Source organism: Nicotiana tomentosiformis, chromosome 5 (assembly GCF_000390325.3).
Source record: "Nicotiana tomentosiformis chromosome 5, ASM39032v3, whole genome shotgun sequence".
Lineage (NCBI taxonomy): Eukaryota > Viridiplantae > Streptophyta > Magnoliopsida > Solanales > Solanaceae > Nicotiana > Nicotiana tomentosiformis.
Genome location: NC_090816.1, coordinates 43,730,608 through 43,802,696, shown reverse-complemented (window position 1 = coordinate 43,802,696; position 72,089 = coordinate 43,730,608). Strand labels below are relative to the sequence as shown.

The following is a 72,089-nucleotide window of genomic DNA, read 5'->3' as shown; positions in this document are numbered from 1 at the left end:
TCGGCTCATACTTTCTTGACTCTTTGAGTCATTTTTCTTTTTCCTTAGGGGAACTAGAGAGACAAACCATCACTCTTTCTTACTCATGACAATTATTTTTCTCCTTTTCTCATCATTCCTTGCCTTTCATCATTATGTTCTTTGAATCCCTTCAACCTTCTCTTTCTTTTTGACGTATTTCTTTTTGGCTTTTCTTCCTTTTCTTTGCCCTTCCTTTTCAACAATTCTTTTTTTTTTCTTTGAACCTTTTATCACTTTCAAATTACTCGTATCTCCCCCAAACTTATGCTTTTGCCAATTGTTCATTATGAAAGCTAAGAAAAGATTGGGTGCCAATAGAGGGTCATTATAGAACGGATAAAGGCTTGTAATGTGGCTATTGAATGAAAAAGGCTTAGGCTCAAAGGAGTTGACTAGGGATATAATATTGGTAGGCTATGGAAGCTTTAAATGTTCAACTTGGACCAAGGAGAGCCTACAATCATTTCACAAGTCGAGCTACCCTCAGAATTTTACCTAGACAAACATTCAGGGCAAGTTCTAGACTTATTGGCATGGGACTTGGACTTGCAATTCAATACCTTACCTCTCAAGCCGCTGGATTGTTAAGGAAACCACTCGATGATTGTTTTAGCCAACGCAAGAGTCTAAAGGTCACAACTAGAGCTAATCTTTGCCAATCAACTTGTCTCTAACAATGAGGTCGAAGGTAAATGTGTTAGTACCAAGTGAAGCCTGCTTGAGACACTTTTATTCATTACTACTACTATATACACCAAAACAAAAAGAAAACGGACTCGATCCCTTAAGATCACGCCATCCATCGTTGGGAAGAGCCACCTGGTTCACACAAACCTCCACGTTTGGAAAGAACCGTGGCATTAAGAAAACCAAAGGCTTATTGATCACGCAAAATGTAAAAAGAAGCTAAAAACTCAAAAATAAGCTACTAAAAGAAATAAGAAGCTAAGCTATTAAGGAAAAATACGAAAGAAGTTATAAAGTAAACTATGGAAATTAAACTGAATATGTACAATAATGGAGTGAAACGAATATATACAAAATGGAAATGAATATATACATCGAATGGTAGAGTTATATACATACCAAAAGTGAAAAATAACGAAAGTGAAACTAACGATAAATAAAGGTAAAGAAAAATAGTATCATAATTATTACATACCAATGTTATCAAATCATCACCAAATCAAAATGGACTCCCCCTCCCCCAAATAAAAGGTAGCATTGTCCTCAATACTAATTTCAAAATAAGATCAGGGAAGGGTTAGAGAGTAAATAAAACTCCCTATGTGGTCTTTGTCTACATGGGGTCAGGCACATGAGTGGGGTCCTCTAACTGGATCTTCAAATCCTCTGACTGGGGGACCACAAATCTTCTAACTGGAGCTCTGTCTGCATCATGCTCTGCTGCCTGTGCTGCTGGGGGAGTCTCCTCCATAAGTAAGTCAAGTGGGATGTCTCCAGTAGAAGTGAACTTCTCTATCTCCCTCTTCAGCTTCTCCACTAACTCCTTTGAGGCCTGAGTCTTACTCATCTTCTTTACCTGCTTTCCTAGATCCTTGATCACCTTGCCATGAGTATCCAAAGTCTCCAAGATCTTCGTTTGGTTGTCCAGGAGCTTCTTCTGGCTGGCTAGAAGCTCCATCAATGAATCCTCCACTGATGGAGGTGCCTGAAGCTGTGCTGAGGCTGACTGTGTTGCTAATGCACTAGATAAGACAGACAACTTTGATGTAGCTGCCTGCATCTAGTTGTTGATGCTGGATAAGGTCTGAGAAACCCGCAGTGCAGTCTAGGGGTAAGTAGAAGATGAGGGCGCAATGATGGATGGCCTAGATGAAGGAGGAGGCATGGAAGCTGAAGGTCCCTCTGCTGCGGAAGGCTCTGACCCGGTGGCCACTACCCTTGGCTCTTCAGACTGGCCAGTGGAGGTAGTGACTTTACCCTTTGCTTTACGGTTGTCCGGTCCTTGAAGGCTATACCAGGAGAAAGGTTTCTTCGGCTTCACCTTCGTGTCATAGTGCCTCCCCTCTACCCCTTGGTCCTCGAGATACATAGTGATGAAGTTGGGGTAGGGGTAAGACCTTTCTTCTTTTCCGGTTCCTTTAGAGATGTGGTGGGACATCAGGTTTGCCACATTGATTGGATACCCCACCATGATGGAAGCTATTAGGATCGCCCGGGATAGTGGGATGTCACTATCATGATGGCTAGGATCAAGCCGGCTGCATACAAATATGCACCACCCTTTGGCTTCAAATCTGAGGGTGTTTCTGGCGATTGGGACTCCAGCTGCGAGCCAAGCCGGTCTTGTCCCTAAGATGGCTATTAATTCCGCTATCCAAGGCCGGGTTGCTTCATCTAGGGTCATTTTCTTCAAATACTGTACAACTTCCACATCCTCAAAATTGGCATATTTGTTCAAGGTGTCGCCATCAAACCGTATCTTCAAGTTCCGTACCTTTGTCACAGTGGTGCCCTTTTTGATGTGGGCAAAATTTGCGTAGAACTCCTTGACAAGGTATTCATTAGCATCCGGGATCTTGTTGGAGAAGTACATCCACCCTTTTCTCTCCTCAAACTATCTCTTGACATTTGGATTGTGAGGAAGGAGAACTTTGTCTATAAACTGTCGCTCAAGGATGAGCGACCTTTGGGGCCACCATTCCCGGAACTTGTGGTATGCTTTCTCACTCACGAATCTATCCGCCCACACCTCGGGTTTCCTTGATCTAGCAAGACCACCCACATTGGTATCACCCCCCTCCCGTCATCCGGGACCTCGTCATCCTCATCTACATTGATAGGAACAGCTGTTGAGGCCGGAGTTGCAGCAGGTGGGGAAGATGGCTCTGATGCCTCACTACCTCCCTTTGAGTCATCAGACGACCCAGAAGAGGAGGTAGCTTCATCGATTAGGCTAAAGGGTTGTGATTGGGCCTCTTGTCGAGGTTGTGTAGATTTTCCCTCAGAAATCTCCCGGGATGGGAGATATTCACTTGTGTCTGATGAATCAACAAGAGGTCTAGTGAGGGTTTTCTTTTTTGCTTATGATTCTTTGAGCTGATAAGGGCAAAGCCTGCTTTCCATTGCCCCGGTCTCGGGAGGATTCTGCCCTCCCCTTTGATTTGTCTGCTTCTCCACGAGATTGCACCATTTTCTGCAACACACAATTAGTGAAAGATAATTAGAATTGGGGTTCAATCATGCCTTAAAGCAGTACAGATGAAATGAACAACAGGGCTCTCAAAACAGGGCATCGCGGACTGCGAAAAAGTGGACGCGGCCGCGGAATGCCCATCGTAGACCGCGAAAAAGTGAACACGGCCGCGAAGAGGTTAGTTTCAGAGTACTAACTCTCTGATCTTGGACACACGCGGACCGCAAAAATTTAGACGCGACCGCGAATGACCAATCGCGGACCGTGAAAAAATCCGCGAAAGCAATTAACAGACTCCTTGAAGTTCACAAGCGCGGACCGCGAAAACTTAAGCGCAACCTTGAAGGACTAGCCGCTGACCGCATAAAAGTGACTGTGGCCGCGAACTCTTAGCAATCACTCAGTAACTAAAAGCTGGGGTAGCGCAGACCGCGAAACAATGAACGCAGCTGCCTACCCTTTCGCGGACCGCATTAAATGGACCGCGGCCGTGAAATTCCAATAATATGGTACTAAGAACACTGATAACTAGGGTTTTCACTAAGTGTACAAATATTAGTTCAATTAACCATGCAAAGTTACTAACTCCAGCCCCCATTAGGCATATAAACACTACCCATATGTATTTAAGTATCAATTAAGCATTAATTTGAGATCATGGCATGCATCTAACCCTAACTAGCAAAGAAAAATTAAAACAAAGAGAAAAGAAAAGAGAAAGATAAAATCACATCATTGAATTGAACATACCAGTTGTAAAATTGTAGTAGGAAATGAACTCTTAATATGAATGAGATGAAAATTGAGAGAATGATGAGATGAACAATGTTTTTTTGTGCGGTGAAACGTTAGGGTTTGAAAACTGTAAAATGTTTAAAGAACCCTTATTTATACTAATCAACTGTGGAACCCACCGCCTTACCTGAGCGCGGCCGTAAAATTCTATCGCGGTGTGCACTATGTTACCTTATGTAGACCAGCTTCAAGCATATGGGCGCAGTCCGCGGACTATTGACTGCGACCGCAAAATTCAACGTGGTCCACAAAAATTGGAACGCGGCCGCGATCTCTGAAGTATTTTTGACAATCCAACTTCAGAGAGTTGGCATTTTGCTCTTTTCAAGTACGCGTCCGTGGACAGAAATGTAATGCCGCAAAATGCTCACGCGGACTGCAAAATTTTGGGCGTGGTCCGCGAACTTTCAACACTTAGCCAAATATTTCCTATCAAAATCCTGCACTGCATAACCAATTCCTACATACACTTCACAATCAGTTAATCCAAAACAATGCCTAATCTAAGAAGAAAATCAAAAAGAAAGAAAAACACATGGGTTGCCTCCCAAGAAGCGCGTGATTTAACGTCGTGCCACGACGCATGTTACCATCATCATTTGAAATGGATCAAGGCCACTACGTGGCTATCATCAATCTTTCCAAGGTAATGTTTCACTCGGTGCCCATTGACTCTAAAGATTTCACCATTTTTGTTTTTCAAATTGAGAGTACCAAACGGAGTAACATGCACCACTTCAAAAGGGCCACTCCACTTTGACTTGAGCTTTCCCGGAAACATCCGTAATCGAGAGTTGAATAGAAGAACCAAGTCACCCTCCTTGAATTCTTTGTTCTGGATATATTTGTCATGTAAGTACTTCATCTTGTCCTTATACAAGGATGAGCTGGAATAAGCATGGAACCAGAACTCATCAAGTTCATTTAGTTACTCTACCCGGAGATTGGCAGCTACAGCCCATTCAAGGTTCTACTTCTTCAGCGCCCACATGGCCTTGTGCTCTAATTCAACCGGAAGATAGCATGCTTTCCCAAATACCAACCGGTACGGAAACATACCAATTGGAGTCTTGTAAACTGTACGATAGGCCCATAAAGTATCGTCAGGTTTCCTTGACCAATCAGTCCGGTTTGCATTGACAGTCTTGGATAATATCCTCTTGATCTCCCTATTGGAGACCTCAACTTGTCCACTAGCCTATGTGAGCTAAGGGGTTGACACCTTATAATTAACACCATACTTAGAAAGTAAAGTGTCGAAGGCTTTGTTGCAAAAATGAGAACCTCCATCACTAATGATAGACCTTGGGGTGCCGAACCTTGTGAAGATAGTTTTCTTTAAGAAAGCCACCACACTCCGTGCCTCATTGTTGGGCAAAGCCACACCTTTAACCCATTTGGAAACATAATCAACAACAACCAGAATATAAGTGTTCCCACATGAATTCACAAATAGCCCCATAAAGTCGATGCCCCACACATCAAAAATATCAATCTCGAGAATAGTGGTGAGGGGCATTTCATTCTTCTTGGAAATTCTACCATCTCTTTGGCACTCATCACAACGTCTAACAAGTTCGCTAGCGTGTTTGTACAAGGTGGGCCAATATAATCCACAGCTTAGGACCTTTGTAGCAGTTCTCGCCCCACCATGGTGATCACCATAGGGCGAGGAATGGCAAGCTTGAAGAATACTCAATTGCTCTTCTTCCGGAACACATCTCAGGATAACACCATCATTGCAAATTTTGAAAAGATATGGCTCGTCCCAATAATAATCCAAGCAGTCCCGTTTGAGCTTCTTCCTTTGGTTTGAAGAGAGCTCATTCGGGACAATGCCGGTCACAAGAAAGTTAGCCATATCGGTGAACCAAGGTATCCCAGTCACAGACACGGAGAGGAGTTGTTCATCCGAAAATGAATAATTAATCTTGAGGCCATCATGGGACTGCCCCTCCTCTTCCAAGCAGGACAAATGGTCCGCCACTTGATTTTCCCTCCCTTTTCGGTCTATGTTTTCAAGGTCAAACTCTTGTAGAAGAAGAACCCATCTAATCAACCTAGACTTAGGGTCCTTTTTACTTATCAAATAACGAAGTGCCGCGTGATCGATGTGCACAATCACTTTGGTACCCATGAGGTACGGGTGAAACTTTTCCATGGCGAAGACAATGGCTAATAGCTCTTTCTCGGTCACGTATAGTTGACTTGGGCATCGTTCATTGTTTTGCTTGCATAATAGACCATATGAAATATCTTGTTGATTCTTTGCCCTAATATCGCTCCTACCGCAACGTCGCTAGCATCGCACATGAGCTCAAATGGTAAGCTCTAATTGGGTGCGGTAATGATGGGAGTGGTAGTCAACCTATACTTGAGAGTAGCTAAAAAGCTTTCATGCAATCATCATTGGACACAAACTTGGCATCTTTTTCCAACAACATGCACAAGGGGTTCACCACTTTTGAGAAATCCTTGGTGAACCTACGATAAAACCCTACGTGACCAAGAAAACTCCTCACTCCCTTGACGGAAGTAGGAGGAGGGAGTTTTGAAATCACTTCAATTTTTGCTTTGTCCACTTTAATACAATTCTTTGAGATCTTATGGCCGAGGACAATGCCCTTCTCAACCATAAAGTGGCACTTTTCCCAATTAAGCACTAAGTTGCTCTCTTCACATCAGGCCAACACTTTGTCAAGATTCTCCAAACATTCTTCAAAGGAATCCCCCATAACACTGAAATCATCCATGAATACCTCGAGGGATTCCTCCACCATATCCGTAAATATTGCCATCATATACTGCTGAAAGGTAGTCGGTGCATTATACAAACCAAACGGCATCCGTCAGAATGCAAATGTGCCATACGGACAGCTGAAGGAGATTTTCTCTTGGTATTCAGGTGCAATGAGAATTTGATTGTACCCGGAGTATCCATCCAAAAAGCAATAATAAGCACGCCCGGCAAGTCTACCCAACATTTGGTCAAGAAATGGCAATGAAAAATGGTCTTTGCGGGTCACTTTGTCCAGCTTTCTATAATCCATACATACCCTCCAACCGGTACCAGTTCTTGTGGGGATCAATTCATTTCTATCATTTGTGATCACATTTATGCCCCCCTTCTTTTGAACACATTGTACCAGCGAAGTCCATGAACTATCAAAAATGGGGTACACAACCCCTGCATCTAGCCACTTGATGATCTCTTTCTTGACTACTTCTTGCATGGCCTCGTTCAACCTCCTTTGATGTTCCACGGAGGGTTTGGCATCTTCCTCCAATATGATTTTGTGCATGCATAAGGCGGGGCTTATACCCCGAATATCCGCAAATATCCAACCTATTGCCTTCTTCCTTCTTTGAAGCACCGCAAGGGTGGAATCTACCTGCACGTTAGTTAAGCACAAAGAAAGAATAACAGGTAATGTGGAACAAGGGCCTAAGAACTCAAACCTGAGGTGTGAAGGCAAGGGCTTCAACTCCAATGTTGGTGGCTCCTCGATTGAGGGCTTTGTTGGCGGAGTCTTCCGGTTCTCAAGGTCCAAGGAAAGTTTACGGGGTCCATATGTGTAGGATCCCATTCCTTGCAAATCATTTGCACATTCTATCAATCCTGCCTTCTCATCATCCTCATGATTCAACAATACAACTCCCAGAGGGTCTTCCACATTGATCATAGCACTCGTGTCATCAACAATCACCTCTGTCATAAGATCGACAAAAGAACATACTTAGTTGCTATTAGCCTGCCTCATTGACTTGCATACGTGGAACACAACTTTTTCATTACCTACCCGGAAGGTGAGCTCCCCAGCTTCCACATCAACCAATGCCTTCCCTGTTGCTAGGAAAGGTCTCCCCAATATGATTGATACCTCATAGTCAACCTCACAGTCGAGTATCACAAAATCTGCGGAAAGTATGAACTTGTCGACCCGGGGAGAATGTAACACCCCGAAAAATTTCGAAGTACTTAAGTGCAAAGCCTGGTATATTTTGTAAAGAAAATAATGTTTCATGATGCCGGGCTAGGCTTACGTATTTGAGGATATACACCTCACAAGCTCGTCGCGGCTCGGATTTTTAGGGTTGAACAATGCACGGGAAAGTAAAGGAAAATATTTGGTGGAAAAACACATTTATGCGGTCCATTATGCGACCGTATAATCACTCTGCGGGCTGCATAATGGCGGCAGAAGTGAGCAGGAGAGGGCCAAATCTGGCAGCAGCTATGCGGTCGATTATGCGACCGCATAACTGTTATGCGGTGCATTATGCGACCGCATAACAGTTATGCAAACTGTATAGTGACCGCATACACATGCAGATTTTGATTAGTATTGTCAGCAAGTATGGGACCATTATATAGTCCGTATATCCATTATTCGGTCGCATATGCGACCGCAGAATCGTTCCGGAGCTCCATTTTTGGGTTTTTAAAACCCGACCCTATTTCGTTAAATACACTATTTGGGCCATTTTGAGCTATAATATGATATTTTGTGAGAGAGAGTGACCTAGAATGAGAAGGTGTTCTTCAATAATTGTTCTTCAATTCTTGCCCAAGTTTTGGAAGGTTAAGAAGGGAAACTCACTAGTTCTTCATCCTAGAGGTAAGATTCTACACCCTAACCCTCACTTTCGAATTTTATGTAGAAATGGACAATTAGCAAGAAAATTTCTGGGCAGGAGGGTTGCTTATTTACACGCATGTGTTATAAAAGGGTGTAGGAAGATTGTTGAGCTAAAAATGGTAAAGTTTGGGTTGTGAGATTATGGAATTCTCCATAAAAGGACCTTGGAACCTTAATGCACACTAAGTATTTGATAAAATACTCAAATGAGCTAGAACCATGATCATCTTCCCAATTTTGATTCAATTTGTTATATTTCTATAATAGATTGAAGTTTCTAAGAATTCCGAAATATTTAGAGTGTAAGAAAGCTCAAGTGAGGTATGTTGGCTAAACTCTTCTCTTAGAATTGAATCCCACGATATTCATATAAATTATGTAAGTCCCGAGTGATTCATTATGAAATTGGCTATTCCGAGTAAGATTAGGTTGAAAGATATATGTTCAACAAGAATCCCAAATGCTCTATTCGTGTTATGTTACCAATTGAGGATGTGTTAAAATATGGGCTGTGCATTAATAATATTTCAACTTTAAGTCAAGTTCAAATGAAGGCTATTATGCCATTTTATGAAATATCTCTATGTGCATTAGACTCTAAATTGCTCACATGTGTACTACATAACTTGATTTGAATTGTATTTATTGTTGATGATGAGGATGATATTTGAAATTGATAAGGTGAGCATGAAATACTGAATATGGCCGACATGCCAAGAATGATCTTATAATTATGGCCACTAGTGCCAATGAAATGAAAAGATGTGAAAGTTTTATGAAATGCGATGATTGATATAAAAAGGTTGATGTCTCAAATAAGACAGCCTAGCCGATCGGGTCGTGATCGGACACCATGCCGCACACATGGTGGTGATTGTGCTGGAAATTATAACTGAAATTGTGATTATGGTCGATGTCCCTAATGGATAGCCCAATCGATCGGGTCGTGATCGGACTCCGTGTTAAAGATGGTGGTATTGATATTGAGAGTAATTATGGTTGATGTCTCTAATGAGATAGCCCAGGCGATCGGGTCGTGATCGGACTCCGTACTGAGAATACGGTGGTACTGATATTATGGACAATGGTATATCGATACTAAAAATCTCCTAATGTGAGATATGGAAATTAATTTGAACACTGTCTTGATCCTAAATTGAGGTTTGATGTTGATTAAGTCTTTCATTGATATTATGATTATCTTGTTTGTATTTTTTGTCATTCTATTGGGAGGATGTTTAGTTATACATACTAGTGCTATTCGACAGTACAAACATCCCTTTTGCCGGGGGCGCTGCATCTTTAAATGAATGCAAGTGGTTCCACAGCAGGAGATATTGATCAGTGATAGCAGTACACCTTCTTCCCAGCTGACTTGGTGAGCCCCACTTCATCCCGGGGTCATGTATCTTTTGTTTTTTATGTATTATGGTTGAGGTATAGCTGGGGCCTTGTTGCCGGCATTATCATTGTACTCTTCTTTATCTATAGAGGCTCCGTAGACATAGTGTGGGTTGTGTATTGGTGCTGGGAAAGACAAAATATGTTATGTTATGATTGTATTACTTGTCCATTTGAGACTTTAAAAATGATGAAGCTATTGGAAATGAATTTCTATTGTAGACGTGAACACCATTTTGTCTAATTAATGAAAATATATATTATCTCCATTCGTGGATGAGTTTGGGTAGAATGAAATCTAACAGGATTGCTCGGTCGGGTTCACTCGGTTGAGTGCCGGTCGCGCTCCTCGGTTTTGGGGTATGACACTAGCACATCATCAATTATCCCCAATGGCCTCTTCATTGTTCGGTCCGCCATTTGCAACATCATGTAAGTACCTCCAAATTTCCCACCCTTCGGGTTTACTACCGTATCACTTGGTAGTTCCCCCTAAGGGCGAGTATTCAACGCTTGAGAAATTTGACCCAATGGTACTTCCAAGTTACGGATAAAATTATTGTGGGAGGCTATTTGGGCATCGGAGTCGGCATTTCTTTCCATCATTTGCTTGAACATACTTTCTATCCGCCCCATTTTATTGTTTGAAGAACTTTGCCCTTGAGACGGATATGGAGGTGGGTTGTTGGGTTGTTGATACATCGGGGGCCTTTGAGGGCTCGACCCCCGGTTCCCTTTATTAATGTTGTTCCAACCCCCTTGGTTTCCATTGCCTCCCCAATTACTATTATTGTTGCCACCCCAATTACCTTGGTTATTACCTCGATTCCCCCAATTTTGATTGTTATTCCCCTAATTATTCGGATTGTTGTTGTTGCCAATATTCCAATTCCCTTGGCCTTGGTTGCCCCAATTTGGATTGTTTCCCTGTGATCTCCACTGTTGTTGATTTGGAGCATTGCTCCGTTGGCCTTGGTAATTGTTCACATATTGAACCTCTTCACTTTGATCGTCATAAGAGTCATCTTGGTTGTACCCACTACCACTTTGCTCAAATTGATCCTGATTGTGTTGAACTTGTTGACCTCTTTGTCTCATCTTGTTAACCATTACATTCACCCCTTCTATGTCATTTACTTGCTTAGGCCCCTAAACCTGCTGAAGTTGTGCCTTGGCTAACTAATTCATGGTAGTTGTCAACTCTGCTATGGCTTGTCCATGATCATGGAGTTCCTTGTGAAGGTGGATAACATTTGGGTTACCCTGAGGAACGTTGGCCCGACTTTGCCAAGCTGAAGAGGTGTCCGCCATCTCATATAATATTTCACATGCTTCTGAATATGGTGTGTTTATGAAGTTAACCCCTGCGAGTTGATTCACCACACACTGGTTAGTTGTGTTGATACCCCTATAAAAGGTTTGCTGGATCATTGCTTCAGTTATATCATTATTGGGGCACTCTTTGACCATTGTCCGGTACCATTCCTAAATCTCATGTAAATGTTCATCTGGCTTTTGTTTAAAAGCAAGGATTTCATCTCTCAATGTTGCCATATATCCCGGAGAAAAGAACTTCGCTATGAACTTCTCGGCCAACTCATCCCAAGTGGAGATGGAATGGTTGGGTAGCTTCTCAAGCCAATCTAAAGCCTTCCCTCTAAGTGAGAAAGGGAAAAGCCTTAACCTGAAAACGTCCTCAGATGCATTCGTCTGCTTGCTCTTCCAGCATGTGTCTACTAAACCTTTGAGATGATTATATGCATTCTGATGTGGAGCTCCGGTGAAGAAACCCCTTTGTTCCAATAGAGTAAGCATGACATTGGTTATTTGACAATTGCTCGCCCGAATCCGGGTCGGGACAATTGCACTTGCGTAGCCTTCATTGGGCAACACCCGGTGTGCTGCCCTTGGACGAGGTGGGGGAGGGTTTGGAACATTGTCATGAGGCGGGCGGCCTCTTCTTTGAGCTTGAGGTTCAAGGTGAACCTCATCCACTTCATTTTCATCTACCTCCTCCCCTTAAGGAATATGTCGGAGGACCTCGTTAAGAGCTATTTGGTACCTAAAAGAAATTGACATACAAAAATTAGAAAAACGGAAGGAAAGAAAAACAAAACACAAAAATAGTTAGATATATAGCTAAGACCGTCTAACTCCCAGGAAACAGCGCCAAAAATTGATCGGGTCCAAACCTACACCACTATTGAGTAGCGAGGATGGTTAATGCAGTTTTACCTAACAAGGTCGGGATCGATTTTCACATGGAGTTAATTGAATTGGAATTAGGTTTATATCTAATTCTAGATACGTGTGTTGTTCCTAATTGCACTTCCAAACATGAAGGTGTTGATTCTACTTCTACTATTCTATTGTATGCTAAGATTAAAACTAAGTACAATATTTTTTTGATGTTGGTTTTCAAGTGTTTAAAAGGACTAGGGTAGCGAACTCCGCCTAGGTGGACATCTAACGGGTAGTAAGAATCTAGGGCAAGCTTGATTAATTTGGGATCGTAATATAGTTATCACACCCACGTACTCACTCTATATCACTCGATAGTTTGAGTGATTTTGCCCAATTTGGCTTTCTCAAGTCCAACTGGGTATTCATGCAAGTCATGTGATATAGCTCAAGTCGGGTATTACTATCTCTAGGTTTAACCCTTTAATTGGGGCTGTCAATTTCTTGAGTTCACCCCAATTCCCTGTTAGCCTAGTTTTTCCAGACTTAATCCCTCTTTCTCAAGAAGAGACCAAATCATAAAGGCATGAATCAGTATTTGCAACCACTAATTCTATAATTATAGTAAGAACTAGGCTAAATATCACTAACCCATAAACATTCAAGCTCTAAAATTCAAGACCCATTAAATACCCACACTAGGGTTGAGTCACAACCCTAGCTATGTGTCTATCTACTCATAATAATAATAGAATTCAAAGATAAAGAGAAGATATAATCCATAATATTAAATTAAAATATAAAAATCTAATGTTATAAGGTAAATCTTATACAAAATTGCCCAAAAAGGAAAACCCAGCCGTCTCACGTACTCAGAAAAAACATAACATAACCTAAAATTGACAAAAAGATCTATTTATACTAAGCTAAAATTTTTGGATAAAAATACCCCTGCAAAAGTTTTGCGGCCGCGTAATTCTGACTGTGGCCGCACACTTGCTTTCGCGGCCGCGTAATTCTGAACGCGGTCTGCGTTTCCTCACATCTGGACCTGAGTTGAACCTTATTTCGCGGACCGCGTAATTTTCACCGCATCCGTGTGAGAGACTTCCGCGTCCGCATAACTTTGACGCGGACTGGCCTTCTAATTTTTGCTTGAATTAAGCACTCTCTGAACCTTAGCAATCGCGGTCCACGAAATTCCCATCGCAGTCGCGCTGGTACTTTCATGGCCGCATCTTCTTGTCGCGGTCCGCGTTCATGTTTGTGCCTAAAAAGCCATCTATCTGATTCTTCATATCGCGGACCATGAAATAATGGCCGCATCCGCGTTGATACTTTCGCGGCCGCACTTTTTTGTCGCGGTCCGCATTCCACACCTCTTGGCCCAGTTTTGGTTTTTGTTTAAGTTTTGACTCCTTTATGAGTTGATTATGGCTCCTTTGGATCATTTTGAACAATCCCTGCAAGCAAACATATTAAGTTAGTTTTCGGGAATATCTTCACGTATTTTTGGCCCAAAATACAAGTAAAAGAGAGTAATTAATAGGCTAAAATCCCTACTTATCAGACACTATCAAGGATAAAAATCAGGCATCAAACCAAGACCGTACCAAAGCAATAATATTCCTATGCCATCACCTTGATGAGGGCCTAAAAATGGAATATCTTACTATTAAAGATCCAGTCATGTGGAATAATTTGAAAGATAGATATGACCACCTGAAGATGGTCGTTCTTCCACAGGCACAATATGATTGAACTCATTTAAGGCTACAAGATTTTAAATCTATCAGTGAGTATAACTCTGCTATGTTCAGAATTATTTTCCAATTAAAATTATATGGTGATAATATTACTGATCATGATATGTTGGAGAAAACTTTTACCACTTTTCATGCCTCGAATATGCTCCTCCAGCAGTAATATCGAGAGATGGAATTCAAAAAGTATTCTAAAATTATCTCACATCTTCTTGTAGCCTAGCAACATAATGGGATATTAATGAAAAACTATGAAAGCCGACCAACTGGTTCTTGTCCATTCCCTGAAGTGAATGAGAGAACTTCCACCAAGCTAAGCGTGGAAGAAGTCGTGGCCCCAGTCATAGTCATGGTTGTGGTCGGGAAAGAAACTCTAATCATGGTAATAATAATGCATCAAAGAACCCTCCTCACTACCAGCAGTGGAAAAGGAAGGAACAAAAGCATGAAGCGGTGCAAGCAGCAAAGCCAGAAAATGCATGCTATAGATGTGGAGGAAAAGGGCATTGGTCACGTACCTGTCGTACACCAAAGCACCTGGTTGAGCTTTATTAAGCCTCCCTGAAGAAGGCAGAGAAAAATGTTAAAGCAAATTTTATTTCTGAGGATAATTTAGACTTCATGTATTTGGATGTAGCTGATTACTTTGCACTCCCAGAAGGAGAAACAAGTCATATGATCGGTGGTGAATATGTAGAAATGTAAATATTTTAATTTTGGTTATTTGTAATAGATAATATGGTTATGTAATTGTTGTACATAAATAAAAGTTATGCTTTGATAATGATGTTTACTATAACATATTTATTTATGTCATTTTGAAGAATATGGATAATCCTCAAATTATGTTTGGATCAAAGACCAATCATGAAGATATTTGGGTAATTGATAGTGGAACAACTCATGCCATATTTAAGGATCAGAAATACTTTTCTTATTTGCATAAGGAAAAAAGTAAATATTTCAACAATTTATGGTAATATAAGTTTGATTGAAGGCTCTAGAAGAGCCATTATATTTCTGTCTAAGGGAACAAAACTTATAATAGACAATGTATTATTCTCCTCCAAGTCCCGAAGAAACTTGTTGAGTTTTATAGATATCTGCCGAAATGGGTATCATGTTGAGACGACATATGAAATGAATATGGAATATCTTTGTATTACAAAGAATGTTTCCGGCCAGAAGTGCATTGTAGAAAAATTACCAACTTTATCTTCTGGCTTATACTATTCAAAGTTTAGTACAGTTGAATCACACTCTATCGTAAACCAGAAATTTACTGATTCATATATTTTTGTTCTTTGGCATGGCCGTTTGGGCCATCCTGGATCAATAATGAAGAGACGAATTACTGAAAATTCGAGTGGCATCCATTAAAGAACCTGAACTCTTACAAATAATGAATTTTCTTGTGATTCTTGTTATCAAGGCAAAATGATCACTAGACCATCACCAATGAAGGTTGGCATTGAATCCCCTACCTTTTTAGAACGTATACATGGGGATATATGTGGACTTATTCACCCACCAGTGGGCTGTTTAGATATTTTATGGTCCTAATAGATGCATCTACAAGATGGTCTCATGTGTGCCTACTATCATCTCGCAACCTGGCGTTTGCAAAGCTATTAGCCCAAATAATTCTATTAAGGGAGCAATTCCCAAATTATCCTATAAAGGCTATTCGCCTTGATAATGCTTGAGAATTCTCATCTCAAGCTTTTGATGATTACTGTCTATCAGTTGGGATAAAAGTTGAACATCATGTAGCTTATGTTCATACTCAAAATGGCCTTGTAGAGTCATTTATTAAACGCCTGCAATTGATAGCAAGACTACTACTTATGAAAACAAAATTGCCCACAACTATTTGGGGCCATGCTATCTTTCATGTAGCATCACTTATCTGTCTCAAACCAACATATTATAATAAATATTCTCTATCACAATTAGTTTTTGGTCATGAACCAGATATTACCCATCTACGAATTTTTGGATGTGCTGTATATGTGCCAGTAGCACCACCACAATGCAGTAAGATGGGCCCACAGAGAAGGTTAGGAATATATGTTGGGTTTGAATCACCCTCTATTATTCGCTATCTTGAACCATTGACGGGAGATTTATTTACTGCTCGATTTGTAGATTGTCGGTTTGATGAAATAAATTTCCCACAATTAGGGGGAGAGATAAAGGAAATCAAAAGAGAAATTGTGTGAAAAGTTTTATCATTATCTCATTTTGATCCACACACCCCTATATGTAATCAGGAGGTCTAGAAGATCATCCATTACAAAATATAGCAAATCAAATGCCAGACGCGTTTACTGATTTGAAAAGGATAACTAAGTCACATATCTCTGCAAAGAATGCGCCTATACGAATTGATGTCCCAACAGAACCATCAACTAGCATGAGAACTAGTGAACCTAAAGCACGCCTGAAGCGTGGTAGGCTTTTGGGTTCTAAGGATCGAAATCCTCGAAAAAGAAAATCGACAAATGATAAAAATGATACGTTAAAAGGATCCCTTGAAGAGACCCAAGATCTGATTAGTTCTGAGATTCCTGAAAAAATCACTGAACCCAAGACTCAAGTGAGCAAGGAACTTTTAATAAGTTATAATGGTGATGAGATTAATTTAAATCAATCTGAAATAGTGGTGGATAATATTTTTGCTTATAATGTTGAACCTAACATTATGCAAGATAGTGAGGATTTTGAACCCCGATCTGTCGAATAATATCGACAAAGATCTGATTGGCCAAAATGGCAAGGGGCAATTCAATCAGAATTGAGCGCACTTTCTAAAAGAGAGGTTTTTGGACCAGTAGTCCAAACACCTGCTAGTATAAAACCAGTTGGTCATAAATGAATTTTTGTGCGAAAAAGGAATGACAAAAATAAAGTTGAAAGATACAAAGCTCGCCTTGTCGCGCAAAGATTCTCACAACGACATGGAGTCGATTATGAAGAAACATATTCACCCGTTATGGATGCCATAACATTTCGATATCTCATCAGTTTAGCCTTACGTGAAAGGCTTGAAATACATATGATGGATGTTGTTACAGCTTATCTGTATGGGTCACTTGATAATGAGATTTACATGAAAATCCTTGAAGCAAATTCAAAATTTCGGGAAATATATTCAATCAGATTACAAAGATCTTTATATGGTTTAAAGCAATCTGGGCACATGTGGTATAATCGCCTTAGTGAATATTTGTTGAAAGAGGGTTACATAAATGATGTTATTTGTCCATGCATTTTTATAAAGAAAATGACATCAGAATTTGTTATACTTGTTGTTTATGTTGATGACATAAATCTTGTTGGAATTCCAGAAGAGCTCCAAAAGGCAATTGAATATCTTAAGAAAGAATTTGAGATGAAAGATCTTGGAAAGACAAAGCTTTGTCTTGGACTGCAAATTGAACATTTAGCAGACGAGATCTTTATGCATCAATCTGCCTATACAGAAAGGGTCTTAAAACGCTTTTACATGGACAAAGCGCACCCATTGAGTACACCAATGGTTGTTCGATCACTTGAAGTGAATAAGGACCCGTTCCGACCTCCAGAAGAGGATGAGGAACTCCTTGGTCCTGAAACACCCTATCTCAGTACAATTGGTGCACTTATGTATCTTGCTAATGCTACAAGGCTTGACATATCATTTTCTGTTAATTTACTAGTAAGATATAGCTCTTCTGCTACACGGAGACATTGGAATGGGATTAAACATATTTTGCGATATTTAAAGGGAACTCTTGATATGCGTTTGTTTTATGCTAATAAAGGTAGTGCAGATCTTGTTGGTTATGCAGATGCATGCTATTTATCTGATCCCCATAAAGCTCGATCTCAAACCGGGTACATGTTTACATGTGGAGGTACTGTCATATCATAGCGCTCCACAAAGTAATCAATTGTTGCTACTTCTTCAAATCATGCTGAGATAATAACTATTCATGAAACAAGTAGGGAATGCGTATGGTTAAGATCAGTGATTCATTTTATTCAAGAAAAATGTGGTTTGGAATGTGATAAAAGATCCACAATTTTATACGAAGACAATGCTGCATGCATAGCCCAATTAAAGAGAGAATTTATAAAAGGAGATAGAACGAAGCACATTTCACCAAAATTATTCTACACACATGATCTTCAGAAAAATGGTGACATCGATGTGCAACAAATCCGTTCAAGTGACAATCCACCAGATTTGTTTACTAAATCTTTGACAACTTCAACTTTTGAGAAGATGGTATACAAGATTGGTATGCGGAGACTCAAATATTTGAACAATATTTTTATTAGGGGGAGTGAAATACGCGATGTACTCTTTTTTCCTTACTAAGCTTTTTCCCATAGGGTTTTTCTTGTAAGGTTTTTAATGAGGCATCTAAAAATGCGTATTACTAAATATGTGTACTCTTTTTCCTTCACTAGGATTTTTTCCACTGGATTATTCCTAGTAAGGTTTTAACGAGGCACATTATCTTTTAATGAACATCCAAGGGGGAGTGCTATGAAAATATTATATTGTGGATATCCATTCATTACTCCGCTATAGATAATCTTCCTGAAGAAAATCCATTTAGTACTATGTTGAAATTTATCTACAAGCAGCTGATGCAGGCAGATTGCAAGCAACTCAATGAAATAATTTGCAACAACTTCTTATTAAACAGGCAGGTTGCAAGCAGCTCATGCAAACAACTTACAAGTAGCTGATGCAGGTAGGTTGCAAGCAAGTCAATGAAATGATTTGCAGCGGGTTCTTATTAAACATGCAGGTTGCAAGCAGCTCATGCAGACAACTTACAAGCAGCTAAAGAAAAGCTTTGCAGCTGCTTCCTGAAAAGTCTTGCAGCTGCTTTCTTTCTTGTATAAATAGATGAGATTTCAGTTCATTATAAATATAAATTTAAAGTTTGAATAATATATCAGTTTCTCTTTATACTTATTTTTATTTTACAGTCTTTATTTATAACATAAAATAATTACTTTTATTAGTAGGTGAAAATTTGACAAACAGAAATATTTGAAAAGAAAATGGCCACACAATCTAATCTAATGAGGAAATTTATAGGAAAAGGAAGAAGGTGCCACGTTTATCATCCTTGACGTGATGTCCAAGGTTTGGACACGTAGAATGATTTCGCTAATTTTCGACGCGTTTCACTACACAGTACAAACTCAAGGATATGTCATATGGTGGGTGGAGTTATGGGCCCCGCTTAATTTCAGGTCTCTTATCTCTCTGTGGATAAGATCAAATGGTTGGTATCTCACGAGTCACCCCACTTGTGTCAGTTTCGACAGTTGCATTTTGCACCCCCGTGTATGCATATTTTTAGATATACACTCTATTCTATAATTTTTTTTTATTTTTTGTAATTTAACACCTACCCTAATTTAGTTTTCTGCAAAATTATATTATTTTTGGCAAATACCATTAAGTTGTGTGCTTAGTGCTTACTTTTTATTAATAAAATAAAACTAAACCCAGGTCTTACAAAGTGAAAGTAGTGAAATCGGGGACCAATGCTAAAAATAAGATCAACTTAGAGATATGGAATACTCTAAATCTATATATTTTTAAAATGAGAGAAAAAAAAATTATTTTTCTTAAATCAAGTGACAGCCTTAAAATTAGTCACAAGCAATGTATTAACTAATTAACTAATAACTAATAACTAATTTAATCATATGGCATAACTAGAAAAAGTCACATATAACTTATTTCTTAATTAATTAATAATAAATAACTAAATCAAAATATTAGAAGTTTTAATCAAATATCTATCCATATTTTAAAAAAGAATCTGAATTTTTTTTCTAACGATCTCATTTTGTTACAAATTTCAAATCACTGTTATCCATTCAATTTGAGTACATCTCAGTAGTTGATTTAAATATTTTCGACGGTTCTTCAAGTTTAGTACAATATTAAAAATAATACTAGAAATAAAAAAATTAATATTGGATATTTAAAGTTTCATATTTAATAAAATCTAACTACAATAATAAATTAGAAACAGTTACAATTTTATTCTTTTTGAATGAAAGGTAAGAATTTGAATCTATATATTAAGATTAGAGTAGCTTTTAACTATATTCAATTAAAATATGGATGTTTATCACTCATTTTATTTTCAAATATTTTTCTCTAATCATCATTAATTGATGATGATGATGATGATGATAATAATAATAATAATAATAATAATAATAATAATAATAATAATAATAATAATAATAATAATAAAACTTTTGAATCTGATCTAAAATTTATCTCACTCCATATCATGAATGAGCAATAATAATAATAATTTTTGTATAATTTTATTATTGAATTTAAACATACTTAATTTTTTTTACGAAAATAATAATTTTTATATATTAAAAATTAATTATTCTGAAACCTATTCTATTTTAAATTGGGAAGTTGCCCACACATATTATATTAAAAGAATGACAATGAAGGATGCGTGTATTTGAAATTGAAAGCTACAATTTAACTAGATTTTATGACAAAATCTAATCTATATCTATATTATAGATTTGTATAGACAATTTGGAATGCTAAGAGTGTATTGAAATTGAAAGTTAAAATACATAATTTTTAATATTATTATTAGATTATATCATTTCGAGATTTTGTATATATTTGAATTGATATACCAAAATATTGGTCTTGCAGGCCATTATCAATTCTCACCAACATAGTAAGAAAAATATAAAAAGTCAAAATTTTACATTAAAAATAAAATAGAAAAAGTCTAAATTCTTTTTTCACATACTGTTGAAAAAGATATTAAAGATATTGATACATTTTACACAATTATTAAATATTTGTACGAAGTAAAAGATCAAAATTAGTATTAACTATGAAATTATTCCAGTTATATATTAGTAGCGCAGGTCATTATCGATTCACACAAAATATAAGTTATATAATAATAAAATAATTACAACCAACATAATTAAAAATGTAAAAAAATCAAAACTTTAGGTTATAGATAAAATACTAATTTAAGGAATAAAAGAAAGTAAGTAAATAATTCTCAATATATTATTGATAAATTTAGATAATTGAAGAATTAAGAAAACTTGAAAGTGAAGCCAAGTGGTGGTCAAGCTTGATATGAAGATAATATATTAAAAGTTATATAATTATATTAAAAATAATAGTAGGCAAACTTGACATGAAGCCAAGTGGCGTATTGAGAAAAAATAAAAAATAATAATAATATAGAATTATGAGATTTATTTAAATTTGAGATGATAAAGTAATTTTGCAATTAAAAAGAAAAAATACAATAGATAATAACACACAATTAAAATCTTATAAAATCAAAATCAAATAATATTGAACAATGAATGAATTTCAAGTAACGAATAAATAAACTTACTCAAAAGAAAAATATAAAATTTATTATAAAATTGTAGAGATAAAGCTTATTTGAATTTGAGATGAGAAAGTATCTTTTAAATTATAATGATAAAATTCCTACAAATAACAAAACATAACTAAAACCATAATAGATAAAGTCAAAAATAAAAAGATATAGAACACTGAATGAATTTCAAGTAAAAGAGTAATAAATTAATAATCAACGTTTTCAGGAGTAAAAATTCTATATTATCTATGTTATTTTAAATGAGGTAACAAGCAAGGACATTAAATCCAAATGCAAACTGATAAAAATTTACATGATAGTGCAATCATACTGAACAATGAATAAAGCAATAACGATAATCGAGGAACAAAAGAAGAAAAGATGGTAAATATAAAATGGTAGGATGTATTAGAATTTCAAATCAGAAAGCGTTTTTGAGTTATAATGACAAAAATCATACATATGTAAAATATCAAATAACTTGAATCTTAAAAGATAAATCCAAAAATCAAAATTATTAGGTAATGAAAGAATATCAAGCAATAAAGCATAATTTTAAAAGATATTCGACTTTGATAATTAAATCTTAAAAATCAAAACTTTAATAAAAAGTCAAAGGAGAAGAAAAACTTAATTTCTAGGCATATAATACAAAAATACCAATTATTTAGAAAATTAGTAGATTTATAACAAAAAAAATTAATTTATATTTTTGACGAAATCAAATGAAGACATACAATGGAAAAAAATGTTTTAAGAAAAAGCTTTAGGAGTAAATTAATTTTTTTATATATATATACTAAAAAAAAATAATTAACAAAATATTAGGTCAAGTAACAAGCTAATAAAATGTCATAATAGCAAATAAATTAATAATAGATATAGTAGATTATGTGATAAAGAAAAGTGAGAACTGAAAGTTATTCGATGACCATATGAATCTTTTTCTAATTCAATACGATTTTCTTATTCGGCATGTTTCACTAGATAAAAAAAAGAAAAATTAAAATTTAATTCAACAATATAATATAACATGACCAAAGAAATTAGATCACACAACATGATTTATATTCTCTGCACAGCGCACGGGTGCTATACTAGTTGATAGTAAAATAATGAAATCTAGTGATCGACCATATTGTAACTCGACGAATGTGAGTGCCTCCAATTGCCATGGTTTGATACCATCTTCAAACACCTACAGAGCTCTAACCAAAAGAAGAGTCCGTCGAGGCAAAATTAAACTGTGAAATTGATCTCCTGATTATGCTATATGTGTGGTATCCAGAAGGAATGTACCAACAACGAGTAGTTGCTTGCAATAGTGGACTTCTGTAGTTGTCATGTGCCCATCTTGTAATTCTTGTAGTGCATTAATAAGTCGGCCGGGAAGTGTCGTCCATGAATAATTTAAAATTTGCAGGTCCTTAGACCTCGAGTTGTTAGATCTGTATTTTTATTATGAAAAATAATTTATTTCTATTACAGACAATCAAGAATCCGGAAGCTATCGGAAGAAGGAAGGCTAAGATAGAAGTGTCGTCCATAAATAATTTAAAATTTGCAGGTCCTTAGACCTCCAGTTGTTAGATCTGTATTTTTATTATAAAAAATAATTTATTTCTATTACAGACAATCAAGAATCCGGAAGCTATCGGAAGAAGGATGGCTAAGATAGAAGTGTCGTCCATGAATAATTTAAAATTTGCAGGTCCTTAGACCTCCAGTTGTTAGATCTGTATTTTTATTATGAAAAATAATTTATTTCTATTATGGACAATCAAGGATCCAAAAGCTATCCGAAGAAGAAAGGGTAAAATAGAAGAAGGAAGCAAGAGTCAACTAAGGATCTAGAAGCTATCCAAAGAAGGAAGGCTAAGATTGAAGAATCAATTCTGCTTTGGGTTCCAAACCACGGGTATCAAGGAAGATCAATATCCAGTCTAGATCCTCAATTAAGGGTAACAAGTGGGCCGGTCCGGGTCCGAGACCGTGGTTCAAACGGGCCAAACGGGCTAAGTGGACCGAGACCGGTATATGTGAGCCTGAGCGGGTCTAATGGGTCGGTTCTTGGCTTTGGAATCGGTAGGACCGGGACCGTTTGACCTGCCAGGGACCGAGACCGGACTAGTCCCTTGGCGGGCCAAACGGTCCCAACGGTCAGTTTTTTAAATATTATTTTATTTTGGCTATTTAGAAAATAGCTGTTGGGCAACCCAAAAATAGCCATTTAAACGTCCACCCCCTCACCCCTCCAAACTTTGTTTTAATCCCAAACTTTTTATAATTACATTTTTTTCCTATTTTCAACTATAAATACCCCCTCATTCTTTTATTTTTTTTTACAAAATCAATATTAATCTATAACATTCTCTCTCTAATTTTCTCCTATAATTGCTACTATTATTTACTTTATTCTAAAAAATAGTTCAAAAGTATTGAGGTTGTTGCCATTTGTGAAAAAATTATGAAGTTGGTGAATTGAAGTATTCTAGTCTTCAACAATAATTAATTTTCAACAAGTTGTTCGTCAATTCGGTAAACTCGTTCCAACTCTTAAGTCTTAATATTATAGTTTGTTTGTTTTATTTATTTGCTATTGCTTGATTAATTAATATAACTTCCTTAAAAAAATATTTTTCCAAAAATAAGAATAAGGAAAAATTCAAGAGTGGTGAATCTAGTGGTACTGTTGTTCCTCCTCCCCTGCCTCTGACTCCCCGAACTAAACTCCATATCAATGGTGGTATTAGCACCTTGTTGTGCTCATTCCATAGGGGAAAGAAGACTAAGAAAGATATTGCCATAATTTTTTTAATGCTATAGTAAAATTATAAGGTTTACTTTGAATATCTCTTTACAATATTTTTGTCTTTAAATTTTGAATTAAAAAGTTTAGGTCACAATTCTATAATAAAATTTACAAGGTATTGCCTTAGATATTTTTTTTACATCTTTTTGTCTCTAATTTTAATTCTAATTTTTTTTTAAAAAAATTAATATTTTAGCCGTTGGGCCAACTTAGCCCATTTAGCCCACGGGCCCGACTCGTTTAACCCGGGACCATGAGTTCGTGGGCCCGATCCCGGGTCGGCTCCTAGAAAAAGACTGTGTAGCCCAGGCCCGTTTAGTTAGGGACCGGCCTGGGATCGGGACCAGAATCATTTAGATCAGCCCATCTGGCCCGAACCGGCCCACATGCCACCCCTATCCTCAATCATGAAAGTTAAAGGCAATCATATCAGACGCGTTATTTGGAAGATTTGCAAAGGATATCAAGTTACGCTGATCAAGGAAGCAACCACGCCGTTGACTTATTAACAGAACTAACGAAAAAGGACCCAAGCAAGCTTGGGTACTTAAAAGAAGGTAATAATCTTTCTTTGCAGGAACACCACAGGAAAAGTTGAAAAGGAGAGTGGTATCTCGACAGTGCGTGTTCCAGTCACATGACAGGCGATAAAAATCTATTCAAAGAAGTCACAAAGATAAATGGAGAAAATGTCAAGCTTGGTGACGATTCAAAAGGCAAAATTGTTAGCACCAGAACAGTCTCATTCAATAATAACTGTGACATCATAGAGGTTTATCTCGTAGATGGACTTAATTACAACTTGGTGAGTATAAGTCAACTATGTGATTCTGAATAAAAAGTGAAATTCAAGAAAATTGGTTGTGCTATTGAAGATGAATCAAGTAAAATCATTCTTCCGGGAAAAAGGTACGAAAATATTTATATTCTAGACTGCATTGAAAACTTGGATAACCAGATTTGTCTGGCATCCATATCTGATGATCTTTGGCCTTGGCATAAGAAACTTGGTCATGCAAACATGCATTTGATTGAAAAACTATCCATACATGAACTAGTCATTTGTCTTTCTAAACTCAACTTTTCTAGAAATCATGTGTGTGATACATGTCAACTAGATAAGCAGACCAGAATATCTTTCAAACCCAAAGATGTTGTCTTCACAACCAAACTTCTTCAGTTATTGCATATGGATCTATTTGGACCTATTAGAACTGCTAGCATATGAGGAAAAAGATATGTTATTTGTTATTGTTAATGACTACTCACGTTTTACCTGGGTAATATTTCTGACTCACAAAGATGAGGCTCTAAAAAACTTTGAGATTTTCTGCAAGAAGATAGAAAGAGAAAAGGGGTACCTTATCTCAACTATACAAAGTGATCTTGGAGGAGAAATTGAGGATAGATCATTTGAAGAGTTCTGCAATGAACAAGGATACACTCATAATTTCTTAGCACCTAGATCACCCCCAACAAAATAGAGTAGTGGAATACAAAAATCGAACTCTACAAGATATGACCAAAATAATAATATTGGAGCATTCTCTACCCAATCACTTTTGGGCAAAAGTAGCCAGCACAACTTGTCATATACTGACTAGATGTCTTATTCGGCCCATTCTGAAGAAGACTCCATATGAACTATGGAAAGAAAAAATTCCAAACATTGGCTACTTTGACCCTTTTGGAGGACAATCTTGGTAAGTTTGATCCAAGAAGCAATGAAGGTATATTCATTGGTTATTCTAATAACAGTAGATCCTTTAGAGTTCGTAATAAATGTACCTTGTGTATAGAGGAATCAATTCATGTTATATTTGATAATAATAACTTTATGGCCGAGAAAGGAGTTATTGCAGGAAATGAAGATATTTGCCAAAATCAACCCAAGATTAGTGAATCACTTGGACCAAAAATCAACTGACATCTGAAACCTCAAAGTTGACTAATGAAGCTGCCGACAAGAATACTGAATCTCGGAAGGAGTCGACTACTCAACAAGCTGAGACAATACCAAATGAATGGAGAAGCGAACCTGAGTATCCACAGAAAGTTATTATAGAAAATCCAAATGACGGGATGAAAATCGGAGGAGCTCTAAAGAAAAAGTTCAACATTGCACTCATATCTCAAATAGAGCCAAAGAAAGTTGACGGAGCTCTGAAAGACTCCAGTTGGCTACAAGGTATGCAAGAAGAACTTGATTATTTCGGCAAAAATCAAGAATGGACACTCGTACCCAAGCTAGCAAATGCAGCAATAATTGAAACCTAATAGGTATTTAGAAATAAGATGAATGAAGAAGCCAAAGTCATTCGAAACAAAGCAAGATTAGTCAAACAAGGTTACTTCCAGCAGGAAGGAGTCGACTATGACGAAACCTTTACTCCAGTAACTCAGTTAAAATCAATCCGTATATTGCTTGCATATGTTTCTTTTAAAGGTTTTAACTTATTTCAAATGAATGTTAAAAATGCATTTCTAAATGATTTTATTGATGAGGAGGTCTATGTAAAATAACCTCCTGGATTTGAAAACTCAGAGTTTACCTAATCATGTGTTTAAGTTGACTAAGGCTCTTTATGGACTCAAACAAGCACCAAGAGCTTAGTATGAAAGGCTGAGTTCATTTCTTATTGGTCACAGTTTTTCAAGAGGTAAGATCGATACGGCTTTGTTTATCAAACGATCATCATCAGGTAATTTTATTATTTAAATATATGTTGATGATATCATTTTTGGAAGTGCCAACTCTGATTTGTGCAATGAATTCTCACATCTCATGTAAAGCGAGTTTGAAATGAGCATGATGGGAGAATGTCACGATCCCAAATTCACAAGTCGTGATGGCACCTAACCCAACCCGTTAGGTAAGCCAACAATCATATGATATTAATGAAAATGGAATAACATGATCTAATAACCCAACATCGGAAGAATATCATAAAATATATGAGAATAAAGCCAAAATGCTACTAAAACCAACCCCAAAATCTAGTGTCAATGAGCACTACTAAATAACAAGGTACAAGCAAATCCTCTAATACAACTTTCCTGATACAAGAGCAGTAAAGATAAAAGATAACAGGAAGAGAACTTCAAGGACTGCGGACGATATGGCAGCTACCTCGTAGTCTCCAAAACCCAGCACAACTCAAGTCTGATAATCACCTCGGCTGGATGTATCTGGATTTACACACGAAGTACAGAGTGTAGTATGAGTATAACCGACCCAATGTACTCAATAAGTAACAACACTAACCTTGAGTTGAAAGCAGTGACAAGATCAGAACAACAATCTAATACCAATACTGATAACCATTCAGAATATAAAGAATAAACCATAGAAATAGTAGCTCAATGATACCAAGTTCAGCATGTCCACATTTCAGTAATTTAGGCATGATTTCAAGTATAACAATTGAAGCCCAACAAGGATAAAGCAGGTCAAATATCAGGTAGCATGAGAAAAATGCATCTCTATGCCTATATGTCAGGTATACATGTAAATCAATAGTATCACAGTGGATCCATCAAGAATATTTACACTTAGCACTATATGGGTGACTAGCATAACTACCCATCCTCAAGCACATAGGTAAAATACTGTGCCTGCGCCCACTGTTGGCATGCCAGACTCCAGAGGGGCGGATCCTGCCCAAGAGCTAATTATAATCATTTAGCCCAGTAATGAGGCCTGGTATACGCGTCTCCCCAAAATAATAACACTTATCCCAATGTGGTCATGGCGTACGCGTCACCTCAAAATCAATACCAAACCGGTTCTAAGGCCCAAACTCAGTCATTTACCATTCAAGTATCAGATAAACATATTTTAAATATTCAGTTTAACAGAATTACCCTTAAGCGGTATCAACAACATGTGAGGAATCAAATAAGAAGTACTGAGATAGAGATATTATTCACGGATTTAGTATCATGACTAAGAACATGTGTGCAAATAAGATACATAGCTCAGGGATAACAAAAATAGCCCTAACAAGTCTTAAACGCTTAGCACATAGCCTAGACATGATGTCTAACATGATTCATAGTTCATATAATTAGTCAAGTAGAGGAAACACGGGGATAAACATGATATGATAGCAAAAGAAGCCCAGAAATAGCCTAAAGGCCTCCCTACTCCATGAACAAACCGGTGCATGCACATACATCCGTCACCTAGCATGTACGTCACCCCAATATCTATCATACAACATAATCCTTAGGGTTAAATACCCTCAAATGCAAGTTTAGATGTGTTACTTACCTCAAAGCGCGCAACTCAATGCTCCAACAAACCCTTGCCTCGTGAATCGACCTCCGAACGACTCGAATCTAGTCACAAATAACTTAATATAATCAATACAAGCTATAGGAATCGATTCTAGACGATAAAGCTAAGATCTTTAACCAAAATCAAAAAGTGAACCAAAAAGTCAACCCCAGGCCCACGCTTTGGAACCAGACAAAATTCACAAAATCCGAACTCACATTCAATTACAAGTCCAACCATACCAAAATCGTCCAATTCCAACCACAAATCAACCCTCAAATCCCCAAATCTTACTCTCAAATACATAGTCCAAAATCCCCCGAGTTTCACCTCAAACACACATAATCTAGGTGTAGAAATCAATGGGTATTCAATATTTATGAATAAAAGTGATCAAAAATCGCTTACCTCTTGAATTCTAGTGAAATCCCTCTCAAATATTGCCCCTAGTCGAGCTCCACAAGTCTAAAAATGAGAGAAAACTCGAAACCCTTCGAAATATAACACTGCCACTCATTTCGCATATGCGATCCATTCTTCGCTTCTGCGGAACCGCTTCTGCGATCCAATTTCCGCATATGTGGAACTCCCTTAAACTCCACCCTACCGCATCTACGGTCCAAAGCCCACACCTGCGAAACTTCTCCGTTTTTACGAGTCATGCTCCAAGTCACCTTCCACTTCTGCCGACTATCCATCGCACCTGCGGGCGCGTTTCTGTGCACTTGTGTCCGCTTCTGCGGATTCCTAATCCTAGCTCCTCCTCCGCTTATGCGGAAGCAACACGCAACTACAGGTTCACAGATGCGGCATATTCCTCGCACCTGCGACCCAGCAGCATCCCAGAATCTCACTCCTGCGCACAACTGTCTGCTTCTGTGGCTCCGCACATGCGGCTAAAACCTCGCAAGTGCGGTTACACCAGAATTGAAGCCAGCAGAAATTCTTTAAGTCCAAAACTCATCCCGATTTCAATCCGAATCACCCTCGAGGCCCTCAGGACCCCATCCAAACATACCAACACATCCTAGAACTTGATACAAACTTAGTCGAAGCCTTAAATCACATCAAACAACATCAAATTCACGAATCACACCCCAATTCAAGTCTATTGAAACTAATGAACTTCCAGCTTCTAAAACCAATGCCAAAACATATCAAACCAACTTCGATTGACCTCAAATTTTGCACACAAGTCATAAATGACACAACAGACCTATTCCAACTCCCAGAACCAAAATCCAAAACCTATTCCAACTCTCGTCAAACCTCTCAACCTTCTAAACTTTCAACTTTCCATTTTTCTCTAATTCAAGCCAAAACGACCTACGGACCTCCAAATTAATATCCAGACATACTCCTATGTCCAAAATCACCGTACGGAATTACTGGAACCATCAAATTTCCATTCTGGAGTCGTCTACACAAAAGTTAAACTACGATAAACTCTTTCAACTTAAGCTTCCAACCTTAGGACTAAGTGTCCCAATTCACTTCGAAATATCTTCGGAACCAAACCAACCACCCCAGCAAGTCACATAACCACAAATGCACATACAAGAAGCAACAAATGGGGGAACGGGGCTACAATACTCAAAACGATTGGTCCGGTCGTTACATTCTCCCCTCTTAAACAAACGTTCGTCATCAAACGGGTCTAGAATCATACCTGTAGTCTCAAATAGGTGTGGATAGCTGCTCTGCATCTTTCGCTCGGTCTCTCAAGTAGCCTCCTCGACTGCTTGGCCTCTCCATTGAACTTTCACTGAAGCTATATTCTTTGATCTCAACTTTCGAACCTGCCGATCCAAAATGGCCACCGGCTCCACTTCATAAGTCAAATTCCCATCTAACTGGACCGTGCTGAAATTCAAAACATGAGATGAATCACCATAATACTTCTAAAGCATAGAAACATGAAATATCGGGTGAACACCCGATAGACTAGGTGGCAATTTAAGCTTGTAGGCCACCTCCCTAATCCTCTCAAGCACCTCAAAAGGGCCAATATACCAAGGGTGCCCTTCTTCTCGAACCTCATCACACCCTTCATGGGAGAAACTCTAAGCAATACCTTCTCTCCCACCATACATGAAACATCGCAAACCTTCTGATACGCGTAACTCTCCTGTCTAGACTGTGCTGTACGAAGCCGATCCTGAATCAGCTTAAATTTCTTCAAGGCATCCTGCACCAAATTAGTACCCAACAACCTAGCCTTACCCGGATCAAACCAATCAACTGGAGAACGACACTGTCACCCATATAAGGCCTCATAAGGAGCCATATAACTACTCAATTAGTAGCTGTTGTTGTAATCAAACTCTACCAGCGGTAGAAACTGATCCCAAGAACCCCCGAAATCCATAACACAAGCGCGTAGCATATCCTCCAAGACCTGAATGGTACACTCGAACTGTCCGTCCGTGTAGGGCTCAACTCAATCCGTGTGCCTAACTCTTGCTGCACTGCTCTCCAAAACTGCGATGTGAAATGCTTGCCCAGTTCAAAAAAGTGGACACCGACACACCGTGAAGGCGAACCATCTTGTGGATATAGATCTCAGCCAACCGCTCTGAAGAATAGGTAGTCACAATCGGAATGAAATGTGCAAACTTAGTCAACTGCTCCACAATAACCCAAGCTGCATCAAATTTCTTCATATCTCGTGGGAGCCCAGCAACAAAATCCATGGTAACGCGCTCTCATTTCCACTTGGGAATCTCAAGTCTCTGAAGCAAACATCACGGCCTCTGATGCTCTTACTTCACCTGCTGACAGTTCAAGCACTGAGCCACATACTCCACTATATATTTGTTCATTCTCCTCCACCAATAGTGTTGCCTCAAATCCTGATATATCTTCGCGGCACCCGGATGAATGAAATACCGCAAACTGTGGGCCTCCTCAAGAATCAACTCACGTAACCCATCCATTTTGGGCACACAAATCTGAGCCTGCATTCGCAACACCCCATCATCCCCAATGGAAACCACCTTGGCATCACTGTGCTGCATTGTGTCCTTAAGGACAAGAAAATGGGAGTCGTCATACTGACGCTCTCTGATGCATTCATACAAAGAAGACCGAGAAACCACGCAAGCTAGAACCAGACTAGGCTCTGAAATATCTAACCTCATGAACTGATTGGCCAAGGCCTGAACATCTGATGCTAGCGGTCTCTCACCAACTGGAATATATGCAAGGCTACCCATACTCATAGCCTTTCTGCTCAAGGAATCGGCCACCATATTGGCCTTTCTGGGATGATACAAAATGGTGATATCATAATCTTTTAACAGCTCTGACTATCTCTGCTGCCTCAAATTTAGATCCTTTTGCTCAAACAAGTGTTGTAGACTCTGATGATCTATAAATACCTCATAGGACATGCCATAGAGATAATGCCTCCAAATCTTCAATGCACGAACAATAGCTGCCAAATCTACATCATGAATGAGGTAGTTCTTCTCATGAGGCTTCAACTGGCGCGAAGCATAAGCAATCACCCTACCCTCCTTCATCAAGATACACAATAGAATCGCCTACCGACGTAGATACATGAACACGCGTAACTAAGGAATCACGAGGCATATCCAAATAACGAGCAAAGTACGCTGATACATATGACTAAGTGGAACTAGGGTCAAATACTATGGGAGCATCTCTGTGGCACACTAAAACAATACCTGTGATCATAACATCGGAAGAAATTGCCTCTGGACTGGCGGGAAAAGCATAGCATTGAGCGTGACCACCACTTGAATGACCTCCCACTATAGGTCGACCTCGAACAGTCTGAGTCCCACCCTGACCTGGCTGAGTGGGTGATGAAGCAACTGGTGCAGGGGTCATAGGCTGGCCTCCCTGCTGCACTGGACCTTTGTAGTGACATGGGCAATACTACCTCGCATGCGCCAACTCTCCATAGTCGTAACAACTTCTAGATGGAAATGATGGTGGGGCATGAATCGGACCCCGAGAACTAGAATAGCAATGGAAGAACCCGGTACTGACGAACCCTGAAATGATGGAGCATGGGATGAACTTTGAGATGGGAAGGCACTGAAAGATGACTGACCCGGATGAGCACTATATGAACCATGACTAGATGATGTACCATACTGAACTGGACGAGCCATCTAAGTCGGCCTGTACGGACGATCTCTACTGTGATGTGACTGACCTCCAGGTGAGGTACCACTGAAACCACCAAAATTATGGGGCCTCTTTCCCTCCCGCTCCTCACGCTCAAGCCTGCGAACCGACTCCAAGCGCCTAGAAATCTAGACCACCTGGTCAAACCTAGCATCTGTCTCGACTTCCCGAGCCAAACTGTAACGTAGGCCATAGTTTAGGCCATCAATGAACCTCCGGATCCTCCCTCTCTCTATGGGAACCAGCCATATAACATGACGAGCCATATTTTTGAATTTTATTTCCTACTGGGTCACAGTCATATCTCCCCGGCGTAGCTGCTCAAAATCTCTACGCAGCTCCTCCCTACGAGTCTGTGGGACAAACTTCTTTAATGAAAGAATGGAGAACTCATACCATGAAAGTGGCGCTGCGCCAACTGCCTGCTTAACTCATAGGCATGCCACCATCTGTAGGCTGCCCCAATCAGCTGAAATGTGGGAAATGCAACTCCATTGGTCTCCAAATACCCACTGTGCGAAGAATCCATTGACACTGGTCTAAGACATCCTGAGCATTCTCTGGCTCCTCCCCGTTGAACTCTAGAGGCTTGAGCCTCCCAAGCCTCTCTAGTCTCATCTGCTCCTCATCACTCATAAGTGGGCCAACCTCGGCCCGAGTAGCAGCAACCGTCTGGACTGGTAGTACCCCTAGTGTTTGGAGTTCCTGAGCTATCTACTCTGGAGTACGGGCAGTAGGAGTCTAAGCACCTCCCCGGTCTGAGAAGTGGCTGGTGCAGCTGGAACTGAGACTGCTTGTGCTAGGCTCGTGCACACAATCAAAATCTGGGCTAAGGCCTCTTGAAGGCCTGGGATCACAATGGGAATAACTGGTGCCTGAGCTAGTTCCACCGACTCAACAACATCTGGTATCAACCACTCATCTGGAGCAATTGGTGGCTCCACAGGTGCTGCTCTAGCTGTAGTATGACGCCTCGGCCTCTCGCGGCCCTAGATGGTGGTACTGGTGGCCGTCCGCCTGATCCGGCCGCTGTGTCCTCACCTCAAACTTCGGAATTAACAAATTCACACGATAAGAATGTAAGAAAGTGAACTTTCCTAATAGTTTGATAGCCTCTTGAAGATAAGTACATGCGTCTTCGTACCGATCCACAAGACTCCACTAAACTTATTCATGAATCGTGAGACCTAAGCCTAGTGCTCTGATACAAACTTGTCATGACCCCAAATTCTCAAGTCATAATGGCATCTAACCCAACCTATTAGGTAAGCCAACAATCACATGATATTAATGAAAATGGAATAACATGGTCTAATAACCCAATAACGGAAGAATATCAATAAATATCTGAGAATAAAGCCAAAATGCTACTATAACCAATCTCATAATGTGGTGTCAACGAGCACCCAAGCACTACTGAATAATAAGGTACAAGCAAATCCTCCAACACAATTGTCCGGATACAAGATCAGTAAAGATAAAAGATAACAAGAAGAGAACTTCAAGGACTGCGAACGATATGACAGCTATCTCGTTGTCTCCAAAAGCTAGCAAAACTCAAGTCTCATAATCACCTCGGACGGATGTACCTGGATATGCACACAAAGTGCAGAGTGTAGTATGAGTAAAACCGACCTAATGTACTCAATAAGTAACAACACTATCCTTGAGTTGAAAACAGTGAAGAACTCAGAACAACAATCCAATACCAATACCGATAACAATTCAGAATATAAAGAATAAACTATAGAAACAATAGCTTAATGATACCAAGTTCAACTTATCCACATTTCAGTAATTTAGGCATGCTTTCAAGTGTAACAGTTAAAGTCCAACACGGATAAAGTAGGTTAAATATCAGGTAGCATGAGAAAAATACATTTCTAGGTCTAGATGTCAGGTATACATGTAAATCAACTGTATCATAGTAGATCCATAAAGAATAGTTTCTTGCAGAATTTGTTCCACATAAAATTTTTAATGATTTGGTTATTCTAAACCTCCACCAGAGCTGAGCAAAAGGTGCCTTGGAGACATCATATGAAAACCTGAACACCAATCATCCCTCCTATGTAGTCAAGCATAAGTTCTTCCATTCTGACCAATCTCTTCTTCTTCTTCTCTCCTCCTTAGTACTCTAATAAACTCTAGCAAATGTTTTATGAAGCTTATCAATTATATATCTAGGAGGGTCAATAGTTGAGAGCAAGTGTATTGACATACTTTGAAGTACACGTGAGATTATAACCACCTATTTTTCATAGGATAATAACTTCCCCTTCCATGTCTGTAACTTCTTCTTCACCTTTCCAATTAAATCATCATAGTATATTTTTTTTCCTTGTGCAGTATATAGGATAACCCAAATATGTGAAGGAAAACTGCCCTCTCACAAAATCTATTGTATCTTGAATTGTTTCATACAGGGTATCTACTATATTTTGATGCATATAGAATGAGATCTTCTCCTTATTGATCTTTGTCTAGACATAGTTTCATACCTGTGCAATGTATCCATTATCATCTCTAAGGAGTCTCTCTCAGCGGATGCAAAAATAATAATATCATTTGTATAAAAGAGGTGATTCAAACTACTACTCCACTTAGGCATGCCATAACTTATGAAATTTTAATTATGAAATAACGAGTTGAAAGCCCTAAACAAAACTTATGCGGATAAAACAAATAATGCAGGAGATAAAGATCTCCTTACTTCACCCCTCTAGTAGAGTGAAAGAATCCAGTAGCCTGGCCATTCAATAATACGGAGTACCAATTATTTGATATTGTTCTCCATATCATGCCTACAAAGCACTCCACACATCCTAGGTACCTAAGCACCTTTAATAGATATCATAACACAATCTATCATATGCCTTTGCCATATCCTATTTGATCATTACCATGGCAGGTTTAGCTCTCTTTCTAATATCCATGACAATCTCTTGTGTAAGTAAAAAATTCTTATTGATATTCCTCCCTTTTACAAATTCGAATAGTTGTAGGAGACGAGTGAGCAAAGCAGCTTCTCTATCGCTCACCACCCTGGAGGTCACCTTGTTAATCAAGTTACTGAGACTTATGGTCTCATATTTAAGAATGTCTACACAACTGGTTTCTTAGGTAGTAGGATCGTATTAGTGTGAGTAGTGGACTTTAGTAGCACATGTCCATCATAGAATGAGTGAACAAGTGAATGTACATCCTTGCCTGTAACATCACATCAAGCTTGATAAAAAATGCTAGAAAATCCATCAGGACCACTAGCAGTTCCACCACTAAATGCAGATACAACTTTCTTAGCTTCTTCTAGTGTGGGACAAGTGCACAATCTCATGTCATCCTCATGAGATACCAAATTTAGGACATGCTCCATCACACTAATCTAAATTGACTACTTCTCTCAAATAAATTGATTTTGGTAGAAAGAAATAACTTATGAAGACATTAAATCCATGGACTCAAGCAAATCATCAATAGAGTTTTGAATTCTATTAAGATATAGTTTCTTCCTCCTTCCATTGATGTTGTGGAAGAACCTGGTATTTTCTATCACCCTCAACAAACTATGTTATTCTAGCTTTTTGTTTCTAGTATTATTCTTCAAGGTGAAGGTATTTCTTCAATTCAACTTGTGCTCTATGTAGTACCATTAGACTAGAAACACTATGATCTAGTTCAAACTGCTCCTCATTTATCTCCATAATGTCATCAAGAATAGCCATATGTTTGAAGATGTCTCCATAAGTATACCTACTCTATTTGGATAATGCAAATTTCACATTCTTCAACTTTTCTTTAAACACCAGGAATGGATCACCTACAAAATCTGCTTTTTAATGTTGCCTAACAATGTCCAAGAATATATCATGTTGTACCTAGAAGTTAAAGAGCCTAAAATTCTAATAAATTATTGTGTCTAGTCTCCATAAATAAGAAACAATAGAGCATGATTAAAACATACTCTTGTGAGATTCTCTACCTCCAATTGTGTGAACAAATTCTGAAAGTGTTGATTCAAGGTAGTCTATCCAATATCTTGAAGATGCACTCCTAATCTGACCTCCTGTCCACCATGTGAATGGACTGTCCTTGAACCCTAAATCCAATAGCTCATAGGAGTTTATACAAAATGCAAAATCTTCATATTCTAAAGGACAGACTAGCAATCCTCCTATTTTATCCTCTCCTGACAAAATTGCAATAAAGTCACCTCCTGCAAATTATGGCAACTCCATATCATTTGCTAAATAATGCAGGTTATCCCATAGCTTTAACCTTTCCATTGCATCACACTTGTCATAGACTAAAGTGTCCATCATACTCTTACCAAAATCATGAAGAAAAAACTCCTAGGTAACTTATTGTTCTGTGTCCATAAGAGTCTCAACGTCATCAATAAAGACCTGTATCTTCCCATTGCAGTTAGATATAGCCAACTTCATGCCTAGTCTCCTCTTGTTGAATATGTATATCCTTATGAAAATATACACTATAAAAATAAGTTTGTGTTGCATCAAAGATAATATAGAAAGATATCATATCCATAAGGATTAATTAAAACAATGTTTAACTAATTCCTGCCTTAGCACTATTCAAGAGAAATAATTATTTATATTGATGCGGTTATGAGCCATGAGTAACCAGGTAAAATTGTACACAAATAAAACGATTACATGAAAGATGAGAATTGAGAAACAACGATTAATTATTAATGAGAGAAAATAGAGCTATTGACATGGTCGGTGCAATATTGTTGTCTAAGATCTAACTTTGTTCAATATTCACCTTTGAGGTTTTATTGATTCTCACAAATTCAATAGTTTATTAGATAGTTCTTGAAATTAAGATTCTTCTCTCGAATGAACTTAATCTCTATGAAATAAACCAATATGAAGCGTTGTGTACATATGCAAGAAAATATTGATTCAGATGGTTTCAAGAGAAACTCCTCTCGAATATTTTTTTATTTTATTTCAATTAATAATTCAAAAGGCTCTTGCACTTACTTGAAGGATCACTAATTGAAACTAAACAATATAATGTAAGATATTTATCAAACTATCCTCTTTCCATCAAACAAAATAATGAATAATTTTCCAACCTAATTCAAACTCCATCAATCAATTCAAACAAATAAACAAGATTTAAATCTATAAATAATGCTTAAAACACCATGTCTGTCAAAACCATAGTGAAAAACTATTCCATAGGTGAAAAGAAATACATAGTTTTAAATGAATTAAATCTAGAAAATATTACAACCAACGTTCAACCCAAAATTGGCGTATTTAATTAATTGTTGAGTTAAAACTCAATAAGTATTCAAGCCTTAGTCTCTCTCCCAATCTTTCGTAGGTCAAAGTCCTTTCAAAAATATATTTTTCATGTATCTATACTAGGTACAAATGATCTGGGACCAAACTATCCTTAATGAGGCGAAGCAAGAATTTTAGGATAAAAAATAACTTGTGTTGCCCCACATATCGCGATAAGAGACTATATTAGCTGCCTTATCAAATTGCATTCTGATGCCTATTTGTTAGGCCCCGTAAAATTTTGCAATGATTTAAGACTACTGTTTTGCTTCCCACAAGAGACTATGGAATAGAAACAACTTAGATTTGTCATGATAATAAGTGTGATAGGCCTATTTAATGTAATTTATGTCTAAAGAAAGCCCTAGAACAAAGCTAAGTTGGAAGCTAGATGACAAACTAATGTTTCGAGAGCTTACATATTATCCAATTTCAAACGAGCAAAACTACCAAAGTGTAAAGATTAATAGGCTGATCTACCTACAAATGAAAGCTCCTTGAGTATGGTTTCTGACGCTTCAAACCGTGCAACTCTTGGATATTCCTACTAGAAGTTATGATATTTTTACTGAAGGTTGTCTGACAGAAAAATTCAGCGCTCAGGCCAGCGCGTGGCGCCTCCTGTGGCACCCAAACCAGAAGCCATTTTTGGACCAACGCCCAAGCCAGCGCTTGGTGCCTCCCCCGGCGCCCAACCGGACTTTAAGAAAGTTCATATCAATAGTATTTTTCCCCTATTTCACTTCGCCCATTTTTGGAGCTTTTCTCCCCTCACTCAGGACCCTCAACTCCTCCTATCTTCAAGATGAGTAATACCCACTAGTTTGGTATTTTATCCCATCAATTCCATAGTAAAACTAACTCAAACCACCATGAAATCATTAGATTTTCAAGGAATCTTTCCAAGAGCTCACGTGAGGACTTTGCAAGATTTACCCCCAAAAGGTAATTCCATCTCATTGGACTTGCATGCATGGCTTAATAATGAACATATGAGTAGGAATTTGGAGGTAGAACTTATGAGATGGTGATTGGAAGACATAAGTTAACGAATTGGAAATTTTGAGAATTTGTAGAGAATGAGAAGTGTTTGCTTGATGTATTTGTTAGTTGGGAGTGAATTGTAAGATATGAATACGTTGTTGGAGGTCCTAAACTATCTATGGTTGGTTGTAGTATGAATTGGTGGGGCAAAGAGTGAGTATTGAATGAAGAAATATCATTCATGAAGGTGGTAGAGAAATGTGCACACTAGATGCTTGACATAATGCCTAAGTGAGCAATATGTAAAACATCCTTACTAATATTGGTACAATTGTGTTGCATTATTATAGATTGAAGTTATATAGTGTGGTGGACCATCATAGTATTGTTAAGGGACAAATTTGAGGTATGTTGGCTAAACCCCCTCCGTATAATTAGATTCCATGATCTCCTTATGAATTCCAAGTATGGTTTGTCCAACTTCCTATCCTTATTGAGTTAAATTGCCACAAACGATTGATGTATCAAATGCTTATTTACCCAAGTCATGTCTCAATTGACCTCATGATGTCATGCTCTCCCTTGGGAAATAATTCAAGTATGATTGATTTATCAACCACTTATGAACTCAATCCATCATTCCATTGAAATCACTATGCTCTCCTTTTCTAATTAGTTCCAATGTGTTTTGAGCTCTTATGAACTTATGAGTTGAAGCTATGATTTTTCCAATGTCTTAATTCTCTTTAACATTTGATGATGATCCGTAACAAGTAAAAGAATGAAAGTATGAAATATGAAATGCATCCATCGTACCAAGAATGAAAATTATCATGTATGGCCAAGAGTGACAATGAAATGAAAGATTTTTTGGAAGTTATGAGATGAACATATTTCTTTTATATAGAAATATTTTTGGGAGGATCGTCAGGTCACCGAGGAAGGGTGGGTTGTAAAGGCCTAATCCCGAAGCTACCCGTGCCGGTGTAGGGATTGATTGAGCTACAAATCCCTTTAATATTATGTTGAGATTATTCCCCTTGATTGGGATAAATTGATAGCTAACAAATACCATATCAATCCACATGTCATTGTGGTGAGATGGCTTAGCTGATCAGGCAGAGATCGGACACCATGCCGTGCACATGGTGGTTTTGTATTTCTATGTCAACACATACATTGGGGTGGGACGACCTAGCCGATTGGGGTGAGATGGGACTCCATGCCATGTGCATGGTGGTGTGTCCGTAACTAATTATCTCCCAACCGAAAACGTTAATGCTTGTTTGAAAATTTAATATGTTTTAACTTGGTACCTAAATATTATTTGATATTCTTACTGCTTCAATGTTTCACTCTGCTTATGTTGGAATTCCATTCCATGTGAGGGTACTTAGATTTACATACTAGTAATATTCCAGATGTACTAACGTCCCTTTTGTCGGGGGCGCTGCATCTTCAATGGATGCAGGTGGTTCCTTAGCAGGTGGCACAGTTCTTAATAGGCGTACCCTCCTCTCAGCTGACTCGGTGAGCTCTACTCCGTATCGGGGCCTTATGTCATTTTGATTCCTGTACATTGTATTTTGAAGTATAGCTGCCTTGATACCGACACTTTCATATTGCACTCATGTTCAATTAGATGCTCCGTAGATGTACTGTGGGTTATGTTTTAAAAAGGGGGAAAAACAAACTAAAAAATGTTGTAGTTGTCGGATGTTTCCACTTTTAAACTATGAACTTGTAATGTTTTGGTAATTGTAAATGAAGCTCCTATAAGTAATGATAATTGGTAATGTACATTTTATCCTCTCGTTGTCTATCTATTGTCATTTATTCTTAAATTATTCATGGTCAAGGTTGGATAGTAGGCACTAAGTAGGCTTGCCCGACTGGGGTAACTCAGTTGAGCGCCGGGTTCGCTCCCCAAGGCTGGGGCATGACAAGCTTAGTATCATAGCCTAAGGTTTTAAAGTCCTAGGATGTCTCAGAGCCGTGTCAATTAGAGTCCTTATTATTAGTGTGAAGTCGACCACACCTATAATTAGGAGTCTAGTTGGGCCTTTAGGAATGTCACCCTTCTTTGATACTTTAGATCGTGTGATAGAGCTTGATTAAAAGACTGACCTTTTTTTAACTCGTGCGTTGTTCTAATGTTTTTCAGTACATGGTGCCTAAGAAGAAGGCGAAGAGTGGCCAAAGGGCCAATGCCACACCAAGAGTGGTAGAAAATACAATACCAGATGTTGCGGGTGAGCACCCACGGGGTGAATACATTCCCCCAACTACAATACCTCATGTTTCTACTACACCTGTTGAAAATATACAGATTCCTCCTCCAACTGATACTCCAGTTCCACCTCCAGCCTCAAGCTCCGGTCTTAGTGTTTCTGATGGGGACCTTAGGGGAGCCATCCAATTGTTGACTTAGATAGTGGCTTCCTAGGCCTAGAGATTGAATGCCACATCTACTTCCTCTAGCCATCAAGGGGATTCAACTAGTTCCAGGGTGAACAGATTCCTTCAGTTGGATCCTCGGTGTTCACGGGTACTAAGTCCGAGGAGGACCCGTAGGAATTTATTGATGAGATGCACAAGACTCTTTATGTGATGCATGACACTGAGACAGAAATAGTGGAATTGGCCTCCTATCACTTGAAAGAAGGGGCGTATTCATGGTTTGAATTGTGGGAGAAGTTCCGCGAGGAGGGTAGCCCTCCGGCAGAGCGGAACGAGTTTGCGGGTGCTTTTATGGATCATTTCTTGACTGCCGAGACTAGGGCATCCCGTGCCACCGAATTTGAGTGCTTGAAGCAAGGTAGTATGAGTGTGTGGGACTACCATCTGAAATTTGTGGATCTTTCCAAGTATGCTGTTTACATGTTGCCCAATATGGAGGCTAGGGTGCGCCAGTTTGTGCAAGGCCTGAGGCCTCTATAGCCACCTTGAATTCTGATATGAACTATGAGAAGATGGTGGCATTTTCTCAAGCCATAAAGACTCGAAAATTAAATAACAAAATGGAGCGAGATGGTAACAAGAAGGTCCGTTCCGCGAGCAAATTTGGTGGTTCTTTCAGTGGTGGTAGTGGTGGAAGGGCAATTTTCAAGGGAGGGTCATCTGAACCATTATAGTCTTTTGCTCAGTCTTCATCCAGTGCACTGCCATTAGTGCCTAGTCAGCTCAGTGGAGTCGTTTATGGCCTAGTCAGGGCAATAAGGGGGTCTTACCAGTAGGTTTAGTCACGCGAGAGATTCCAGCCGCGGCAGAGAACCTCATGCCCTAGATGAGGGAAGATGAACTCGGGAGTCTACTGCATGAACCTTCCCATATGCTATGGGTGTGGTCTTAGCGGTCATATTCAGAGAGGTTGCCCTTCGTCCAGTCAGAATGCTGGTACAGGTGTGGTACAACCGGCTACTTCAGCAGCTACTACTTCTGCAGCACCTCCTCTGACTCGAGTTACTCCGGGAGGACCCAATAGGTTATATGCTATGAGAGGCCGCTAGAGTTCTGAGGCTTCTCCAGATGTCGTCATAGGTATACTGACTGTCCAATCTCATGATATGTATGCTCTTATAGATCCTGGTTCCACATTATTGTATGTCACTCCTTATGTTGCTATGGAATTCGGGATAGTACCAGAACATCTTTGTAAGCCATTCTTTGTATCTACTCCAATTGGCGACTCTATTGTGGCCATAGAGGTTTATAGTGATTGTATTGTCACTATGCATGGGTGAGGCACCACATCCGATCTCATTGATTTGGGGATGGTGGAGTTTGATGTGATAATGAGGATGGACTGCTTTAATCATGTTTTGCCAAGCTTGATTGCCGAACCAGAACCATTAGGTTTAAGTTTCCTGGCGAGCCAGTCATTGAGTGGAAGGGGGACGGTGTTGTACCAAAGGTAGGTTTATTTCTTACCTTAATGCCGTGAAGATGATCAGCAAGGGGTGCATCTACCATTTGGTCCGAGTCACGGACACTGATGTTGAGGCACCGACACTTGAGTCCATGCCGGTTGTGAATGAATTTTTAGAGGTCTTTCGTAATGAGCTTCCTGGAATCCCACCCGATAGGGAGATTGACTTTAGGATCAATGTATTGCCGGGCACGCAACCAATATCATTTCCACCCTATAAAATGGCTCCTGCAAAATTGAAGGAACTAAAGGAGTAGTTGAAGGCCTGCTAGAGAAGGGTTTCATTTGACCGAGTGTGTCACCCTGGGGTGCACTGGTTCTCTTTGCAAGGAAGAAGGATGGGTCATTGAGGATGCGTATCAACTATCAACAGCTCAACAAGGTCACAATAGTGAATAAGTACCTGCTGCCCAGGATAGATGACTTGCTTGATCAGTTGCAAGGGGCTAAGTACTTCTCCAAGATTTATTTAAGATCGGGGTATCACCAGTTGAAGATTAGGGAGCAGGATATTTCGAAAACAACTTTCAGGACTCGGTATGGGCACTTTGAATTTCTGGTTATGTCTTTTGGGCTAGCGAATGCTCCTGCAGCTTTCATGGATCTTATGAATAGAGTCTTCAAGCCTTTTATCGACTCTTTTGTGATAGTGCTAATGGACAACATTCTTGTGAATTGACAAAGTTGAGAGGAGCATGTCAATCATCTCAAGGCGATTTTTCAAACTCTGTATCAGCACAAGTTGTATGCGAAGTTTTTGAAATGTGAGTTTTGGCTCGAGTCTGTCACTTTCTTGGGACATGTTGCTGTTATTGAGGGAGTCAAGGTTATCCTCAGAAGATTGAAGATGTGAAGGATTGGCCTCGACCCACAACTTCGAAAGAGATTTGTAGTTTCTTTGGCTTAGCGGGGTATTACAGAAGGTTTGTGGAGGGATTTCCTTCTTTTGCCTCTCCATTGACTAAGTTAACATAAAAGGTAGCCAAATTTCAATGGTCAGATGCTTGTGAAAGGTGATTTCAAGAGTTGAAGTCAAGGCTGACCACGACACTGGTGTTGACCGTACCGAAAGGTACATATAGGTTTATTGTATATTGTGATGCTTCAAGGGTTGGACTTGGGTGTGTGTTAATGCAACATGGCAAGGTGATCTCTTATGCTTCTAGGCAACTCAAGAACAACGAGAAGAATTATCCAACACATGACTTAGAGCTTGCGACGGTGGAGTTCGCATTGTAGATTTGGCGTCATTATTTGTATGGGGTCCATGTAGAAATATTCACGGACCATAAGAGTCTTCAATATATCTTCAAGCAGAAGGAGTTGAATCTAAGGCAAAGGAGATTGCTTGAGTTACTCAAGGACTACGATATCCACATTCTCTATTATCCGGGGAAAGCTAATATTGTGGAGGATGCTCTTAGCCGGAAATCTATGGGTAGTCTGGTGCATTTGGAGGCACACCAATGGCCGATGGCTAAGGAAGTTCACCGGTTGGCTAGTTTGGGAGTCCGGCTTGCGAACTCTAGTGAACGTGGGATAATTATGCAACATAGAGCCGACTCATCGCTAGTGGTTGAAGTTAAGGAGAAACAATATGACGATCCATTTCTGGTGCAATTGAAGAAGGAAATTCATAAACACAAAATCACGGCTTTTTCTCTTTGAATGAATGATGGTACACTAAGGTACCATGTGCGATTGTGTTCCGAATGTAGATAGTCTTCGAGAGAGAATCATGACCGAGGCTCATAGTTCCAAATATTTCGTACACCCAGGCTCTACGAAGATGTACCATGATCTTAAGGAAATCTATAGCTGGAATGACATGAAGAGGGATATAGCGGACTTTGTGGCTAGATGCCCGAATTTCCAATAAGTGAAGGCCGAGCACGAAAGGCCCGATGTCTTGGCACAGAATACAGAGATTCCACTGTGGAAGTGGGAGATGATCAATATGGACTTTTTGGTATGTCTACTTCGCACGCCTCGCAAGTTTGACTTGAGTTAGGTGATTGTGGATCGATTCACGAAATCAACACACTTCTTGCCTAATAAGGCTAACGACACAACAAAATATTATGCTCAGTTGTGTATCAAGAAAATAGTCGGATTGTATGGCACTCCAGTTTCCATCATCTCAGATCGAGGAGAGAGCAGTTCACAACTAACTTTTGGCAGAAATTTCAGCAAGGTTTGGGTACACAATTGAATCTTAGTACAACTTACTATCCACAGACCGATGGGTAGGCAGAGCGGACTATACAAATGCTTGAGGATATGTTGCGTGCTTGTGTTTTGAACTTCAAGGGTAGCTGGGATGATCATTTGCTCATAGAATTTACCTTTAACAACAGCTAGTATGCCAACATTCAGATGGCGCCATTCGAAGCTCTATATGGTAGGAGACATAGATCTCCCATTGGTTTGTTTGAGGTTGGTGAAGCAGAACTGATAGGGCCAAACCTCGTGCATCAGGCTATGGAGAAGGTCAACATTATTAAGGAGTTGTTGAAAAAATCGCTCAGAGACGCCAGAAGTCCTATTTGGATGTGCGTCGTAGAAATTTGGAGTTTAGAGAGGATGATTGGGTATTTTTGAAAGTTTTTTTCATGAAGGGCATAATGCAATTTGGGAAGAAAGGAAAATTGAGTCCAAGATATATCAGACCATACAAAATCTTGCAGAGGGTTGGTCAAGTGGCTTGTACGCTCTCCAGAGATGTCCTAAGTGCACCCGGTGTTTCATGTGTCTATGTTGAAGAAGGTGGTTGGAGATCCATCGCTCATCTTCCCAGTGAAGGCTATTGAAGTTAACGAAGAATTGACTTATGAGGAGATTCCGATTGCCATTCTTTCTAGACAAGTTCAAAAGTTGAGGAATAAAGAGATTTTCATTGTCAATTATTTTACAACCCGTTCATTGCAGTATTTTAGTGACCAGTCCCAGACAATCTTTTTAAGCCTTTGAGGTCGTACTTTGTACTTTAGCATATTCATTTCAGGAATCATTTTACCTTCGTCGGAAGCCTTTTGAGCCATATTTTGCATCGTTATTTAAACTATCAGGGCTCGTCCCTCTTATGAAAGAAGAACTTAAGTTTGCCCCAAATCTGAAATGGGTTAAACAACTTGGATTAATCTATTGCTACTACTTAATATGTTGACCTACCTTTGGCATAAAGAGGCCCCCTTTTATATAATATGACACATTTTATTTGTCCGATATGATACTTGGTTTGAGCTAAATGACTCTATGTAATAACATAATAATCATGTTATCTCCAACTAACTTCTCTCATCTATTTCTCCTTTTGCTCGTTTTTTTATATCTTTATCCCCAAAACAAAGGTTAATTTGTGTTGATTGTCAAATTGACGGGGCTACCTTACACCCTAAGATCCAAAGGAAAAATGGTTAACACAGAGGCAACGAACCCGTCAAGAGGTGCTTTGGTTGTCACAGACTTTCCTAGGGCTTCAGAAGGAGGGGATAATACACAGAATGATGAGTACATCACTCGCCTAGAGCAAGAAATAGAAATGTTAAGAAGAGAAGTGCAACATGTCAAGGACATAACGAATTTGGCCGTAACAACCTTGCAAAACCCACCCCGTTTTCCATCCTTCGATTCACCCATTTTTGATCATATTCCATCATTCACACAACCACATGCAAGTACACTGGTCACCACTACTAGCACAACACCCCTTACTGCTCCTTGTATCATACTGCCCGTTACTCCAGCTAATCCACCCCACCCATCCATAACACCATACATCCCAGACTATGCCCCCACCACTCAAATTCCCTAAACTACAACTAATCATGTTTACACCCTCTCTCAGAGTGCTACCACATTTACCAACCTAAATGTGAAGCACATACTAGCGGCATATGTCACCACACATGAGAGATATGCTCCACCAGTATATGCAATCGGGGAACCAACTTTCACAACACTCATCACGGCCAGAGTCCCATTTGATATAGACTAGTATGCCGAGTTGGAAAATGATTGTCACACCTCCTTTTTTTCGGGGAAAGGAGTTTTTCAAATTAAAGTGATATTATTGAAATGGGATTAATTTATTTTATTTTTTAAGAGTCGCCACTTAGAATAATTATTTACGGTGTCCCAAGTCGCAAATTTATTTTTAAATCCCAAATCAAGAAAATTGACTCTGTTTAAGTCTGCGAAACACAGAAGACCGAGTAAGGAATTCTGTTAACCCAGGAGAAGGTGTGAGGCACTCCTGAGTTCCGTGGTTCTAACACGGTCATTTTAATAATTATACCTGGCTTAACTAATTCTGGATATTTTATGTTCTAGGAAAATTTGTGCACTTTTTCCTTAAATCGTTTTTAATTGCTTGATTATTTGTAATGATGGAATTATCTTGAAACGAATCACGCGTATGTGTATTCATTTTGTTTGGCGTGTCAAGAATCATGTCACGCGTACGTATACACAATTAATAATACTTTATTATTTTTAAGTTGCATGAACGCATACTTTGGTTGTATTTGGGATTCGTAATTATATCACGCGAACGTATACATAATCACGATGATTTGATTAATTAAGAGCGTGCCTAAAAGCATACTAACGTATTCATGATTGGTATTTGGTTAGGGGTGATAGAGTTTTATTTATTACATACAATTGGGCCAGCATATGGATATTTATTCAATGGAATGGGCTTGACAACATTTCAGCATATTGTCCCAATTTATTAATTCACTAATAACCCCAAAATTCTCTATAGCTCCCTCTCCCTCTCCCTCTCTATTGTCAACTATCAAAAGTGACTTATTCTATATTGGATCTAGACACATGGAAAGTTTTTAAAAATTGAAATTATATTGAACAAAGGCAACAAATAATGAAAAGAAAATTAATCTGGCTAACATACTTTCAACCAAAACAAACAAAAATAAAAAAAAATGCAACAACATTACTACCTATTTAGAAGCCACAAACGAGAGGAGCTTAGGGCCAACATCTCTGCTTTGCTTAAAGGCTTTCCAATATGCTTACAGATAAGTGGCACTTATGACATTTCAGGGTTACTATGTTTTAATTTTGATGTAGACATGTGGAAAATTTTGATGGACAAGTGGGACTAGATTTCACACAGCTCTCGGCTCTTCTATATTTTGCTTGACTAACCAATATGTCTTTTTTTTCTTCAGTAAATTATAGTAATTTAAATTAATGTTAAACCTTAAGTTAAAGAGTTATAAAAATAATAGCTCCTCTAAAAAAAAATATTGCAAAGGCGAAGAATTTTTTTTTAAATCCTAAGTTTTAACTATTATTCTTAAAGTGAAGATTGTCACTTTCGTCTATGGTTACTACTAAAATAAATGCTTGTTTAATAAAATCAGAAAGCATATGAACTATAAACTTTACAAAGAAGTTTGGCATGATAATTTATATTTGCGCATATAATGGATGCACTAAATATTTTTGCAAAACTACTGCTAAAGGTTTACATCTTCAACTTGAAGAGCAAAGTTGACCTTTGCTTTTATCTTTGTTCAAGTTCCCAATAATTTTTAATTTGGAAAAATTTTTCCTGCACTACAAATGCTGAACCTATTTTGTCATGACTTCGTGAAGTGTGGGAGAACAATTTTCTAATGTTTTTTCCTTTCCTTTCTGTGGAATATGAAAAAATTTGGTAAATTCCAAAAAAAAAAATGTTGGATTGGTTTTTAAGTTTCGATATTGGAAAAGTATGAAATTACTATTATAACTTGGAATTGATTTTTGTTACATCGTGTAAATAGACTATGTTAACTTATAAATAAGTAGAAATCAAATTAAAAATTAAAATTAACAAACAACAAGCTAACATTTGGAAAGATAAATTAAGCTGGGTAAAGAGTGGACAACGGGCTAACCATCACTAAGTATATAAATAAGAAAAAACGTAAGAGTAGAACAATGAAGTACCTTTTATAACTTTTCAAATTATCAAAGATCTTTCAACTGGCTTACAAGAAGAACACAGCGATGAAGTTGAAATGAATAGACCCGTCACACGGAGACCACGAACGGAGCATCGCAAACTCGCCGGCGACCTCGATTGAAAGCTTTACTGTTTCGACTGGGTTTGGATGGCAGTTGGACGCTGAAATTTCAGGTATTTGGCTGGTTGTCTGGAACTGATTTTCACGTCGATTTGAGGTGATTTTGGGGTTGTTTTGAGGCTGTTTTATGGCTGTTTTGAGGATGTATTTCAACTGGTTTTCTGGCAGCGTTTTTGGGGTGAGTTTAGGGACTTTTTCGAGCTGCTTTTTGGGGATTTCGTGACTGGATTTTTACTGGAATTTCGCTGTATTTTCGATCAGTTTTGGTGTTGTTTATGAGTTGTGATGGTGGCCAGCTTTCATGGCTGTTTTAAGAACGTTTTGGTGGGGGGTTTTTGTAGCTAAAAGGCGGCTGGATTTTGACTTGTGTTTGGCGTCAAAGAGGTGGCTATAGATGATGCTTTACTTGGTGGCAGTTTGAGGGTTGTCTTCAGCTGGGCTTGGGGCTGGAATTTAAGGGTAGTTTCAAGGCCGATTTTTGTGAGTGTATTTATGGGGAAGAAGCTTACAGCTGTTTCAAGATGATGATGAAGAGAAGCTGCGGCTGTCCCTTTTTTTTTTTTAATCTCATATAGCATCTTGAAGGGATTTCTCCATTGTGGGATAACTTACTCTAACTATTTTTTTATTTTTTTTCCAAAAAAAAGAATTTTTTTTTTATATTCTTCTCTTTTTTATATTATATTATTATCTTTTCATTTCAATTTTATTTTTTAATTTTTATTAAACAAATTCTATCTTTTATTTTTTCATTAATTTATAATTTTTATTAAAACAATTCCATAAAATTTTAAATAATATAATTTGTAAGTAATTATTATAGATTAACTAATAATTCAAATAAAAGTGAAATCATTGCGATATAAAATTAATTAAATACATATTATATAACGATAAAATTCATTCGAAATACTACATAAATATTCAATTTCAACCTCTAGTATTCTCCCATAAATGATCTATTAATGCATTACGAAGTGTAAAATGAGCATCTTTGTCCAATTCTTCTATGTCGAGCTAAAAATTCTTGAAATCATTGATTTCATCTACTGCCATTTCTAGTGTTGGAGGTGGACCTTCCAAATTATCTTGAATTGGTGCATTAAGATCACGCTCATTCTCGATTATCATGTTGTGCAGTATAATACATGTAGTCATTATATCATGTAGCAACATCAAATATTTTATATTTGCACCTTTCATTTTTTGTGATGGTTATATTTTTTTCATACAATTATAACTCATAATAAAATTAACTACCAATTTTACATAAAAAATAGATGCACGATAATTAATTTTTTAAAATTATACGTTAAAGTTAAGATGAAAAATTAATTAGGTAAATATATTATATAAACATAATTAAGTATATATAAAAAGATAAATAAAAAATTTAAGTAATAAAAATAATAATATTTTAATGGGAAATAGTAAATGAGGAGATGAATAGTGTGTCCCCAAATTTGGGGAGACACTATTCACTGCCCATTTTGGAGACAAAAATGAGGAAGGATTGGAGTGAAATTTCCCGAAAAATCTCTATTTTGGAGACAAGGTTGGAGTTGCTCTTAGTCACTCTAGGTTTTTTTTTCTTTCTTTTTTCGCTCTCTGCTTTTTCGTCCCCCCAGCCTCCTTTTGATCTATTTCTCCTATTTGCTCTCAATCTGGTCCCCCTTTCTCTAAGTGCTGAAAGTGAAGATTTTATTGTGCAGTGTGTGAATTTAAGAGACACCTATAGAGAGACAGAATCGTGGGGTGTGTGTTGAGTAAACGTGAGGGGTTGAGGGAAAAAGACGTGAGTGTGTGGGAATTGTAGGGAATTTAGATTAAATAGGAGTTAATCTTTTGGTTTGTTTATTTTGTAACTTTTTTTTGTTCTTTATCGTTAATTGCCTTTTTTCTTAAATAACTCTTACTTATTAATTTTTTTTTAAATGAAGAAAAAAGAAAGTAAAATGTATAGCTAAAAATATTAGCCAACTATTTTTAGACTTAAATATTATATACATAAGATAACTAAATACTTACACTATAGTTTAAACTATACTAAGAAAGATACCATGGCTTACATTTAAAATTCAAATTAGAAGAAACCAAATATTTTTTTGTAAATTTTATTTTTCTCTTTATAAATAGAAATAAAATGTGTACTATAAGTATGTGAACATTGTTTCTTGTAGTTATTAATTATTTTTAAAAAATTTTCCAAACTAAACCTATTAAAGTAAGATAAAAGTTTGAAATATTAATATTGGACCTAAAAGAAATATTTACCCTAAAATAGTATTGAATTCGGGTGCAGTAAAAAATTAGTTGTTTACAATGATACAAGGGCTAAGGAGGATGACTCAATAGCCGATCAGTTGCGCAGTTTGAGGAAATAAATGAAGAACCTATAAGTTGCTTGAGGAAACGAGAGCCTTGATTTTGACAATTTATGTATGATGTTGACTTGCTAGTGAGTTATAAATCGCCTAAACTTGATGTCTTCAACGGGATAAGCGACCTCCATTCCTGTTTAAGATCCTACCGTGTTAATCCTGTAGGTGTTGGGAGGAGCGAGTAGTTGAGAATGAAGTCATTCATCAGATATTTGACCAGTGAGGCACTTAGCTAGTATACTAGGCAGGATCCTTGGAGTTGGTGAGAGTGGCGAGATATGGCCGGAGAATTCATGAATCATTTTGGATTCAATACCGAGATAACCTTAGATAGATTCGCCCCGGTGAACATGCAGAAGAAGCCATCTGAATCATTCCAAGAAGATGCACGTCGTTGGAGGACCGAAGAAGTTAGAGCACAACTGCCATTTGATGAAAGTGAATTGACAAAATATTTCATCTATGTCGAGGAAGGTGTCTACTTCGAGAAAATTGTGGGTATGACGGGGAAGAATTTTTCTATGTTAGTTAAGATGGGTGACTTTCTGGAAGAAGGAATTAAACCATGAAAGGTCCAATCCATGGTCACGTTGCATGCTGCTAGCAAGGCTATTTAGTCCAGTTCTATCAGCGGAGCAAAGAAGAAAAAGAAAAAGTATTAGTTTTTTCCCCCTTTATCAGCCAAGAGGATGCTCTCGAAAAAACTGGTACCCCATAAATTCCTAAATTTCAACCCATCATACTTACACCCCAGCTTATCATGTCCAACCGCACTATAATCCACCTCGAACCACTAACTATCAAAACCCCCTACAACCTTATATCCTCATCCAAGCACCAGTCCATCAACATAGACCAACATACACACCTAGACCATGCCTAAACATTGAAGCCAAAAATACCCAAAATTACACCAGTGTCGCAGAACCCTATCCCAACTATAAGAGATGTTGAAAAGAGCAGTGCTGCTGCATCCAATTGAAGGCAAAAATGTTGATACACTCCCAGCAAACTTCAATGTAAAAAACAATTGTGCTATTCACTTTGGAGTTCATGGGACTGATACAGAGGAGTGGCATAGTTTGAGGCAGGAAATTGAAATATTGATCAAGAGCGAGGTGATTCATATTTATTACCTTTATCCTGTCTATCTTATATTTCAGACAGATGTTGTATTGTTATTGTACTTCCTAGTAGTTGCTCATGCACTTGTGACACCATATTTTGGGGGTTCCTAGTAGATGATCATTATTGTAGTTCATGGTATTTTATCATTCTACTTTGCGATTTATTTACATTCAGAAATTGGTAAAGAAAAGCATAGGTTCCTATGAGTGCCACATTTTATTTTATTTATTTAATAAAATTCCTGATTTTAAAAATTAAAAATAAAAAATTATTCAGATGGTTTTCGTTGGCTTTCCTAACAACGACGTTGGGCGCCATCACGACCTATAGTGGGTTTTGGGTCGTGACAGCTTGGTATCAGAGCACTAGGTTCACTTAGTTCTCATGAGTCATACGCAAGTCTAGTAGAGTCTTGCAGATCGGTACAGAGACGTCGGTACTTATCTTCGAGAGGCTACAAGGCTGCTAAGAGAATTTCCCTTCTTGATTCCTCTTCGTGCGATTTGATTCCATTGAAGCTTATGCCTTCATTTCCTTCCTACTCATTCTTATACGGTGTTGAGCGCTTGTTATGGTGTAATGGTACTGCAGATGTGGTGTAGGATATTTCTCCCTGCATATTCGAGTGGGCTATTATCATCGCCTTGTGGAGGGGTGTTCTGTCATTTCAGCCCAGGGTTGGTGTTGCCTATGGTCGAGATTTGATATTTCTGAATTTGGTAGAATTCTTGTTAATATTGTGGTGTCACCATCCTTGATTGAATGCATTGAGGTCATCAGCATATTGGTCTTCATTTGTTGCCTCTGGGCACGGTGTTCTGATATAAAACCTAAGTGGAAGTTATCATAGATGGTTGTGCGTTGCAACTTCAGGATCGAGTCAGCATTTCTAGTGTTGATGGTTCGAGGGAGATGATATCTGAGGTGGTTTCTATGCTTAGAAATTTTGAATGTGACAATAAGGGCTTGATTTGAATGTAGGAAAAAGTGAAGTATTCGATCATTGTCTTGGATGCAATACAGCTTCGAGTTTCAAACACGTTGTTGGACCTTCGCGTGATGTTAATGAATGAAGGGATTCTTACGGCTGGCGGATCAGTGTAGACCCGGGGAGATTAATTGATTTCATGATAGATGTAACTATAGCAATAACGTTGGAAGAGGTCGATACGAGGCTACACATGTGGGCTATCTCTGGTGAGCAGGTTAGCGGTTGCGTGGTTTTGATGAGGTTCCTACAAAGAATTCTACTTTTTGCCTAACAGAGGATGCATGTACTACGATGTGAGCTTGGATCGCTTGGAGAAGATGGTCCGAATGTTAGGAGGTCGAGTGTGTGATTGTGGCTGATAATTCGGGATGTGTTATGATTAGTCCAACAAGAACTTATGAGAAATTTGGCTGAGCAACGGTGTGAGATCATGGTAACTGGGAATCAGAGGTTGTTGTGGGGTCTGGATCTTTGTGGTTATGGTGTAAAGCTAAGTGGGGGAGCCCACCACCTATGATTGAGTCACGTGGTTGTGTGCCTATGTAGTTTCTGGTTATCAGCACATTGGTGGATTAGTTATGACCAAGAGGAATTTTGGACAAGGAATTTGACGTATATGTGTTACATTTTGCCTTATTGATTCATGTGCAGGTGTTGGGGATGACTCAGAATTTATGATTCATGTGGATGTGATGTGCAAGGAAAAAAATTCATCCGGTTGCTTCTTTGGAAGTGTTCATGTGCTAGCAAAGCACTGGAGTTTGGTTATATATTCGGGACCAGGTCAGAGTGGGTGACTCTCAACAATGGTTCTAGTGGGTTCAAGAATTAAAGTGCGGTGTTTAAGATTTTAGGTTCATTATGTGGCTGAGGACTGGGTTTTACAGCAGAGTGTGAAGTATACTTGGGAAATTTCTATGTTATCATCAGGTCTACGATGCAGTGTTAGAGGAAACAACTTTGGATTCATAGAAGACCTTTCAGAACAGGTGCATCAGTTGGTGATATTATTGAGTGCCCGATGAGGGTATGCGATGGCTTATAGTTGAGACGATGTGGTCTCACGAATTGGGTCACTCGGTATGAGTGTTGTTGGAGGTCCATTATGTGTTTGAATATGACTATTACTCCGAAGGCAAGTCAAAAGTAAGCTGGAAGAATTTGAGCCAGTTAGTAATGGCTTGAATTAACATGGTTATGGAAATGATCAGTTCCTTCGGTGTGTTAAGCTATGCAAGTGGTTTGTGGTTGTACGTGCGGGTTTGACAGCCTCCGTGGTTCGATTGATTTGGATATATTTGATTCAATGTCTTGGTTAGGTGTGAATGGATCCCAGAAGAGTTATGGCAGTTTAGACCGCAACCTGAGGTTTGCATCTTATGTGGTTATGGGAATTCGGTTGTGTGTTGCAATTGTTCTTCAGAAATAAGTGGAGTGAAATGGGCTCTAGCCGATGAATTGTTTATTCTACTGGTGGTTCGGGGTTATGATGAAATCCTTGGACTCTCACATAGCAGCAGGATAGTGTAGTAAGAGGTATGGAAATCGGAAGTTGAGGATCAAGGTTACGGTTCGGTTTTGATAAGAATGTTACAAGCTCGGAAGAGTGGGGAGGGGGGGGGGAATTTCAGATGTTCAGAGTATGCTAGCACTATTTTCGGGCAGCCTGTGGATGACCTATTTTGGTGGAAGAAATGTTGGGTATTGAAATGCGGATGCTTGGCTAGCACTATAGAAATATCATGGTCGATGGCATTAATATTCAGATTTTACTACCTGGTGCGGAAGGTTATGGGGTATATCCCACGAGAAGATCGTAAAAGCGTGACGTGTTAGTCATTTGATTGTTAGAGATTGAAATCAGGTATGGAGATTTTGGTACTTTTGCCAATAGGAGAGGTTATGACTGAGAGACACTCTATTCCTTTGGTTGTGGACTATGGAAGTTCGTTCCGGATTTGATGACTGCTCGTATGTGTCATGAATAGGGTCATTGTGGATCCTTGAAAGGTTATTGGTCCAATATAAGATGATCGGAATCGGCTTGAGGTGCGTTGGTAGATCTAATGTGAATATATGTTTTACATCAGGTAGTATGTGATCATTTAGCACAACATTGCTTATGGATGAGTCTTCGTGCATTAGTTGCCTTCCGTGTCGTCAGTCATTCTATATAATACTCTATTATGCTATGTGGGTTGTGACCCGGCTTGATTATTCGCACATGTATGGTGATCCCGTGTAGTTTGTGATGTTAAATGAGTATGATGGCTCTCTGGATACAAGTCACTTATTGCACCTTAGTCGTACTTGAGTTTTTGTAGCACATGGCGCTATCCGTCTCCCCAGGGTTGTGTTTATGCACTTGGGTGTGCTTGTGATTGATATTCGGGCATTTCGTAGGTATGAGCATTATGGCTCGATAGGTATTTCCTTATTTTTTTGTTATGTGTGGATCGGGTGGCACACCGCCACGGTATCATGTGTGGATTGGTTTGCACGCTGCAACACTGCGAGGTTATGTACGATTCCCTACACTTATTTTGTGTGTCTTGTTTCTCATCTTTGAGAAAGGTTCATAGAACCTATTGGCCATTTTATTCGTTACGCGGGCTGGGTAGTTCTTTGCCAGAGTGCATTCTTTCTTTTGTGTCATATTCGAGTTGTAGCTTATTGGCACATTGATGAAGTCATATGAGATGTTAGTTACTATTTGAGGTGGTTATTGCCTGAGCAACTGATACTGGGTGAGACAAGGTTATTGGACCTAAAGTCAGTGCGATCGGATTTATGTAAGGTATATAAAAGAGAAAATGTCACTATTCAGTTCAGAATGAGGTAATGGTTCTTGTTAAGAGGAGAAACTCCATGAGTTATTGATTCGATGGCTGGTAATGAGTTCCTGCACATCTTTTTCATTGTTTCAGTATTGCGAGGGTTGAGACCGGGCTTATATGTGTTATGAGGTATATTTTGGGCATCGACTTCGTGAATTTACAGCTATTGTGGTTCGAAGATGTTATTATGGGCATACAGATTATGCGGTGCATTGTTTGGTTTCATCATGGGTGCATGATCATATCTGGTATAACGGGTTGAGATTGATACGGTGCTCGTATGTTAGAATCAGGTCTCGTAGGGAATTCCAGATGTTGGAATTTGGTTCTAAGGCTTGTGGGCTAAGGAAAAAGGTAGGATTCTCAGTATGGCTTGAGCTAATGTGCTCACATCGGTCGCGGTGGCACGGGTAGGTGCACTAGGTGTTAAACAATGGTTTGGGACAATTCCGGAGTGGTTCTGGGCTCATTCAAAGACGAACGTATGTTTAAGTGGGGGAGAATGTAACGACCCGACTGGTCGTTTTGAGCTCTAGCGCATTGTTCGGCGGTTTGAGGCCTTGAGTAGCTTCACTTCATTCATTATGACTTGTACGTACAGCCGGATTTGTATTTCGGGAAGTTCGGAGTTGATTTGGAAGGATTGAAAGAGTTGGCCAAGGTTTGCACTTTGAGTAAACGACCTCGGAATCGGAGGTTCCAATAGGTTCATATGATGATTTTGGACTTAGGCGTATGTTCGGGTTAAGTATCCGATGGTCCGGGAGCATTTCAGCGCTTATTGTGAAAAGTTGGCATTTAACGGTTTAGAAGTTTTCCTAAGTTTGACTATTGTTTGAATTTAAGACTATCGAGCTCGGATTTTGGTTTCGCGACTTGGAATAGGTCCATTTCGTCATTTGGAACTTGTCTGCAAAATTTGGTGTCATTTGGAGTTGATTTGATGTGGTTCGAACGCTTGGTTGCAATTCTAGAAATTCTTGAAGTTCATTGCGATTTTTAGGAGTTTTGGCGTCCGATTCGTGATTCTAGAGGTTATTTTGGTGTTTTGATCACGCGAGCGAGTTTGTGTGATGGTTTTAAGACTGGTTTGTGTGATTGGATAGGGTTTCGGGGGCCTCGAATGTGTTTGGGTTGTGTTGCGCTCTTATTTGATATTTCAGAGTCGTTTTCCTAGGTATAAAGGATACTATATTGAGAAAACGACCCTTGTTTTCTGATTTGATTGAACCATTAGATCTGTATCTTAATTACGGAGTCATAGCAATAAGAAGCATCGAATTCCGATGTCGTATGAGTGAGTTATGCCCATTTTCGTGTCAGGAAAGATTGTTGGTGTTGCTGGTGCTCAGGTGTCGCAATTGCGAACATTTGTTCGCAATTGCGAAGATTGTAGATTTTTGCCTTGGTTCGCAATTGCGAACATTTGTTCGCAATTGCGAAGATTGTAGATTTTTGCCTTGGTTCGCAATTGCGAACATTTGTTCACAATCGCAAAGCCTGTAGATTTTTGCCTTGGTTCGCAATTGCGAACATTTGTTCGCAATTGCGAGGGCCCGTAAATGCAAACACTATGTCGCAAATGCGACATCTGCACCCGGTAAAAGGGCTGGGAGACAGGATTTTGGAGACACTCTCTCATTTTTGGATTCTTAGGCTCTGCAGGAGGAGATTTGGAAGAGGGATTTTCATCTACAATCTTTGGGTAAGTAATTGTTTTAAATTTCCAAGTATTTTACATGATTATACATGAGATTTAACATCAAAATTTTGAGAATCTAAGTGAAATTTTGAGAAACTTTGACTATGTTTTGAGAAATGAGGATTTGAGTATTGAGAGTTGATTTGAACTTGGATTTTGAAACAAAATGCATCCATGGACTCGCGAGGTTATGGGTAACATTTATTTATAAATATTTTCAGAATCCAGGTGCGTGAGCCCGAGGGTTGACTTTTCAAGCGAAGTTGGGAATTTTTATAAATTGATTAATTATGAGTATATTTTTATTGGTTTGCACATTGTTTGACTAGTTTCGGATAGATGGGCATCGATTTGAGGTGTTAGAGAGGCGTTGGAGCTGGTTCTTGAACTTTGGAGCGAGGCAAGTCTCCTCTCTAACTTTGAGTGGGGGAATCTACCCCGTAGGTGTTATATCTATTATGTGCTACATGTTGTGGGAGCTACGCAAATATGAGGTGACGAGTGTCCGTGCGTATTCTAGAATTCCTGATCATGTCCGAGTAGACTTAGACTCATGCCATGCCTTAGTTGTAATATTTAAGTTATTCTTTTTTGTTTAATGCTCTAATTCGCATTATGACCTGAGACTAGACTCGCGTTCAGTAATGAAATCGTCATTTTAGATATTTGACGAGCTACTTGATTAGCCGTAGAGATTGTGCTTCCCTTACGAATTTCTTCTACGTTGTGTGTATTCGTCGAAAAGCTCCATTGATTTCATAACTCACACGTATATTCGTAAGTGGGGTCAAAGACCCGTTAAAGCTTCTTATTCTAATGGGATCGGGCCGTTCGCCTCGGTAGGATATTGTAACATACTCCTATGGGATCGGGCCATTCTCCTCGGCAGGATATTGTAACACACTCCTACGGGATCAGGCCGTTCGCCTCAAATGAATATTGTAACACACTCTTATGGGATCGAGCCGTTCTCCTTGGCAGGATATTGTAACACACTCTTATGGGATCGGGCCGTTCGCCTCGGTAGTATCATGTATCATGTTCTTATAGGATCGGGCCGCTCGCCTCGGCAGAATCGTGCGAATACTTGATAAGAAGTCCACGTACTCATGAGTTTCCTGACTTGAGATGTGACCGTTGATTTGGTATTGACCATTACGTATTCCCTTTTTGGAGGTATCCGATAATTGAGGACTTTGAGTTCACCGTTGAGCTGTAGACCGTATTATTGACTATATCTAAACTCATTGTTTACTTACCATGTTTCATACATGTCTACTTTATTATATTTGTTTTACTGGACCACTACTAAGTGTCAATATCGATCCCTCGTCACTACCTCTTCGGGGTTAGGCTAGATACTTACTGGGTACGCATTAATTTACGTACTCATGCTGCACTTCTGCACTAAATGTGCAAGATTTGACAGGTTGATTTGGTGGTCATTTGGGCGCATGGGTGCAGTTGTTGAGGGGATTTTAAAGTGAGCTGCATTTCCATGCTACGATTCGAAGCACGCAGAGTTTTCATCATATTTATTTACTTTATCCTGTCTATCTTGTATTCCAGACAGATGATGTATTGTTATTGTACTTTCTAGTAGATGCTCATGCATTTGTGACACCGGATTTTGGGGGTTCCTAGTGGATGATCATTATTGTAGTTCATGTTATTTTATCATTTCACTTTGCGATTTATTTACATTCGAAAATTGGTAAAGAAAAGCACATGTTCTTATGAGTGCCACGTTTTATTCAATTTATTTAATCAAATTCCTGATTTTAAAAATTAAAAATGGAAAATTATATAGATGGTTTCCGTTGGCTTGCCTAACGGTGATGTTGGGCGCCATCACGGCCTGTAGTGGATTTTGGGTCGTGACAACCTGCCAAAGAGAGCAACTTAAAAGTTAAAAGAAGCCAAATTTAGAGGTAATTGAAGTAGATAACTTAGGAGATGAAGAGACAGTGAAAGAAATCTGAGTCAACATACACTTGGAAGCATAATGGAAACGAGAATTGGTAGAACTGCTCAAACAGTTTGTCAATGTATTCGTTAGGTCGTACGACGACATGCCCGGTTTAATGACTGACATTATCTCTGTTATACCCCATACTTTTGTGATATCATATATAGTATAAATGACTTTATATGAATGATTTAAAGGAGTTTAATGTCATACGATGACTATATATGATGTTTGGATATAGAATATAATGTTTGGAAAAAATTGGATTTAAGCTACGGAAAAACAGACTAAGCATTTGCCTTGTAATGAAGCTTTTTATGAAATTAATTTCGTGTGTTATATGAAGTCTTTTGGGGAAATATTATATATCAAATTGAAGGTCATGGAATGTAGTTTCTAACTCTCTCGACCAATGGAATGTAGTTTCCAACTCTCTTGACCGTTTGTTCATACGACGTCCGGATAAAGAGATATGAGCATCGGAAGAAGGGCCGGTGAAGCACACATATGGTTGACTTTAAAACCTTACTATAAATAGAAGACTTAGTCTTATTTTTACTCATTTTCCAGCAAATTCCTTAGGGTTTTGAATCAAGTCCATCATCCGCAACTCAAAATCAAGAAGCGAACACATCAACGGGATCCTTATGACATAGGTAAGACTTTGCCGTCCTCCTTTCTCCTTATAACTCGAGTTTTGGAAAGAGCTGCATGCCTAAGAAAGCTTGTCACCTCTGTATTTTATCTATACAAGCATAATGGAGGGTGTGGATCAAAGAGAATAAGGTTTGGAAGCGAGAACACAAGAGCTATGTAGGGTTTTCGTTTCGTTTTCGGCATGATTTGGTTTAGCTATGTTCTAGCCTTTCTTCTTGATCATTTAAGAGATGTTCAAGGGAAATTTCTACATGTATTTTATCCTTTTATAGTATTCAATTCCATATGTTATGTATGGAAGAAACTAGTTTAGGTTGGAACTTCAAAACACTACAAAAATAAAAAGGGCGAATCGCCCATTTGGCCTATGCCATCCGGATATCCGTTTGTTCTGGTCCTTCGATGTTTTTATGTATAACCAAACCCAATATTATTCTAATAGCTTAATTCAAGATTATATAAGCTTAATTATCATGTATTGATGCTTAGTTTATTTCTGAATCCTATTTAGACTTTCATGTCACAAGTTAGCCACTATGAGTCGACATTACGTTCATAATTCCATTTTGTCGATCGTTTGACGCTATTGTGGATAGCTAGATATCCTTTAGTTTGATGTTATAATATTGGTTGGGTATCCATTCCCATGTATATTGTAGTTTTTGCTGCCTTTTTTGGGGATCATCTAGTTTTAGGGGAAACTTTGCCGAAAGTTTTGAAAATTCGAAGAGTTGGACAAATTTTGAGTTCCTTAGTTCTAAATTGATTCTACAGGGATCCGGTAATGGCTGAGTAGGGGTCTCACCTTGAGCCTCAGACTGGGCCCCATCTACTGGGGGTACCCTGCTGGTCCCCTCACCTACTGCTGTATCTCTCCTCTGGCTAGCCGTAGTCTTCCTAGTCACCGTCATCTGTGCATGCAAACACCAACACATAAGTTTAATTCAAATTTCCTATAACTCAGTTCTGTAGCACGATTTAGATTTCAAAGAAGGGTAACCAACTCCTAAATGCCCTGTAGTGCCCTGCTTATATAATGTGGTGCACAACACATCTATAAACAAGACCCTACTAGACACGGCTTGTAGACTCCCTAGGACAGAACTGCTCTGATACCAAGTTTGTCACGCCCCGAACCTAGGAGCGATACAAGCACCTGGTGCCTCACCTAACCTGGCGTACCAAATTGCGACTAAGGGACTCTGAACACATAATGTCATACTTTGGCCATGGGGCCACCTTGCAAGACAATTTGCGAAGCAAAATATAAAACTGAATGGAAACTAGCGCTAACTAAACATCAATATAAAGCTAGGCCGAAAAGGCCGTCATAGCTACTACAGCTGACAAACCACCAAATTATACATACCAGGCCTACAAACCCAACATACTGCACTAACCAACAGGATATGTCTACAAGCCTCTACTGATAGATATATTGTGATCGGAACAGGGCCCCGACCTACCCATATTATATATATAAATACATACATAAGATGCACACAAAAACCTAGACCCGATAACTCCGAAGGATGTGGAGCTTACCGATCAGGCTAAACTTTGGAAATACCTACTGAGGAGGTCTACTCGTCTGTGTATCTGAACCTGCACGCATGAAATGCAGCGTCCCCGAAAAAGGAATGTCAGTACGAAAAAATGTACCGAGTATGTAAGGCAATAACATAACTGAATATCGAAACTGAACTGATAATATAATAATTGGAAGTAACAAGGAGTCAAAGATGATCTGGAGATATACTTACCTGCTGATAGTGACTAAACTCCTTCAATATAGTAAGTAAAATAAATGTCCGGCCCTATAAGGCTCGGTACGTGTAAATGCTCGGCCGTAGTAGGCTCGCTCATAGGCGCTCGGCCATACTGGGCTCTGTATCTCGGCCATCTTGGGCTCGCTCATAGGCGTTCCGCCACAGTAGGCTCGGTATATATAACTTACCATCTGATCAGAGGTTGCCCAATAGGGGCCTGCCCACCGATTATAGCTCGATGGTGGTGAAAATAGTGTAATACTGTATATATATATATATATAGACCCTCTGCTCTCTTGACTGAATAAAGACAAACTAAACTGAATATGAAGTCCCGGTAAGGAATAATATTGTAACTTATGAGACTAGAATAATGTGAATAAATTTATGAATACGAACTTCTCTTTATGTCTCATTATTAACACATGTAGCTACGAGATCATGCCAAAATGAAGGAAGGGCTTAGCCTTAAAATACCTTATCACAATCTTTCCAATCACCAAGTTGAACTCACCTCTTTGCACCTTAATCTACAAGAACTCACCTCTTTGCACCATTATATACTTTTAAATATTATCTCATTTTTGGTCCTACATTAGTTTGCTTACGACGCATTTTTACGTACGAAAATATAGGGTGTAACATCATTCCCCCCTTGGGAACATTCGTCCTCGAATGTTTACTCTTAGAGACTTTGGAAATTTTTTCCAGAGTATCCTTCGTACACTAGGTTAAAACCAACCTGCACGTAGCCAGAAACATACTATGCATGCCACATATGGCCAATCTTTATAAATAGCAGCAATTTGCCTCACCGACCGTAGATCATAAATATTGAAAGTGGAAAATAAAAGCTTACCTGATGACCTGCTAGCCTACATAGAGCTATGTTGTAGCGTCCCATCTCGAACCATATCTTCAGTTTGAAATAGGTGGGGGTATTTAGACTTCATTTCTTCCTCCGATTCCCACATCATCTCTTCTACATTCTTGCTCCTCCATAAAACCTTTACGGACGTTACCTCCTTATTTCGTAGATTGCGGATTTGTCGGTCTAGGATGGCAACTGGAATTTCCTCGTATGACAAGTCCTCTGTAATCTGTACATCATCCGTGGGCACCACTCGGGTAGGATCACCAATGCACTTCCGTAGCATAGATACATGAAAAACCGGATGGACAGACTCCAATTCTGAGGGCAACTCTAACTCATAAACTACTTGGCCCACTCTCCGAATGATCCTATAAGGCCCAATATACCGTGGGCTAAGCTTGCCTTTCTTGCCAAACCTCATCACGCCCTTCATAGGTGATACCTTTAAGAATACCCAGTCATTAATCCTGAACTCTAAGTCTCATCGCCGCACGTCAGAATATGACTTCTGACGACTCTGAGCTGTCAACAGTCGCTCCCGGATAAGCTTTACTTTCTCTATGGCCTGTTGAACCAGGTCTGGCCCATGTAACCCAGATTCTCCAACATCAAACCACCCTATAGGAGATCTGCACTTACGCCCATACAAAGCCTCGTACGGAGCCATCTGGATATTGGAGTGGTAACTGTTATTATATGCAAACTCGATAAGAGGTAGATGTTCATCCCAACTTCTTTTAAAATCTAACACACATACTCGTAACATAACCTCGAGCGTCTGAATTGTGTACTCGGCTTGTCCATCAGTCTGTGGATGAAAAGCTGTGCTGAGATTCACCTGAGTCCCTAGACCTCTCTGAAATGACCTCCAAAAATGTGCTGTAAACTGAGCCCCACAGTCAGATATAATAGAAACTGGTACTCCGTGTAGCCGCACTATCTCCTTAATATATAACTTTGCATAATCTTCTGCTGTATATGTAGATCTGACCGGTAGGAAGTGAGCTGATTTCGTGAGCCTATCGACTATCACCCATATGGAATCGAACTTACGATTAGAACGAGGTAAACCCGTGATAAAGTCCATGTTTATCGCCTCCCATTTCCATGTCGGGATCTCTATAGTCTGCATTAGCCCTCCAGGCTTCTGGTGCTCTATCTTCACTTGCTGGCAACTAGTACATTGGGCGACAAACTCAGCAATGTTCTTCTTCATATCATTCCACCAGTACACATCCTTAATGTCATGATACATCTTCGTCGACCCAGGATGGATGGAATACCATGAATAATGTGCCTCTGACATAATCCTGTCTCATAGCCCTGCTACATCTGGAACACATAAACGACCCCTATATCTGAGAACCCCATCTCCCTTTAGCTCTAACAGTGGCTTCTTCTGCTGTGGAACTCGCTCTCTCAGCTCGACCAACTCTGGGTCCTCGTACTGCCTTTCCTTGACTTCCGCTATGAGGGATGATTTTGTAGTGTTTTGGAGTACAACTCCACCATCCTCAGAATCTACTAACCGAACCCCCAACGAAGACAATTGATGAATCTCTCTAGCTAATTGTCTTTTCTTGGGCTCTACATGTGCTAAGCTACCCATAGATCGGCGACTTAAGGCATCTGCTACAACATTAGCTTTCCCTGGATGGTAGAGAATGTTAACATCGTAATCTTTCAATAACTCAAGCCATCGCCTCTGTCGCAAATTCAACTCTACCAAGTTTGTCACGCCCCGAACCTAGGAGCGAGACAAGCACCCGGTGCCTCACCTAACCTGGCGTACCAAATTGCGACTAAGGGACTCTGAACACATAATGTCATACTTTGGCCATGGGGCCACCTTGCAAGACAATTTGCGAAGCAAAATATAAAACTGAATGGAAACTAGCGCTAACTAAACATCAATATAAAGCTAGGCCGAAAAGGCCGTCATAGCTACTACAGCTGACAAACCACCAAATTATACATACCAGGCCTACAAACCCAACATACTGCACTAACCAACAGGATATGTCTACAAGCCTCTACTGATAGATATATTGTGATCGGAACAGGGCCCCGACCTACCCATATTATATATATAAATACATACATAAGATGCACACAAAAACCTAGACCCGATAACTCCGAAGGATGTGGAGCTTACCGATCAGGCTAAACTCTGGAAACACCTACTGAGGAGGTCTACTCGTCTGTCTATCTGAACCTGCACGCATGAAATGCAGCGTCCCCGGAAAAGGGACGTTAGTACGAAATAATGTACCGAGTATGTAAGGCAATAACATAACTGAATATCGAAACTGAACTGATAATATAATAATTGGAAGTAACAGGGAGTCAAAGATGATCTGGAGATATACTTACCTGCTGATAGTGACTAAACTCCTTCAATATAGTAAGTAAAATAAATGTCCGGCCCTATAAGGCTCGGTACGTGTAAATGCTCGGCCGTAGTAGGCTCGCTCATAGGCGCTCGGCCATACTGGGCTCTGTATCTCGGCCATCCTGGGCTCGCTCATAGGCGCTCGGCCACAGTAGGCTCGGTATATATAACTTACCATCTGATCAGAGGTTGCCCAATAGGGGCCTGCCCACCGATTATAGCTCGATGGTGGTGAAAATAGTGTAATACTGTATATATATATATATATATATATATATATATATATAGACCCTCTGCTCTCTTGACTGAATAAAGACAAACTAAACTGAATATGAAGTCCCGGTAAGGAATAATATTGTAACTTATGAGACTAGAATAATGTGAATAAATTTATGAATACGAACTTCTCTTTATGTCTCATTATTAACACATGTAGCTACGAGATCATGCCAAAATGAAGGAAGGGCTTAGCCTTAAAATACCTTATCACAATCTTTCCAATCACCAAGTTGAACTCACCTCTTTGCACCTTAATCTACAAGAATGATAATAATACTATCGTTAAGTTACGAAAGGTACAACTATCGCACAACGAACGACAAACTTATTTTATATTAAAACGGGCAGCATCTCCCCTATAATCCTTACTTCCTCCAAATTCAAGATAACACCAACAATACAAGAACCGAACAATAACAACATATATACATCATTTTCCAGCCCTATATACACCATCAAATACTACAAAACAGCCCAACACACCCCAATCTCTTCATACACAAAACGACCACCGTAGTAGTGTCAAACGACCCGAAAATGTTATGACGAACGACCAGCCAACCACCCTACATTTATATGGTGTTTCTACACCCCCTTCCTCCTCCAAAACTCCACAAAATAGTAGTAAAACACGCAGCCCAATAGCAACACAAAACAGTCCACAAAACAGTCCGCTACAAGTGAATAACTCGAACTCACGGCTTCCGATCACCGTCCCGTGAGTTCTTACAAGTATAGAACGACTTACCATGAATTTACAGAAGAAAAAATGGATGAAAGAGATCAGTAAACTCACCTTATTTGTTGGATAACTAAGCTCCTATCTTGGTTCTTCAAACTCTAGGTTTTACCTCCAATTAGAACTTGAAAGGGAGAGAAAATCAATTAGGGTTTGTGGGAAATATTTGGGAGGATTCTTTGCAGAGCTTATGTCTGGTTATTATGCTCTATTTTAAGTCTAATATATGAAGAAAATAGGCCCTTAAAAGGCCTCTTTGGACGACCCGAAATGGCCCATTTTTGGGCTTTCATTTAAGCAAGTAGGTGACACACCTACTTGTCACCTAGCAGCTTGCGCAGTATCGCAAAAATGCACATATCTCTCTACTCCGATGTCGTATTGACAAATGGTTTAATGCGTTGGAAAATAGACTCATAGATCTTTAATTTGATGGGTGGAACACCCCATAACTCTAAGTATATTGGGAGAAAATTGCAGTTACATTTGACCCAAAGTTTCAGTAAAACTTATGAATGTAACTTGTGATGACTTTCATCGACTTTTGTTCCACAACTCGCTTGACTTCAAAACATAACACACGGATGTCATACGACTAATATAAATCATAACATAATCTCCTTATCATGTTAATCACCCTAGTCTCACCCCAAAGGTACATGTTATAACATTCCCAACTTGTCGACTTTCGACGAAACATTGTTTTATTTAATTGCTTTAGCTTCTGAACTGTCCAACCCTCTTTGTACTTATTGTTCATGATCTTCAATATTTGTAACCTCAGAGGTAACATGATTAACGTACTTTATATACTTTTAAATATTATCTCATTTTTGGTCCTATATTAGTCTTCTTCAAAAATTCCCATACTGATTACGCGATGGATACGTGATCCGTAAAATTGCTATGTCGTTCGCATAACCCAATGTGAAATGACCCTCCAAATTATGTTGATTCTGCCTTGATCCGCGATGGTTCTCTAGTCAGCGAAACCGATTCGCGGTGCTTATATTTGATCGTAGAATCATCCTTTTCTTCCAATTCACCTACCTACTTAACTATGCATCACACAGTTCATAAATCCGTACGGGGCCTTACAACCGGTGAAAATTATATACAACCTTGTGAACACATTAGCTTAACATTGGCACTGTAAAACCTTAAATCCCTGGAGAAATTTTATGGGGCCTTACATCCTTCTCCGCTTAGGATCATTCATCCTCGAATAAGAGTTAGAGTGTGCCATAGACACCCAACATGACTTAGCTCTTCATTCACATACGAATAGCTCCAAATTTGGCTAACCCCCCAAATTTCAAAAAATTTGGACAAAGTTTCCTCTGTATTTGGGCCTATCCACGTGTTAGAGAGCCACAAAAACCTATCCTAATAACATATTCATAACACAACGACGTATAATAAATATGAGAACAACACCAACCATAACATTATAAGCATTACATTGCCAAAAAGAGGCATCTTAGCATAAACTGTACATGTTTTTAACATAACTAAAAGAAAGGAAGCTTCTGATTATCTTTTAAACACAATCATTAGGTTCTAAAAATAAGTGGGGCTATTTCCTGTTCATATTTTCCTCGGCCTCCTAGGTGGCCTCTTCAACTTGTTGGTTTCGCCATAGAACTTTGACGGAGGAAATCTCCTTATTCCTAAACTTTCGAACTTGTCTATCAAGGATGGCAACTGGAATCTCCTTATGAGTCAATTCTTCAAAACTTCAATAACCTCCACATGGACGATGAGTGACAGATCTCCAATTACTTTATTCAACATAGACACATGAAATACTGGGTGTACTAAGGACAACTCTGGAGGTAACTCGAGCCTATAAGCCACTTGAAAAACCTTCTGCAAGTTTAAGGTCCAACATATCTGTAACACCCCAAAAAATTTCGAAGTACTTAAGTGTAAAGCCCGGTAAAATTTGCAAAGAAAATAATGTTTAATGGTGCTCGGACATTTTGGGTTGAACAATGCACCTAAAAGTAAAGAAAAATATTAGGCAGAAAAGTGCATTTCTGCGGCCCATTATACGACCGCAGAACCACTCTGCGCATAATAGCCACAGAGTGAGGCAATTGATTGGGTCAGTTGGAAGCAACTATGTGGTCGACTATGCGACCACATAACTATTATGCGGTGCATTATGCGACCGCATAACAGTTATGCAGACCGCATACACAGACAGTTCTTTTGGCTATTTTTTAACCAAATATGCGACCGATATGCGGTCCACATATCGGTTATGCGATCGCATACCTTGTTCCGGATCTCCATTTTTGGGTTTTTAAAAGCCGACCCTATTTCGTTAAATACACTCTTTGGGCCATTTTTGAGACATAATCTGATATTTTAGAGTGAGAGAGAGTGCCCTAGAGTGAGAAGGTATTCCTCCTTAATTTTTCTTCAATTCTTCCTCAAGTTTTGGAAAATTAAGAAGGGAAGCTTACTAGGTCTTCATCCTAGAGGTAAGATTCTACATCCTAAACCCTAATTTCGAAATTTTCTGAAAATTGGTAACTAGCAAGATAAATTTCTGGGCATGAGAGTTGTCTATTTTACATGCATATGTTATCAAAGGGTGTAGGAAGATTGTTGAACTAAAAATGGTAAAGATTGGGTTGTGGGATGACGAAGTCCTTCATAAAAAGGACATTGAAACCTTATGCACACCTAGTATTTGATAAAATGCTCAAGTGAGCTAGAACCATGATCATCTTCCTAATTTTGATTCAATTTGTTATATTTCTAAAATAGATTGAAGTTGCCAAGAATTTCGGAACGTTTTAGAGTGTAAGGAAGCTCAAGTGAGGTATGTTGGCAAAACTCTTCTCTTAGAATTGAATCCCACGATATTCATGTAAATTATGTAAGTCCCGAGTGATTCATTATGAAACTGGCTCTTCCGAGTAAGATTGAGTTGAAAGAAATATGTTCAACAAGCATCCCAGATGCTTTATTCATGTTATGTTACCAATTGAGGATGTGTTAAAATATGGGCTGTGCATTAATAATGTTTCGACTTTAAGTCAAGTTCAAATGAAGGCTATTATGCCAAGTTTTGTGAAATATCTCTATGTGCCTTAGACTCTAAATTGCTTACATGTGTACTACACACCTTGATTTGAATTGTAATTGTTGTTGAGGATGATAATGATATTTGAGATTGATAAGGTGAGCATGAAATACTGAATATGGCCAATGTGCTAAGGATGATCTTATAATTATGGCCACTAGTGCCAATGAAATGAAAAGATATGAAAGTATTATGAAATGCGATGATTGATATAAAAAGGTTGATGTCTCCAATAAGACGGCCTAGCCAATCAGGTCGTGATCGGACACCATGCCACACACATGGTGGTGATTATGCTGGAAATTGTAATTAAAATGGTAATTGTGGTTGATGTCCCTAATGGATAGCCTAGCCGATCGGGTCGTGATCGAACTCCGTGTTAAAGACGGTGGTATTGATATTGAGAAACATTGTGGTTGATGCCTCTAATGAGATGGCCTAGCCGATCGGGTCGTGATAGGACTCTGTGCTGAGAGTACAGTGGTACTGGTTTTGTGAATAATGATATTGTGGACAATGATATATCGATTCTAAAAATCTCCCAATGTGAGATGTGGAAATTAATTTGAACATTGTTTTGATCCTAAATTGAGGTTTGATGTTGATTAAGTCTTTCATTGATATTATGATAATCTTATTTGTATTATTTGTAATTCTATTAAGAGGGTGTTTAATTATACATACTAGTACTATTCGACGGTACTAACGTCCCTTTTGCCGGGGGCGATGCATCTTTAAATGGATGCAGGTGGTTCCACTATAGGAGATATTTATCATTGATAGCAGTGCACCTTCTTCCCAGCTGACTTGGTGAGCCCCACTTCATTCCGGGGTCATAAATCTTTTGTACTTTGTGTATTCTATTTGAGGTATAGCCGGGGCCTTCTTGCCGGCATTATCATTGCACTCTTATTTATCTATAGAGGTTCCGTAGACATAATATGGGTTATGTATTGGTGTTGGGGAAAGACAAACTATGTTATGTTGTGGATGTATTACTTGTCCATTTGGGACTTTAAAAATGATGAAACTATTGGAAATGAATTGGTATTGTAGACATGAACATATTTTCGTCTAATTAAAGATAATATGTATTTTCTCTATTCATGGATGAGTTTGGGTAGAATAAAATCTAACAGGCTTGCTCGGTCGGGTTCACTCAGTTGAGCGCCGATCGCGCTTCTCGGTTTTGGGGCATGACAAACTTGGTATCAGAGTCTAAGGTTTTAAAGTGTCCTAGGATGTCTCGGAGCCATGTCTAGTAGAGTCCTTATTATCAGTGTGTTGTCGAACACATCTATAATTAGGATGCTACATGGGCATTTAGGAATAATACCCTTCTTTCATGTTCTTGATCGTGCGATAAAGCTTGTTGTAAGATTGTTCCTTCTTTAACTCCTGAGTTGCTCTAATTTTCAGTACATTGCGCCTAAGAAGAAGGCAAGAATTGGCCAAAGAGCCAATGTCACCCCAGGAGTGACAATTGATCATATAATTGATGATGCGCGTGAGCACCTGAGGAGTGAGAATATTCCTCCAGTTACTACACTGCCTGACTCTACTACAACTTATCAGACCACACCTGTCCCTACACCTAGTGAAGGTGCAACAATCCATCCAACTAATATACCAGTTCCATCTCCAGTTCTAGCTTCTGATTTTGGTGTTTCTGATATTGATCTTAGGGGAGCCATACAGATGTTGGCTCAAATAGTGGCTTCCCAGACCCAGAGGTCAAATGTTGCACCCATTTCTTTCAGTCAGCCAGGGGATTCTACTGGTTCCAGGGTGAACAGGTTTCTCCAGTTAGATCCTCCAGTGTTCACGGGTACTAACCCAGAGGAAGATCCCCAGGGTTTCATTGATGAGATACACAAGACTCTTAGAGTTATGCGTGCTACTGAAATAAAGGAAGTGGAATTGGCTTCCTACCGCCTGAAAGAGGTGGCATATTCTTGGTTTGAACTATGGGAGGATTCCCGTGAAGAAGGGAGCTATCCGGCGAGCTGGAGTGAGTTTGCTGATGCCTTCATTGATCATTTCTTGCCTGCCGAGACTAAGGCAGCCCGTGCTGCTGAGTTTGAGAACCTAAGGCAAGGTATCCTGAGTGTGTGGGATTACCATATGAGATTCGCGTACCTGTCTAAATATGATATTTACATGCTGCCCACTATGGAGGCTAGAGTTCGTCGATTTGTGCAGGGCCTTAGTCCCTTAGTAATTAATGAGGCCGCTACAACAGCCTTGAATTCTGATATAAACTATGGAAATATGGTGGCATTCGCTCAAGCCACAGAGTCCCGCAATTTAAGGAACAGAAT

The 72,089-nt window shown here is 38.9% G+C and overlaps 1 protein-coding gene and 1 long non-coding RNA gene across 2 annotated transcripts; both read right to left on the bottom strand.

Moving 5' to 3' along the window:
• Positions 1 to 30,188: 30,188 nt before the first annotated feature.
• LOC138892258 (uncharacterized) lies at positions 30,189 to 31,160 on the bottom strand. The gene is made up of 3 exons (XM_070175962.1): positions 31,011 to 31,160; positions 30,575 to 30,721; positions 30,189 to 30,368 (listed from the first exon to the last, which is right to left on the bottom strand). Exons 1-3 carry the CDS (start codon positions 31,158 to 31,160, stop codon positions 30,189 to 30,191), a joined length of 477 nt encoding a protein of 158 aa, XP_070032063.1.
• Positions 31,161 to 34,005: 2,845 nt separating this feature from the next.
• Positions 34,006 to 49,507, bottom strand: LOC104110600 (uncharacterized). The gene is made up of 2 exons (XR_689502.4): positions 48,817 to 49,507; positions 34,006 to 34,214 (listed from the first exon to the last, which is right to left on the bottom strand). It is a non-coding gene; the product is annotated as an uncharacterized lncRNA (long non-coding RNA).
• Positions 49,508 to 72,089: the final 22,582 nt, after the last annotated feature.

What these genes read in the sequence shown, in the direction of transcription:
- LOC138892258 (XM_070175962.1), bottom strand. Translation starts at nt 31,160, where the DNA reads ATGGATTTTGTTGCTGGGCTCCCACGAGATATGAAGAAATTTGATGCA. An exon ending in AGATCTATATCCACAAGATG is followed by an intron (nt 30,722 to 31,010) that starts GTTCGCCTTCAC and finishes TATGGGTGACAG; the next exon opens with TGTCGTTCTCCAGTTGATTG. An exon ending in AGAGTTACGCGTATCAGAAG is followed by an intron (nt 30,369 to 30,574) that starts GTTTGCGATGTT and finishes TCTATGCTTTAG; the next exon opens with AAGTATTATGGTGATTCATC.